The sequence below is a fragment of the Lissotriton helveticus genome, chromosome 6, assembly GCF_964261635.1.
Source record: "Lissotriton helveticus chromosome 6, aLisHel1.1, whole genome shotgun sequence".
Lineage (NCBI taxonomy): Eukaryota > Metazoa > Chordata > Amphibia > Caudata > Salamandridae > Lissotriton > Lissotriton helveticus.
This window is the reverse complement of record NC_136067.1, coordinates 1967590190-1967662278: the sequence shown is the minus strand read 5'-3', so window position 1 is coordinate 1967662278 and position 72089 is coordinate 1967590190. Positions and strand designations below refer to the sequence as shown.

The following is a 72089-nucleotide window of genomic DNA, read 5'->3' as shown; positions in this document are numbered from 1 at the left end:
CACTTCTTAGCTGCCAGATATGAGTATGAACGTCCTCCTACCCTCACTTTCCTTATACGCTTTGTCCTAGACTGTGCTTGATGGAGTGACCTTAAGCATCTCGTAGGGACATAGAATTCAATTTTATTTTATAAAGTTCTAGGGTCATAGTGGTGCAGTGCCTTGTGTGTATGACTGAGCAGCTTGAACACTGCTCTTTGTTGCATGGGTAGCCAGTGAAGATGTTTCATGCACATCGATGCTGTGCCCAGTCTGCTTTTATTACACACCAGTTTGGCTGTGGCGTTTTGTAGCACCTGCAGGCGTGTACAAAGGTACTCTGCCATGCATACAAATAGAGCATTTCAATAATCTAGCTTGCTGATGAGCAGGGCCTGTGTAACTGTGCTTCTAAAATCTAGTGGGATCCAGGGTAAGAGTCTTCTTAGGATTTTGAGAGTTGCAAAGCCCCTTTCACGCAGGGCCCACACATGGTCCTTCATGGAAAGAGTATTGTCAATGAGGATGCCTAGTTTTTTTGCACATTGCTTGGGTACCGGGGCATCTCCCAGGGTTTGTGGCCCCCAGGTAGCATCCCAGATTAAGTTGGCTCCTCCAAAGAGCAGGATTTCTGATTTCCCTGCGTTTAGTTTCAAGCAATGTTCTGACATCCATAGTGCCATCTCTGAGAGGCAGTTGTTCAAATTTGCCCTGGAATCATCATGCCTTTCCTCGAGAGCTACCATCAGCTGTGTGTTGTCCGCATAAGAGCAGATACTGAGAACCCATTTTTTACTTATTTTCCCCAACCATGACTCATAGGCTTTAAAGAGTGTAGGGCTCAGGGATGCTCCCTGCGGGCGCCACAGCCAATGGTGTTGGGTGTGGATAAGAAATGGCCCAATTGTACCGTTAGTGTTCTATTACTCAAAAACAAGCTGAGCCACTGTAGGGCTTTGGCATGGATACCTTTTTTATGCAGGATTTCCTGCAGTCAGTTGTGAGACCGTGTTGAACGCCGCCGACAGTTCCAGTAGTATCAGGGCTACAGCTACCCCCTGTTCGGTCAGAGATCTAATGTTATTTAGGACGGCAAGAAGCGTTACCTCCGTGCTGTTAGTGGCCCTGAAGCCGGTTTGTGAGGATGAGGAAGAGGTTTGGGAGTTGAGAAGTCAGCCAATAGTTTTCAGGGTTGTGAACATCTGTTCCTGCTTTCTTCAACAGGGGGGTCACTGCCACCTGTTTCCAGCTTCATCAGCTGTCAATCATGAAGAGCCAAGGAAAACAGTCTCTACACAGTGAAGTCGGATAATTTAACGGCTTCGACCGCCCCTTACCTTTCAACTCCCCTGAAGAACAACGTCCTCCAGACCGGCTTTGGCTCCTAGATCGACCCTTCAAATGTTCTTCCTGGGCTGACTAAGACCAAGGCTGGGAAGTCTCAGAGGATCGCAATATGCACAACGCCATCAACTTCAAACCCTGCTCCTTCCATGACTTCGGTTTAAGCTTCTGGCAGGAACCACAATCCTCTGCTTCGTGGCGTTTACCTAGACACCACGTACAAGTTGTATGTGGGTCTGCCACCACTAGGTTTGAAACTTGCCGACATTTGACAATGCAAGGTGTCGAAGTAGGTTGAGAAAAGATTCCCTGAGGAACCTCTTCTCCAGATCCACGTTACAGCTTAGAAAAGATGAAACTGATTTTGGCGTGCTGGAGGGGACCTAATGGCTCCACTGACGTCATATTCGGAGACAACGTCACCGTGGAACTACATGACACCATTACCCGGCACGCAGACGTACGGCTGAAAAAGTTCCGGATCCAGTCTGGCACCTGGGGAGAATTCAAAATTTAATACATTTGCTGCTAGACTATGTCTCTACCAGATATAACGTTACCAAAGGTAAGTAACTCTTACATCACAGTGCAAGCAGCAGCGGCGGCGTTGCAGAAGTGCTGTCGTCAGCTGACGAACTGGAGTCAATGGCGCCACTGTATACAGGCCAAGGCTTGTGGTGGGGGATGAGGGGTGTGCATCGTGTAACTTATGATTGGTGCCCTCAGTGGCATCAATGGTGGCATGGAGCATAGTGGTCGTTTTAGCAGGGTTCTGGTGTGGAGCGTGTTGAGGCGAGGAGGTGCAGAGTAAGGTGCCCAGAGGTTGCGCTGCAGGCAGCAGATCGGCGGCGGCGAAGGGCGTCATCGTCGGTGAAACCAGGGCTTTGATGCGAGGTGCAGCAGTGCCCTGTGCTGTGCCTTCGGTACACAGAGCCGGCAGCAGCACCAGTGACGGCGTTTGGTTGCTTTTTCTTCTGTTGCAGCACAAAACACACAGTTACTAGTGCTGCTAGCAGATGGACTTAAAGTATTTGCTGTTCCTGAAACTTCTTGAACAGGGGGCAAGCTCTACCTCAAGCCATTGGAGAAAATCACACAAAGAAGTTGCAGAAAGTTCTGCCCAGTCCTTTCCCTGCACAAGACAGAAGCAGCCACGGTAAGCCAACACAGCAAAGCACACAACAAAGTGGTAGTTCCTCCTTCCTGTTTCTCCAGCTCTTCTTCTTGGTAGTCTTCTTGGTCCCAAAGGAGTTTTAAAGTTCTGGGCCCCAATAATTATACTGCATTTCCCTATCTTGTCCCAATGGGAAGATATATTTGCAAAATGTTACAAAGTAGCCCCCATTCTATCCGATGGGACAGTTAGCCTTTCAACAGTGAAAAACGAAATAGAATGTATTTCACTATCTGGACATGTCACACATACCAGTACCTATCTTTCAAATACACTACACTCTGCCCATAGTTAGGCCTTGGTAAGTGGGGTCCCTTGCTAAGTCGAGTCGATATAGCAGCACAAAATGTGAGCAGACACTGCAGTGGCAGATCTGAGATACTTTCACAGGGCTACTTCTGTAGGTGGCACAATCAGTGCTGCAGGCCCACAAGTAGCATTTGATTTACGAGCCCTGGCGCTCCCAGTGCACTTTACTAGGGACTTACTAGTTAATCAAATATGCCAATCATGGAAACACCAATCCCTACTACAATTTACAAAAGGAGAGCTTGCACTTTAACACTGAACAGCAGTGAGAAAGTGCGCAGAGACACTAAACCAGCAACAACAGAGACAAAACCAGTAGGTCAGAAAGCAAAAAGACAGGGGAAAAACACCAAAACATGCCAGGTCTAACACCAAGGCTGTGTGGTGACAGATTTGGAGTGCGTCTGTGATGCAATCTTCGTGTTGAGACACTCTTCAGGGCGCAACTGCATACTTTAGTTCTTGATTCTCTCTGGAAGACCTAAAATCCTAAAGTTATTGTGTACAGTTCACCCTTCTGTGTTTGACTGTGCTCTAAACAGAGGACACATTTAGAGACATCCACACTCTGCTTCTGCCTGTCATGTACAGATGGATTCTTAGCAAGGGCTGTTTCCAATTCAGTGCCTTAGATGGATATCTTGTGTTGATTTGCTTGAAGCAGATTAAGATTAAGATCAACCTAAATTGTGGGTGCTATTAGTTCAAGGGCCTCACTCATGCCTCCTTAGTGGCAGCAAAAACAGGCATCTAATTTGTCCTGGTGAGGGATGTTGCCCCCTGCATGTCCTCGTCCCACATAATCCGTATGGACAGCTTCACAGACCTACCAGAGTGGAGAGACCCCTTTTCTAACAGTATGATGGGCCAATACTGTCAGGCCAGGCCACATGCATGCGAAGGATCTGGCCTCACTGGAGGACTCCGCTGGTACTCATGGAGACATGCTCCCTCAGGCGTAGATAACACCTCTCCGGCTGAGGTGATGCAGACACACTACCAGCAGTAATCAGATACCCGCACAGCACTTACAGGCACATTCATCAATGTTGACTTTTGCAATTCCTTAATTGCGAGTTTCAAGGAATCGCAATTAAGGAATCGCAAAAGCCTATGCATGTAGAAATCGCTTAAAAATAGCGATTTCTAAACATTCCTTATTTGCGACTCGCAATTAAGGAATATCTCCCCATTCATTCCTCAATTAGAGAATCGCAAATTGAGAATGCAATTTCAAGGGTGTCAAAAGGACACCCTGTTGCACTCCTGAAATTGATCTGTGCACATATGTTGCACACGCACATGCCCTAAGAGCATGTGTGTGTGCAAGATGAAACTTTGAAAAATTCACAAAAGTGCATTTTTCGAAGAGTTAATTTGCTCCCCCTATTAGCGAAATTGCAGATTTTTTTACTTTAATGCATTGCATTTAAGAAATCGCAAAATGCGATTCCTTAAATGCAATCGCAATTTGAGAACACGCACTTAATTGCGAAATCTCAAATTGCGAGGGCCGTGACCCTTGATGCATCGCAAAAAATAATTTTGTGATCGCAAACGGACGATTTGTGCGAATCGCACCGTTTGCGATCGCAAAAGGCTTTGAAGCATGTGCATGTAAGGACCAGAACTCCTCGTCCATTCTCCGATCAGCAATTGCTTAGGGGCCCTCACAGTTGCACATCCCCGCCACCGATATAACAACATGAGCCATGCATTCCTCATACCAGTATCCGTCTACCCAAAAACTACCCTGGGGCCCCTAGGGTGTACGGAATGGGAGCCCCAGCTATGAGGAGAGACTGTCCAGCATTGTTACATTTCCAAATACTTCTAAGCTGTTGGTGCTGTGAAACTGCAGCAGCATCCTTCGGACACGTCTAATATGATGTTATATGCCAAGTAATACAGGCATCCCAGCCGGCATTAGAGACCAGGTTAGTAGAGATAAGCACAGATGTGGCTCTTCTGTGGCAGGACATGTGCAATGTGGCCGAGTATCTGTAACAGGAGGCAGCAAAGCCACATTTCAAGATATGGTCAATGAACTGAAGTCCAAGATTTCCAATTTCAAGTCTGGGGATTAGGCAGCAAATGTGAAAAGCAGAGTGAGAGGGAATGACCTGGATTTTATTGTTTTTTTTTGTTTTTCCAGAATGAGTAGAATTCCCTCCACAGAAAAATTCCTTAAAATGTGTATTTCATCATGGATGCCGATCAATAAACTGTCACATCTTGAAATGAATCTCTAGGATGCGAACACAACTCCTGCCCGCGAGGGCCTGGCCTCGCCCACCCATCACCAAAATCCTGTAGAATAAAGACTGATACAAAGTCCTTAATGGTACGAGGGGCGGGAGCTCCCTCCCCATTCAATACACGTGCATCATCATTTCTCTCAACTACACCCACTTGGTGCAGACGCAAAGGAAGTCATTTGAAGTGGTAGAACCAGAACCTGCGTGCAATCAACCACAGATATATGCTCATGTAACAGGTCAGAACCAACATAATTCCGGTTCTTTCTTTGACTCTCCTGAGGCTGCCTAGACTGGGTGCCACCCACCTGCCTGCATGAGAAAACAGGCCAACATTGCTTGCAGGGTGGACCATGCTGGTGCTGATAAACCTGGAAGGCTTAGACACTGGCGCTGGCACAGCAGAGGCGAGTCGACGGCTGGCTAGATCCCTGAAGAAGAGGCTGACTACATCAAAAAGCCAGACAAGAGGGCTCCCATTCCGAAGGAAACTTGGTCCCTGAACCTGGAGCCATTGTTTTGCTTTTATGACTATGTACACTCTGCATTTTGGGGGCTGGATGTTGACCTTTTCTCGATGTTTAGCCCTCCTATTTAGCAAACCAGAAGCACCTTAACCCTATGAAATGCAGATGTAAGGAAGGGTGCTGCCACCAGAAGACATACTAGGTTGGTCTGCTGACTGGGGCATGTCAAGGAGACAGATATTTCTGGGGTGGAAATATGGGTTGATGAGAATTTGGATGTTTGGGTATTTACAGTGTGCTTGTTTGTAAAGTTAGTTAGCATCAGTTTTACCCACTGTGAACCTACTTCACAATACAAAGGACACCACACAACCCCTGCCTGGAACGGCTGGTCCTGGAGCCTGTCACAGAATATACTTATCCTGCCAGGCAACATGAACCACAAACTTTGACGTGATGTCATGGCCTCATTGACCACACAAGATAAGCACGGTCCTTACGTTTACAAAGCATCGTGATCCTGCTGTGTTATTCCTCAAGAAACACATCTCCTAGAGGGACACTGTCCCGTCCTGATCCGATATGGATATATATGAGAGTGTCTTTCACGATGGGCACATGAAGGGCTTTAGAGGAACTGAAATTCTCAAACATAAAGCTTACCCTGTGTTTGTTACCTAAGACACAGCAGGCACTTGAGGTAGATATCTGGTGGCGGTTAACTGGAAGTGAAACACAGAATGAATGAATGAATGAAATGCAACTTGTATAGACTTGGCTACACCAAGGAGTGTCCCAGCGCTTTTCTCGTTGAAGAGTTCACAGTGTAAGGTCGGACCGTCTATTTCTGCTTAAAAAACCAGATTTTCTGCTTTTTTAACACTGAGATAATGTCCCCTGAATGTATCTCAGGGGGGAGCTTGTTCCATGCAGATGACCCTGAATAGGAGAAGAAACTTTTCCCCAGTTCAAATACGATGAATCTTAGGGATCCTAGCTTAAAAACTGTTGTCTGACTAGAAATTTCTTGAAGGGAAGTTAAAGCTGATTCTTGTCCTGAGGTAGCCTGTGCCTGTATGATAAAGAGCCTTGTGGATCAAAACTAACGTTTTGAACAAGATGCTCTTCCTTTTTGGGAGCCAGGGAGGATGCGTAAGGGCGGGAACACATGCGTTCTTGGAGGTAGGTTAAAAAGATTGCAAGCTGCTGTGTTTTGGACCACCTTAAGTCTATTGATCAGGTATTCGGGAAGTTCAAGATCTGGGCCATTTCCATAGGCCAGACACTAGGTTATAAGTGCCTGGACAACCGATTTTCTTGCAGAGAATGAAAGAATGCAGAAGAACTCTTTTAGAGTGCGCAGTATCCCAAAACATGAGCCTACCACAGATTTAACTTTTGGTTGGAAGGATAGACAATTATCTACCCACAATCACAATATAAGGCCCAGTCAAGGGCTTAATAAATTATTCCCTTGCTCAACCCTTAGTAACTGGCTACGAGCAGGAAGGCTTAACTTAGGAGACAGTTGTGTAAAGCATTTAAAAATACCTATACATTAAATAAGTAAGTCACAACACACAATAAAAATACAACACCAATTTCTAAACATAGGAAATATGTGTATGATTAAAACGACACTAAAATGCCAAAAATCCAATGTAGGGAACTGTAGATATGAATTTTTAAAGATTAAATACTTCATAGTGATTAAAAACAAAAAGTGCTACCTTCAGGCATCTGGTTGCGCTTGACTGGCAAAAATTTTGAAGCCGGCTGTGATAGAGCTTGGATCGAATACACTGAGCGGTAGGGCCTGGTCAAGTTTTTACCTTCGGACGTAGTATTTATTCTGGAACTTTTTCTCCCGACATCGAGCGAGGCACCTCGTCAGGCCAGGTTTCAAGACAGCGACTGCGGTTTGGTCCAGGGCAAGGCCTAGGTGAAATCTTGTAAGTCTTGAGCCCAAGAGCTTTTAGTGTGACGAACTTGAAATCCAGGCTGGGTTATGGTTTGACGTTGGCAGCTTGTCCACTTATGGAGCTATTTACCAAAAATTCTCCAAAGTTCTCTAAACTTCTGGAACTTCATCCAGAAGGTTCTATTGGGGTTCCAAATGATCCACAATACCAATATAAGGTTCCCGAAACCCAGAGTTGCTCCTTGGAATCTTATAAAGTCCAGCTGAAGGTGGTCATCTGGTTTCTTCTTGTTGGAGATGGTGCAGGTGGAGCTCTTTTAACCTGTTGCTTTCAAGGAGTTCCTTCTTTCACTTTTCAAAGCAAGGCAAAATCCTTATGGACTGAAGACCAGGGTGTGCAGCAGGTGCAGTCCTTAACAGTGCAGGCCAAAGTGTTATGCAAGGAAGTCCTTCTTCTTCCTGTAGTTTCAGGCAGGGATCTGTGTTGCTGGGCAGCTCTCCGACTTTTATCCGTGATTCTGGTGGACAAGCAGGGGGGCAATCCTGACTAACCCTGGGCGTAGTTCACGTAGCAGCACTACGCGTAGCTACGCAAGGTGCACTTTGCACTATGCGAGCTACGCGAACTGAGTAGTGCACTGTGCAAAATGCTGTTCGCACTGATTGCACAGTGCCGGATGCTTGTCCGCACTGTGCAATAAGAGCAAACTGTATCTTGCACAGTGCTAGCGGTCATTTTCTGCCGCTTGCGTAGATTTCTACTCAAGCGGCAGCTTTTTCAAGGTGGACTGGTAGATTCTCATCGCGAGCGGTCGTGAGCATACGCGACCACTCGCAATGAGAAACCTTACCTCCCCGCGTTGACAATCTCGCATGGAGGTTTATTTTCCACGCTCAAGATGTTGCTGATAGTGAAGGAAGAATAAGTCTGACCGCAAGCAAGCAAAAAATGACCCCTACGCTACGCGTGGTTGCACTGTGCTACTTGCAATTTGCGTAGTGCAAATTAGCGCAAACTTAGCAAACTATGCAAGCGTAGCGTAGTACTTCACCCAGGGTTAGTCCTGATAAATGGGGTACAGTGTGCCACCCTGAGGTATGACAACTTCCTCCAAAGTGTGACATATTCTTGTTTTAGAAAGCGATATTCTTTAAAATCCAAAATGGAGATCCATATTTGGAGTTGCATATGGTTGCAAATGAGCCCTCCAAGGGAATGTGCTGAAAGCTTGAAAATGTAGTTTTAGTTGTAGTGGCTGTGTTAGATTGCAATATGTCAATCGAAACCTTTTCTAACTGAGTGTCTGAGGATAGGTTAGCTTGGATGGTTAGGATCTTATTTTGAAAATAAGAAGTCAGCTGATCACACAATGTCACTGAAGGATGTTGGTACATGGCACAGGCCACCAGGGACATACGTGTTTTACAACTTTGAAGATTTCCATTGAGGATGCCTCTTTACTGTGTTCATCCCCATACATATCATCAAACTCTCTCTTCAGGATCTTCGTAGCACACACTCAAGCCTACCTCACGTAATTACTACAGTGGGCAAGGATTTTAACATAGTGTTGGATCCAGCTCATGACTCCACCAGGGCTAGAACAATGAGGCAACAGTAGATCTCCATGCTCACCAAATGGGCAGACTCCTTGGGCCTGTGTGATGTCTGGAGAACTTGGCATCCAACATGACTGAATATACTCCTCGCTCTGTGAGGAATTGAAGTATGTCCATAATTGATTTTCTCTTCCTTCCAATCACAGGTGTGCTGTGCACGAATGCGGTGTGCATCATACTCAGAGGAATCCTGGACCTTTCTAAGGTTATGCTATACTTTGGGGGCCCTGGACCCGGCTGTTGATGAATTTGGCGTCTGAATGATAGGTGCCTGGTTCTATCAAACCTATGTTAAGGCCAAATTCTACCTTCAATTGAACCTTTTTTATAGTTAGGAAAACTGTATTTATTCTTTTTTACAAACTAAACTTAAAATAAACAAACATTAGAAATGCTTAAGTTATATTTTTATTTTAAATTTATAATTTGCACATCACCTTTGAATTAATATAACTTTACTTATTTTTTAGCTACAAACAATACATATAGAAGAGAAAAAGATAAATTTCTAGCCTTAAACTTATATCTTTAATTTATATTTATGCAACACCTTCAAATATTATAACTTGCTCACCTTCATACAGCGTATTCATCTTGGTAGCCATACTATATTAACTATAACTTGTGCCTTCACCATGCACTGCTTATACCATTTTATATTATCACACTTATACAATGTAAAATAATAGTGTTTACAAGAACAGTTATGACATTACAAATAACATATTTTGTGAGAAAACAGTGCATGGTGGAGTGACAAGTTACACTTAATGCAGTGTGGCTACCAAGTTGAATACACTGTGAATGGAGGTGCACAAGTTAAAATAATTTGAAGGTGTTGTATAAATTATCAATTAAAGGTAAAAGTATAAGGTTAAAAGTTTAGATTTTTCTGTACTTAATATTTTGTTTGGAGCTAAAGAATAACGTTATATTAATTTGAAGGTGATGTGTAAATATAGATTTAAGGTGTAACTATACCGTAAACATTTCTAATGTTTGAGTATTTTAAGTTTGGTTTGTACAGCAAAAAAAGTTCCCCAAACTATAACAAAGGTTTAACCTTTTCAATGTTTTTTATTGTTAAAAAATGTTTTGGAATGGTGGAGTTTACTGTCGTTGAGTGAAGTGTCAGTAAGGAGGGTTTGGTACAGTTGAGTGGAGGAGAGTATAGTAAAGTGTACTGTCGTAAAGTATAGTGTTGTAGAATGGAGTGGAATAGAGTAGAATGTGGTACAGTGAAGTGGCCAACAGTGAATAGCGTTCAGTGGAGTGGTGAGAGTGGAGTGGCATGGAGGGAAGTGTTGTACTGACTGACTGACTGACTTACTTATTAAGCGCACGAATGCTGAGGCGTCTTGGAGCTGAGTGAGAGAATGCTTGGCTCATTGAATAATCTACCGGTTTGGGAAAGAGCCAGGTCTTTATTAGTTTCCAAAAAATGGTCCTGTTTGATTGTGGAAGGAGCTGTGCGGGGAGCACATTCCACAGCTTGGCAGCCTGGTACAAAAAACCCTTGGCTCCCCGTCTGACTTTTTTATCTTGGGGATCAGACTTGTATTTGGTAATCTGAGACAGCTTGAGGAGAGTACCGTTTGAATAGCAGCTGCATGTTCAAAGCTCCTCCACCATACAAGGCTTTGTGTACAAGACAGAGAGCCTTGAAATCCACTCGCTGCTGAACTGGGAGTCAGTGGAGCAGTTTAATGGTGGCTGAAGTAGGGTGATGTTTGGGTAGACCATAAAGCACCCGGGCCCCCGTGTCCTGATGGACTGCAGTTTGGCAATCTGGCCCTTGTCTGCTCCAAGATAAAGGGCGTTGTCATAATCGATTCTGGAAAGAATCAAAACCACATTTCCCATTTTCCTCATGGTTAAGGGAATTAACGGAAGGATTTTGCGCAAGTTTTTCAGCGTGTAGAAACAAGCCGATGACACCTGATTAGTTTGTTGGGCAAATTTTAGATTGCTGTCAAACATAAAGCCAAGGTTCCTGGCCTTGGTTACGGGACTGGGGCAGTTCCTAGCCTCAGTGGGCCACCACCCTTGGCTCCAAATTGAAGGCTATATAATGGAATAGCGCAGATTAGAGTGGAGTGCCGTAGAGTGGAGTGGCATATAGTGGAAAAGCGTATAGTGGCATAGAGAGCAGTGTCATGCAGTGGCATAGCATAGGGTGTAATACGCTAGAGTGGATTGGCATGGATTGGATTGGCGTAGAGTATATTGCAGTAGAATGGAGTAATGTACAGTTTAATAGCATACAGTGGATTGTTGTAGAGTGGAGTGGCATAAAATGCAGTGGTGTACAGAGACCCCCAACCTAGTCCTTCACTTTTCCAGAAGTCTCCCAGTGATGTATGAACAAAATCACCACACAGGACACAATTAGCCCAGAAGAAACCATACCCCTCATGAAGACCATACACTCCGGATAGCAGGTTGTGGTGCTAGGTGCTGTATGTGGTTGTGATCTTGCTACAAAATAAGTTTGATCAGTCATAACACAGATCTTGTGATGGGCTAATGTTGCAGGTGGTAGCTGTGGGTGTGGTGACGTCCTTGATGACTGCAAAGATTTGTTTGCTGCTGTTTGAGCTGGTGTTTATTCGTTCAACGTGGGTCTTCCTCATAATTTCCCGGATTATCTTTTTGCTACCTTTTCTGGGCAGCTTTGAAAGCGTCTTTTTCCACTTCCCTTTTGCTGGTTCTCCATTTTAGTTTGGAGAGTCGCTTGGCTATTCTGAGGTTTTCCATGTACAAGATGGCTTGGGTTTTTGTTGTGTGGCTTTGTTTCTTGGAGGGCAGAGTGTCAGCGCAGTTGGTGATACATTTGTTGAAGTTTTAAATGTTGAGTGCCATGAGGCCCGTGGGTTCCAGTTGGTTCTCGTGAGGGATAGTCATCCAATCTGCCTCTGTAAGGCTGTTTCAGTGTCAATGTACTGGGACCTCTGTGTGGGTTCTTCTGTGTCGATGGATGTTGATTGTAAAATTGTCTATGTTTTTGTCTGCCCAGGTGACGGGTTTTGGTGTGTTGATTGTGATGATGTTGAAGGATGTGCAGACAGGAACTTGGATGTGTCCAGCGGCATGGTGGGCTCTGTGACGTATTGGATTAGTCTTAGGTATCAAAGGCTCTAAAGAAAGGCGGCTGAGTTGGGGTCACTACGGTCTTCTAAATGGAAATTGAGGACTCTTAGGAGGATGAATGTTCTTGTGTCGATGACTAAGGAGCAATGAAGTCCGTAATGTTGCTAGCAAAGGCTCGGGGTCCAGAGGGTTGCTAGAATAGGGCTCCACCCTGGGGGAAGTTTGCTCTGATTTATAACTGAAAGTTGAGGTGTTCAGTGTACTTTTTTCAAACTTCAGAAAAGATGTCTTTGTAACAATGGCGTTTCCTCCTCTGGGCCGGTTTAGGTGGTCTCGCCTGGTGATCTTGCATCCGATACGTATTGCGTTGCAATGTCTGACGCTGAAGCTATGGTAGGTCATGTTTTGATAGGGAAGAGGAGTTTTAGTGTGTCGTCATTCAGCAAGTCCCAGATCTCCGTGGCATGCTTGTTGAAAATCTGGGTGTTAAGTAGCATGCACTAAATTGATGTGTGAGAGGTTCAAGTATGTTTGCTGGTAGGTGTAAGAGAGTGTGTGGTGTTGGGTGTTGTGGGTATGTTCTTGATTGGAGCAACAGGAGCAGTGGTTCAGGTGAAGCATTAGAGGGAGCAGGTGAAAGCTCCTTTTTATATTGTATGGTGTGGCGCAGCCACATTGGGTGGTGTGATGTACGGGGTTCAAGGCGCATGAGAGAGTGGCACGTTAGAGGTGAGTCAGGGGAGGGGCATGGTTTCCGATGCTTGGCACACTCCAGTAGATGGGCTCGCCTATGATGCACCTTCGGCATGCCAGCAGCACGCCTGCTGCGTGTGCCCATGCTACGTCGGCCATTAAGTAGGTCCTGACAGGGGGAGAATTGGAAGAAGTGGTAGGTGGGGCAGAGGTGGTGCACTACAGCAGGTAAGGAGAGAGGCACGGGGAACATGTCAGGAGCGGGGGAGCAGAGAGGGGGTGCAGAGATGGCAAAAAAGGGGTACAAGAAGACAGCATCCAAGTCTAAGGGGGAGCAGGACCTATGCACATGCATAATGGCTGGTTCGATACTGTGGCTATGATTAAGTAGGTCTTGGGAGGGGAAAGACTGCAGGATGCAGTGGGCCGGCTGAGGAAGAGCGCGACAGCAGGGAAGGAGAGAGCCAGAAGAAACAGGTAGGTGTGGGCCAGGTGTATGGGGATGGAGAGAGGGTGGGAAAGATGTGCAGGAAAGAGGCACACAGAGAAGATGCACAAAGATCACAGAAAAGCAGGAAAGACACCAAAGGTCAGAAAAGGAGCAAGAGAAATGACACAAAGAGCAAGAAAAGGTACAAAGAGTGGGAGAAAAGGGACAAAGAGTGGGAGAAAAGGCACAAAGAGTGGGAGATATTTCACAAACGTTATGGAAAGAATTAGAAGAAAAGCAGAACGAGTGAGAGAGTGAGAGATGGGGCACAAAAGTCACAGAAAGAGTGACAGAAAAGGCACAAAGAGTGAGATAAAAAGCAAATAAAAAGTGGCAGAAAAAGTGAAGTAAAAGACTAAAAGATCAAGAGAAAAGGTAGAAAGTGTAAGAGAACTGGCATAAAAGTCACACACAGAGTGCGAGTAAACTCAGAGAGAAATAACAAAGGCACAAAGAGAGTGAAGTGGCACAAAAGTCACGGAAAGAATGGCAGAAAAGGTACAAAAAGTCACAGGAAGTGAGAGAAAAGGCATAAAGAGCAAGAGAAAAGGCACAAAGTGCGGGTGAAATGGCACAAAGTCACAGACAGAAAGAAGGTTGAGAGAGCAAGATGAAGAGAGTCAAGGCAGGTGCCTCATGCCGCTGGAGCTGGGTCCACAAGGGCCTTGACCGGTCAGACAACCGGTCGCAGGTAAGTCCAGGGGGGATGTGCCTATGTGAACTAGTGCTACAAGAGAACTATTCCACATCGTCTTAAATGGCTTCATGAACCAGGCCCCTAGCTTTTAATAAAATAACATGCTCATAATTACTTTTTTACGTGCCACTTAATTTACCTACTCTTGAGTCACAGTTTATGTATGAATAGTGCTAATCTAATGCTTTAATCCTGTATCTTGGTTGGAGAAGTGTGGCTCACTGGTTAGAGGAGGCAGACCAGGGTTCAATTCCCGGCTCGGCGGGGTCTTGAGTCCTAAAATGTCCATGAACTCGAAAATTCTCGCTCCGGTGCCTACTCGATTCACGGGTTCGCACTCTGGGCAATAGCTTGCTTAATCTCCACAACGGCCCCTCGCGGCGGGATGCCTGGCTTTCACCTTGCGGATACCCTGCCGGGGTTATCTCACAAGGGAATACCAGGACGGGTTCCCTAAGCAAGCGCTTAGAAACCGCTTGGTGATTTGCGCTATATAAATTCCTGTACATTTACATTTACATCTGATTTTCTTTTTCTTCTCTCTTTTAGGTCCTCCCTCTCACTCTGACGCCTTTATTTTTACTTTAGCTTTAATTTCCCTATCAGCTATGTTTCTCTCTGGTCCACAGCAAACAGAATTTGAGACTGTTTGCCCAGAGAAACACTGTTTAGCTATTTAATTCAGCAATGACTGATGGACAGGCCAACAAAACGCAGTTAATGTAACTGAGTAAATTAAGTTCCTCTTGTCAAATTATTTCTAAAGTAAACATTTGTTCATGTTTTACCGTATTAACAGACAGTAGATGTTAAAATTACAATGCAAATATAGTATGGCTCTGTGTAGGACAACGAGGAGTATATAAACGAGTGTGCTTGATGTGTTAAGGCTTAAGGAGAAATAGAAACCAAAGACACCTGCAGAAGATTTGTCTCTCCATCAATACAGGTAAAGACTCACTCTGCTTATTAGTTTTGGGAGTTTAGGTAGGCATAAAAAGCAATCAGCATTTACCCATTTATATTAGTTATCCTTCAAGTAATGGCACATCTGTAGAGTTCTTTGAGATAAATGAAGCAGAAATCTCTAACATAATAGCTAAATTTGTGTCACTTATTAATCAGCTTGAAATGAGAAATGTCAATGTTTAGTCAGAACAAGGCTGACTTAGACCTAGAACTGATTCGGTTTGAGTATTAAATCTGGAGGTAGTGGCTGGGTTTACATTTTGGGTAGAACAATGACAGTAACATTGGTGGTTGAATTATAGCAAATGGTACACTATCCATGTCTGGACCCACAAAAATTATCCACACCCACCGTAGACAGCAGGAGTGTGCCAAATTACATAAAAATGTAGGGGCGTATTATCTAAGGCCTTATCCCCGCTTTAGCGGGACTTTTTCCCGCTAATGCAGTGATAATTTTATCGCCCTATTAGCAAGCTGTCGCTAACAGTAGTTAGCGACAGTTTGCAGGCGATAGCGAGCAGTTTGGGGCCCGCTTTGCATGTCAGCGATATTTATCGCTAATGACATGCAAAGTGGGCATACCCAACCTGTTAGTGACTGAAAGCAGTCGCTAAAATCGCTATCCCCTATTATCAATGCAGGCACAGCGATAAAAAGATTTGCGCGAATATCGCCAGAAACTAACGCCTGCTCAGACCACTTCTTAACCTGTATATCCAATGGGAGTTGGATATTCAGGTTAAGACCCTTTTGGCGTTAATGCCTGAATATCACTTGATTTCAAGCGATATTCACACATTGAGCCACTATCGCCGTATATTTTATCGCATTTGAGATAAACGTTGCTAATAGCACGTTATCTCTGCAATAAAATCCGGCGATGCGTGGCGATAAAAAAAATATCACTAAGCTCATTTAGCTATAAATATCACTAGTTGTTGATAATATGCCCCGTAATGTCCCAAAAGCAAGTGCGAATTCATTCCGCCTCTGGTGCATCAAGTGCAGTATTGAAATGTGGCTCAGAGGTGTGAGACTTCTATTCTATCTTTTAAAGCAGAGGGACTGGAAGCACGTTGAGGATGAGGCAGGGACCCTCTGCAAATGACTGCAGCACGTTAATGGACCAAACGAAAGGGTGACTGGGAAGATCCCTGGGACCCCATAGAGTCCTGCTAAAGGGCGTCCTCAATAGATGCCCTGACTGGGCACCACTTCATTGGTGGCACAAAATTAGTGAGACACCAGATGGACCATTGCTCTTGTACCTGTATCTATAATACCACTCAAGGGCAGAGGCCTTCCCTCATTGCCATGGGGCCATGCCTCCAAGCCAATAAGGAGACACCTGCCTGGGATCCATGACACAGAAGGTGGTGTTTGCAGTCCTTCAGTTAAAACCAGCACAAATACTAACTATGCCCCAGGGCACCTTCTGTAATATGACCCCCTGGATTTTTCAGTTTGCCACACAATTACCACCAGCCTATTGCTGGGAGTAATGGAAAATATTTGCTTGCCTACAGGCGGGACACCTTTCTCGTTTGTGATCGCACCATGGAGGTGGGAGCCTTGCTTGGACTTTTTTGATCCATCTAGGGCTAGGATTTCACTCTGCTTATTGTGGGTGAATGTATTTTTTGTAAACTGTATCCCAGGGTCCCAGAGTCAACACAGTGTAACTGTAAACCAGGCCATAATCTACATCTACTTGATACCCCCCAGGGCTTCTTCTGACTGTAGATTCCAGAGGAATGTTTAGTCTTCGGAATTTGATACTGCAGATTGTCTGCAGTGTGAATAATCTGCAGGAGGTAGTATTGTAGAAATGTATAGATCTTCAACCCCTGGCAGCAGAACACCCAGGACAGTGTGCTGCATGGCTAAACACTTATAAGATCTCAAAGGTGAGACCTATTGGCTATGCCAATGCTTGCTTGATTTACAAACAGGGTTGAAATTTGAAATGTTACTAATGAAATAGTTACATCATAAAATGTATATTTACAGAACTTCACAAAAGCACCTGCTTTATTAATAATAAAGTGACATGACTGGGAATACAAGGATGGAGGTCTGATAATTTGTTTTGTAAAGTAGGCTGCATTTAAAATAGAAATGCTTCAGGCATGGAAGACATCAGGGGTAGTGTGCAATTGTCCACTGAACCACTGTCTGCTGCCCCAAAACCACCGACAATGTTTTCATGCCCTGGCGTGTGCCAGACAGCATGTTGGTACTCGTGGTTCCCTTGAAAAATAATTAAGTCCCAAGTGGGTGCCGCTTTGGTCCAGAAATTGTTAAAACATTATTACCCAAGTGGGTTGTGCGGGAGCTGCATGTCATGCCAAGCTGTTTGTAAACAGTCACTCAACTTGGCCCTCCTGTTCCTTGGTGTTGGAAAGTTCAGAACACCAGGTCCGCTTTCGTTGCAGCAGAGCGCCTCCGCGACCTAGGCTTGGCCGCATTATATCCCTCGTAACAAGGTTGCCCTCAGAGGAGACGCCACACGACAGGAGGTTAGTACCATTTATTTGAGGCAAATACAGTTCAGCACACGTGCAAGCTCCCCCTCAGCAAATTAGGAGCCCTACGCGTATATATATATATATATATATTCTTTTTGTGGGTTTTTGGGAAGAGGGTCGACACTGTTCTTGGGCAGTATGCCTTCACTCACACTTTAGGAAACCAATAGCACAAGTGGGCTGAACCACTGACTCTTGCTGTATCCTATGGTGGGTTGAAGAAACATGTGATTGACAGGGCAACTTAACAATGGATGAAGGGAGCTACCTGAAAAGGCCCTGTACATAACTATCTTAAGGTATGTTTGTTAAAATGAAAAGCTCTAAAACAATCATGGCAAAAAGATGTTAACGTGGCGTTGCAAGTGCTGGTGATCTCTCTGAGGGGCATATCAGCAACGAGGCGATAAAAAATTATCGCTGCTTTTGCGTCCGTTTTTGGACGAAAAGCGGCGATAATTTTATCGCCTTATCAGCAAGGTCATGCTATCGCGTGAAACCTTGGGTTATCACCATTTCCCTTAACGCCCAGCTTTGCATCTCTAATGAGATGCAAAGTTGGCGTTCCTCCCCAGGATAATGGGAGAAATGTCGCAAAGCGACATTTCTCCTATTATCAAGCCTCACTCAAAGCAGCATAGCGACAAGAAAAGTAGCAATAACCTCTGTTATCGCTACTTTCCTTATGCCTGCTTTGAAACTGATTTAGTTAGCCATGATATCCTATGGAAGGTGGATATCATGGCTAAGTATGTGAGGCCCTATCAGCAAGCTATCGCCAAAAGATGTGTGATTATCGCTAGATTTCCAGCGATAATCGCACAGTTGGCAGCTTTCACTCTGAATTTTATCGCTTTGGAGATAAGCGTTCCTGATAGCACGCTATCTCCGCAATAAAATTCAGAGTTGGCCGGCGATTATTATCCTCACGCTAAGAGCACTGAGCGATAATTATCGCCGGCCCTTGCTGATATGCCCCTTAATTACTGTAGACGTCTCCCCCTTACTATCCTTCCAAAAACGTTCTTTACTCGCTGGAGTTTGCATACACTATGCAGCATTCCTCATTTTAAACACAGACAAGCATCGGAAAAAGCCTATGGGGCTGGCATTGGCGGAAATCCTTTTTGGCTTTGACGATTTTTTTTTGTTTGTTTTGTCATGGTTTTCATAAAAAAATATCTTTGGGGGAGCTGCAGGCAACTCACCAATATTTTTTAAAAATTGTCTAAATGCAAACATATTTTTTCTCTCCAAAAGTATACATTGTAATAGGAGTCCCAGGGACTTAAGGGAGCTACTTCGAGGGTGGATGTGCTCCATGTGAAAGAGTAGAGTGCTTGCCACTGACAATGACGTAAGCCAGTGGCATTCATTTTAGCAAAATTAAAAGGCCTTGGCTAACGCCAGACCTATAAAGGCGACCTTATCACCTTTGCTGTCACGTCTCTAAAATGGCTCCCCATAGAAGCATGCGGTATACACAACATAACGCGTGTCTCTTAGAGAGACCTGAAGCTAATATCACATCACTTAGACCAGAAAATAGGCATTGTAGGGGATCCGTGAATTGTGAGAATCCAGAAGTCTGTCTGATTGGAAGGGCATACATCAGCAGGAAGCAGACCCTGCACGAGCCTTCCATAAAACACCCTCCAAAGACAACTTCCTGAAGAAGCATTGAGATACATAGTTAATATAGAAGTGCCTTTCTTTACAAACCTATGGGGAACTCCTATAATTCTGCCACAGTCTGTTTACATTAAATGTAAATTGTTTTTTGTTCTCATATGTCTGTGATCTCTTGAAACCTGCTGCTCCTCAAACTCTGCAAAGCGTTCTGACTCCAGCAGGGCTTAAAAGAAGATAACTGATATAGGGGAAAGTATGTTTGAGTTATCCGAGGTTGTCTTGTGAAATGATGCGCTATTGAAATGGGTCTCTGCTCTTCCCATTCCACCCTTTCTCTAGTTTCACTAGCCTCGCCCATGATCACGGTGGACCTCTGTTTCCTCTCCAATTTCCATGAAATCGAGATTGTAAAACATTTCTTTTTCTATTGCAGAATGAAAGCTGCACTTACAGCTGCGTTTGTCTGCACACTGCTGCTTGTCGTGGATTCAGCAGGGACAGGTAATGTGAATATCCATTATCAGACATTATAGAGTTTCTTTGCAATGTACAAAGCTGCATTTTCATTGTTATCCTCACATTTGATTTTGTTGTGACAAAGCCCATTGCTTAAGCCCTTGAGCATTGGCATCTGGGTTAGAATATCCTCCCACAGCACCTGTTTCCTCTCGTAGGCACTAGAAAAATAGATGTATATTGCTCTTCTAAAAATAGGATTATTTTACAGCTTGTTCTGAAGGTGTTGTATTACGGAATATCGAGGCTAGGAATATCAAGAATCACTAATATCCTGGACAGAATATTGAGCGACAACATCTTCTATGTGTGTATAGAGGAAGGATAGAGTTACTGTTCCTATCTCCACATCTATGAACTTTGAAGATATATACATGGTCAGGTTACATGTTACACCTGTCAGTCTTAGGGTGGTCTTCCCATAAATGTTTTCCTGGCTTACCTCCTCTTTTTACTGATTCTTTTTTTGGCCTTAGGACTCTGAGCACTTTACCACTGCTGACCAGTGATGAAGTGCATGTTCTTCTCCCTTAAACATGTTAACAATGGTGTATACAAAATTGGTATATTTCATTTACTAGTAAGTCCCTTGTAAAGTGGTATACCAGATACCCAGCGCCTACAAACTAAATGCTACTAGTCGGCCTGCAACACTGATTGTGCCACCCACACTAGTAGCCTTTAAACCTGTTTCAGGCCTGCCTCTGCAGAGTCTGTATGTGCAGTTTTACTGCCACATTGGCTCGGCATTTAAAACCCATTGCCAAGCCTTAAACTCCTCTTTTATTACAGTTACATAACCTGTTAGGTAGCCCCTAGGGCAAGAAGATGTGGAAGGAAAAGATTGGACATGTACTGTTATGTTTTGCATGTCCTGGTAGTGCAAAACAACTCAAGTAATGCTCTATATCTTTGTAATGGTAATACCAAATACACTTTGCTGATAAAATTGGATTTGATATTACAATTCTGGAAATGCCGCTTTTAGAAAGTGATTTATATAAACAAAGGAGAGAGCTAGGACAGTATATAGGCCGTCCTTATCCCAATGTAGTAATGAAATAATCAACTGAGACGGTCCACTAGAGAGTGGCTAGGTCTACCTGGTAGTGTCTGGCACCACAAGGGCTTTTTAAAAGAACCCTCACACACCAACCTGGTTGGTGCCATGCTTCATCATTGGGGTCCCAGCTGGGTAGCCCAATGCTACCCAGCTGTGCTACAACACCTGATTAGACTGGAGCGAGTTTTTTTTTATATGATGGTGCTGGAAGTGAAGTGAAAATAAAAATACCTCCGTGAAACTCACTAACCAATACTTTATTCCCAGTGGCCCATAACTGCATAAAAAACCTGCTCTACTGTAATCAGGTGTTGTAGGACAGCTGGGTAGCATTCGGTTCTTTTAAAAGCCCTTGTGGTGCCAGAGGCTACCGGGTAGACCCAGCCACTCTCTAGTGGACCGTCTCAGTTGATTATTTCACTTTTAGAAAGTGGACATGTCTCTGTTCTTACACCTCTGAGTACCTGCAGCCTGTCTCCGATACAAGTCTGGGGTGGGTGACGACTACACATTGGGCATTCCCTCTAGACAGCTACAAACACAGGAAGATTAGGTGTATCTGAGTGCTCATCTGCATTCTGATGGCTCTTCCTGGGCAGGAAGGGAGGTAGGGAGGGCCTGACACACCTGAATAGGCAGTGGTCTATTCCCACACAAAGGGCTCATTACCCCTTACTGATAGTCTGGCGCCAGGGCTGGGAAGAAAGGACCTCTGTCAACCCTTCTTTGAAGTCACCCCCACTTCAAAGGCACAGCTGGTTATATATACTGGGTCTCCAACACCCACCAAAGCAGATACTTCTGGACCTACAACTGGACTCTGTCTGAAAAACTGCTGTGCTGCATCAAGGACTGACACTCTGCTCGACTGCTGACCTGGAAAGCTTGCTATTCTGCTGTGCTGCCCTGCTGCTGTCTGACCCTGCTGCTGTCTGACCCTACTGAGGGAAAGCTGGATTCTGCCTTGCACTCAAAGTGTTCTCGAAAGGCCTCCTGTAGCACCTGGTTTACTGGAAGTGGATGTCATTGGAATACACCTTCTTTGTTAAAATACCCCTCACACACCAAAAGGGCCCTTGGTGTCATGCTTCATCATCGGGGTCTTCCCGTCCCGCTGCGGGCGGGGCAGTGCTGCGACAGGCGGATACGCCGGAGCACCTTTAGGTGGAGGTGCTATGTGTTGGGAGTGAGTGTCAGTGGGGTCAGGAGTATACATAGGAGAGAGAGCCCATTAATCTGCTCTATCTCTCCGCTTCACTTTTCTTTTAATAATACCAGCCAGTGTTTAATAAAATTTTCTTTTTCCACTAGGCCAGGTATTTTTTAACGACTCACAATTATATCACTCCTGACCCCACTGACACTCACTCCCAACACATAGCACCTCCACCTAAAGGTGCTCCGGCGTATCCGCCTGTCGCAGCACTGCCCCGCCCCGCAGCGGGACGGGAAGACCCCGATGATGAAGCATGACACCAAGGGCCCTTTTGGTGTGTGAGGGGTATTTTAACAAAGAAGGTGTATTCCAATGACATCCGGTTATACACCCACCCAATGTGAGGTGGCCCTTGTTTGATTAACCTGAATCCCTGATAAGAGGAGGACGTGCCCACCTCGGTGCCCAGCGGCACCACCTCTTCACTCCCCCTTTTTGATTTCCTTACTGGAAGTGGACCCAGATGCTTGCTTCAGAGGTACCGACGCATCTGCTGACTGCATGAGCAGAAATCAATGCATTGTCACTGTGGATGGTGCAGAACCTGTCACATCGCATCTAAAATACAGAAGCGCCTGCAGAAACAGATGCATGGACCAGCGCATCGTGCCACACAGTCTCCAGAGATCGATGCCTTCTTTGACTGCGTGGAGAAATCTGGTGTATCACACTCAACGCATCACTGTCTTGGCGCTTCATCAACGAACAGATGCAATACCACCACGGCAAGATTGAGATTCAAGCATCGCTAAATGGCACCCTAGATCTCACTGTTGCAACCAGAATAAGGTACTTTTTTTCACTGGACCTGCATGGGTCCTGTAGCCGGCTTGCGATCCATTGTGGTAGGCCCAAGCTATTGACTTTGCCCCGGTCCAGCATAACCATATAACCCTCATTAGCACTTATTGCTTCTAAGGGCTAGAACTCTTTTTATACTTTAAAAATTCATAACTCGATTTTTACTTATTCAATTTTTATAAATATTGGCCCTAATTTAGAATAAAATTATTGTCTACGTTTGTAAACCAGTGTGGAGTCTGTTTGTGGTCTTTCATTGTATTACTGTGTGTGTCTGTAGCACAAATACTTTACACATTGCCTTCTTAGATAAGCCTGACTACTGTGTGCCAAGCTACTAGAGGGTAACCACAGGTTAGCTTTTAGTGTGTATTTGATTCACCCTGACTAAAGTGGCGGCCCCTAGTTGGACAGGATGCATGCCACTGCCGACTAGAGACCCCATTTCTAACATTGGGGATCTGTGGTGAGTATAGGACTTGTGTTTTTGCAATACCATAGAGTAACTTATTGTTCACTACAGCTATATACTAAGACCGATTTGAACTCTTTTTAATTCTCCCTAATAGGCTTTGAATTTTTTGCTAAACCACGTCTCTCTCTGGTGAAGCAGAATATGCACTAGCAGGAATTAATTTTGAGCTGATCAAGTTACAATCCAACTCTGTGGCCCAACTTAAGGAATTTGCAAGGGTTTCACATATCTATGAAAGACTTCACCTTGAAAGTGGAGCTGCAGAAGTCTTTGAGAGCCCGGGCAGAGGCTGTTGATGCAGGCCCTGAGTTCCCAGAGGAGGAGGAGCAGCAGGAAATTGAGGAGGAGAATGAAGAGCTAATCCTATTGTGATGTATTCCTATAGGTTCTGTATTGATCCCCCTATTCCTGACCCTGTTCTGTTTAATAATTAACTAGCAGCCAACCCACGGTGCAAAAACCGTTATCTGATTAAGCCACACCACGGCACAGAAACGTGTTATCTGATTAGGTCATAACGCATGCCATCTAATTAGACAAGCGCTATTCCTCCAGCCCCTGATAAGGCATACGGAGTTCTCAAAACAAATCAAACCTATGACAACCTGGGAAAATCCCTGCGGCCATTGTTTTGATTTCACCGAGAACTTCAGCAAAAGAATGTGCGAACAAGCCCGTTCGTATGACATCCTTATTGACGTATCCATGTCCATCCTTACGTCAATCTTGGCACCTTACAGGTATAAATATTACCGACATTGCTTAAAGCAAACACACGCGGTGGTGACGAGATCGGAGCAGCGAGACGCGCTGAGGAGCCCAGCAGAGAGCGAAGCCCACACGCGCTGCCCCGCCTTCCTGACGCGCTGAGAACGAGACGCTGCTTTTCTCCTGCCGAGAAATCCAGCTCCGGCGCTTCCAAGCAGCCCTCGCAGGCAGCTGGAATATCAAGACCAGAGACGAGAGATACCAGCCCTCAATCATTCTAGACCTCAGGTACAGAACTGAACAACCCCTTGCAGAGAATTCTTGAGTCAGTCCCTTGGCAAAACAAACTTAACTTAAACTGCTACTTATCTACTCACGCCCAAGTATTAGGCTTAGGTCAGGTACACTGGGGTAGGCGTGGTTAGAAGCACCAGTTGAGTACGATTAGTCAAATGTATATATGTATGTATCTATTTTATCAGTTTTAAATATCATATGGCTTAGAAACCATATCAATGCTTCTGCAGTATTATTTTATACTCCTGCTTTTATTGTATGCACTTTACTTAACCATAAGTATTGCAATAATATCGATTCATTTCTCTTGTACGAGAAAAGAGACTGATCAATAAATACCATCTTTTATTGAACACGCCCGTCTCTTCCTTTTCTCTACAATCTGGTGAAACTAAGAATGCACGTACTGACTGAGTAAAATAAGTTGTCTTTTGTTTTCACACGACTCTAGAGATACACTCTTGATTAGGGGAGAGCAAAGTTGTCATGTTCTATGGTTGTCAGAAACTAAATCCCTTCTTGTCTATCCAGGGAGGTTAAACTCCTCCTTGCCTATTCGAGAAAGTTTCTAGTGAACTCTGAGCTAGCTGGCAAAACCAAAAACTTTAAGTCTAATATCGTCAGTAGAAGACCTAGTTAACCTCTGCCCTAGGTCTACACTATTGAAGATATTATTCCAATGCGCAGAGCCTATTGGGATAATAGGAACTACACTACATGGCGCCCAAACGTTTGGATAGGCGATAAAACTAACGCAAGACATTAGAGTAACTCAGTCGTGCTTTTTCACACAGAACCCCTTTTTTCCCATAATACTCCAAAGACGTCTGGAGTGGGTGAAAGGTCATATCCGCCAAACCTCGCAGGAGGAGACTCCTATGTATGGTTCTTGGTTTAATCAACGTTGAAGGATACACTGTTCCAAAATATTGTGCATCTAATCTTTGTTTCCATAGAAACCTGATCTGCAAACAAACAGAATAACCTTCCTGTCGGTAAAATGATAGACAGTGATGAAGAAAGGGAGACAGCTAGAATAGCAGCTGAACTCCTAGTAGCAGACAATACTCTGCTGGAAAATGACCCAAATGCAATACTCATCCCGGTCAACATAAGGAAATCTATAACCTTAAAACTTATAGAAAATGGACTGACATCGAGAGGTGGTACAGTCATATTCGTAATTGAGGCACACGAATATCGGCAGACAGAGGTATTCTATTCATGAATAAACTTTCCAGCAGCAAACGCTGTAACAAAAGAGTTCCACTATTATAAAATAGAGGAACCACCGGATACCTACACTCCTTTCGAGGAGGTGGAAGTACCACTCAAATTCCAAGAGCACCTGCTCTTGTTTAATGGCGCCCTAAAACATAATAATCACATCACCAGGCTCGATCCACTAGGTAGACCAGGAGCAACGTGGCCGGTCCTAGCCGGATATACACCACATCCAGACATTGAAGAAATGCCTGCAGCAGAGCTTTTAATACAGCTAAAACAACTAATCAAAATACACAGACAATTAGTCCAATATGTAATGCGGACTTCAACAGTCCAACCAGCAAGTAAAATTCCACAGCTGAACCCTCATCAGGGTAACACAAATAAAATTACACCACAGAACATACAGTCCTGTCTGGGTAAAGTACCCGCAAAACGGGAACAAATACCCTTCTGGCTAGCACAAAAAATCACTCAAATAGAGGCGGTGTTTCCAGACACCACCCCGGTAGAAAAACACAGGATTCTGACTATCTGTCTTCCAATGGGAATCGCACCACACGTGGAGGACTGTGACACTTGGGGTACAGTCTTTGCTTCCATATACACAAAAACACATGGTGTACCATCCATGTCAGTAATACCAGATGTGCTAAAACAGATTCAAGATGAATATGGTCCAGAACCCGCTTTAACTCTTGGTATGAAATTACTGAAAGACTTCAAGCAGGTCTCGGCTATATTATTAGCCAACATAAAGGGAGAAGCAGCAAACGTGGCGATCCGCCAAAGGTTAAAAGAGACAGACATAGCAGACCAACCAACTTTAATTGCCAGAATCATAGAGAAATCCTATGAAGAACTAGGAAGGGATAGTCTGGGTGGAATACCGGTAAAACCTCAACTAATTGAAAGTCCTGAAAAGGCATTTATTAAAAATAATTTAAACACTCAAAAAAAGAGCTGGGATGGAAACAAACAATCCAATCCTAAAGAAAAAAGATTCCAGTCCAGAGGAAGGTCTCCTCGGCGGAGAGAAAGATCTCCGAACCAAGGACGCAGGTCTCCCCAAAGTGAGCCCTCTGGGAAAAAATACAACCTTAGAAATAGGGATAATCTGAAGAAACCTGATAGATATCAAGATAATGATACACGTCCCTCTCAATCTTTTCAGACTTCCTCGCAGAAATCGGAAAGAAGAGGACGATCAGAATACAGGGAAGAGCACGTCAAGTCCAAAGACAAGGAACCTGCTCATCCAAATAAAAAGTTACAATTTCCAAAAAAGAAGGTAGCCAGTATTAAAGTAATCAAAGATGCAGAGAATACTGAGAACACAGCTGAAAAACGGAGAATGGGCTCAGACAATGCTAGACAGCGCAGCAGAAGTGAGCATAGCTCGCAAAGTCCTTATGAATCATCTGGAGACAGTGGACACGAATGAATACATTCAGGTGGAAACTGCAGATACCAGAGTTAGCAAACCTCATAAAATATATGAAATTACATTACGTATAGAAGGGGATAAGACTAGAAAAATAAGGGGACTATTTTGGGATAATCTCTCCCAGGGCTATGACATCCTTCTAGCTGAGAAAGACTGGCCACCAGAGTTTGTCAGGGAGTATCCTCATGGCGAAGAAATAATTATGCCTGCCTTCTCAAATCATATTCCAATTCATAAAAAATATACACTTGCTAGAAAGTGGGCAGTAGCTCAAGCTCCTGCTTTATATAAAAATCATGTGGGATGGGATGAGGACTCTCCTCCTCACAAAATCCAGTTAAAATCACAACCTACTGCACAGAGGCAGTACCCAATTAAGCAAGAAGCTAAAAAACAGGTAAAAGAGATCCTAGATCAACTTGAATACCAGGGGGTGATTGAAACTTGCACCTCACAAATGAACAATCCTTTGTTTCCTGTCTCCAAACCAGACAACTCATATCGTCTAGTTTTGGATTACAGACACCTTAACTCATGTTGCAAAACCTTTGCAGTGCAAAACTCGCATAGTGCTGCACTAATGAATAACATAGTGCGCAAAAAATACAAAACAACATTAGACATCTCTAATGGATTCTTTTGTCAAAATATAGCACCAGAGAGCAGATATTTGACTGCGTTCTCGGTAAATGGCTCGCAAAAAAGTTTCTGCCGTTTACCCCAGGGGCACAAGAACAGCCCAGGATTATTCTCAAAAAGAGTAACAGAATTACTACAAACATACGATGACGAGGCATTATCATATGTCGACGACATTTACCTAACAGATGATGACTTGGATACTCACTTGAAGAGAGTGAACACCATAATACTTGGGTTCGCAGCAGAGGGTTACAAATTCAACTTTAAAAAATCAAGAATTGCCCATCTAACAGTCCTGTTTTTAGGATATGAATTATCAAGTGAAGGCAAAAGCCTGGCTGACAATTTCCTAGGGAAATGTGCTGTACTCCAAGCTCCTAGAACACTAAAAAATTTACAATCAATTCTAGGCTACCTAAACTTCGGAAGAACATACATTGCAAATTACGCAGAAAGGGTTAAACCCCTTTATGATCTAATAAAACCAGATTTTAAAAGAATCAATTGGACTCAAAAACACACAGAAATTTTGAGATCTTTACAAACAGACATGTTAATTAAAACAAAATTAGAAACACGTGACAACACACGCAATCTTGTGATTCGAGTCATCCCAGGAAGATGCGGATTCACATACCTGACCTCTAATGAGGGAGAGAAGGTACCAATTGCATACAAATCACACTTGTACACAAAGGCTGAAATGAAATTTAGTCCAACGGAAAAAATTCTGACCGCGGTACAGACTGCTGTAGCAAAGGAGCGGGCCCTAGCACAAGGTAAACGAATAATCATCGTGACACCGATACCAGCCCTGGAGGCGGTAACAAAGGCAAGCATTCCGAATGCTAAAGCACTCCATCCAAGGTGGATACAGTGGGCTAATTCTCTTGCTGCAACAGACGTGGTATACGAATTTGATCCCAACTTAAAAACACAAGAATTTCTCCAATACGAATTTGAATGTCCTCCGCCAATCAAAATTCTGCCTCTAGAACATTACGGCTGTATAATATATACAGACGGATCAGCACAACCTGCAGTTGGGGGTAAACAAGCTTACAGTGCTGCGTGCGCGATATTTAAAGGTCGCTGGCACGAAGGGAAATTTAAACCAGCGGTCACTAAAACACAATCTCTAGGAGATTGTACAGCTCAGCGAGCTGAACTACTGGCATTCAAGATGGCGCTTGAAAATACCGATCGAGAATTCCCCACACTCATAGTGTGCGATTCGTATTATTGCGTTCAGTCTTACAATGAATACTTGCAGATCTGGCTTCAGAATGGTTTTAAGGATGCAAAAGGAGGCACAATCAAGCATAAAATGCTTTGGGAACAAGTAGTTCATTTGCAAAAAGAACTACCAAAGACTCACGTGATACATACACTGAGTCATCAACGTGATGGCGTTCACGTTGCAGGGAATTCATTGGCTGATGAGGCCGCGAAGGCAGCTGTACAAACGGCTTCCGTAGCTGCCATCACACGGTCAAAAACAAAAATAGACAGCGATATATTGCAAGCTGTCAGCGCTACAGAAAAAGATTCGATAGAAACACTCCCGAAAGGCTTTCCAGTGAAGTACTCATATATAACTGATACAAACAATGTTCCGTTTGCTCGAATCCCTGGAGTGGGGGATAGGGCAATTCCAAACATGGAACATAGGTTAGGACTAATAATAGCGGCACACGAAGGACTTGCTTCTGTACATGCTGGCGTCTCAGCCACAGTATCGTTATTAAAACAGAGATACTGGTGGCCACAAATGAGAAGACAAACACGGAACTATGTTCTAGAATGTGAAATATGTCAAAAAATGAAAGTATCAACAGTGAGACGATCAGCGCAGACGCCCCTTCTAATCTCGGATAAACCATTAGCCTGTGTTTACCTGGACCACTGCGGTCCCTTACAAAGGGATGGTAACTATAAATATACATTGGTTGCAGTGGATTCATGCACGAGATTCATATGGATGTGGCCCCAGCGATCGGCTGACGCCAGAACTGTTATAAAAGATTTGCGAGTCTTTATCGGCACATACGCAATTGGCATGCTGCATTCTGACCAGGGTCCTGCTTTTTAGCTCTAGAGCTTATAAGGAGGCCATGACCAGCATGGGCATTGCATTGCGGTACTCTTGTCCATTTCATCCCGAGGGAAACGGAATCGTAGAAAGAAAAAACCGTGACATAAAGCAATCTATAACAGCGAAGGTATTAGGTTCGGGAGCTGGGTGGGTCAAACATCTAATAAGTGTCCAACTTAGTCTAAATAACCTGCCAAGAAATTCTCTGAGGGGATTCAGTCCGTACGAATTATTGTTTGGAACTAGAATGATGATCTTAGATCTTGACAGTCAGACTTCAGTGGTTAAAGAAAAAAGCTTTGATATCAAAGATCGTTTGGCTATTTTACAGGACTTAAACGAAACAAGGAAAGACCTGAGCAACATAAAGTTGAAACAACAGCCAACGACCACTGAAGAAAAACCACCTGTCCCAGCAAGACCTGTCTGGATTCCAAAAGTCGGGGATCTAGTCAGAGAAAAGATCGCGGTAAAGAAGGAATTTGGGCCTTCTTACAGAAAAGCAGTTCCTGTCTTGTCTATCAACGGGACAAGATCAGTAGTACTACCGCCCCTTGCTGGTAAAAAGGAGAACAGGGTTGTATCAATCGACCTGATAAAACCACAGTCATGTGGCCGATAACAAACAGTAGGCCAAGTGGACTCCCGATAAGCAGCAGAACATCAAGGTTTGCTACAAACACAGAGGTTCAATCTAAGAGGCTACTAACATTTGAAATGCCAACAGAACAACAACAAGGACTATGCAACAATGCTATGGAACTTAAACCTCTAAAAACCCAAATAAAAACATTTAGCAGAGACACACCAATCTACAATGAAGTAACAAATGACTATGCTGCTGCAACAAAACACACTAATAAAGCAAACAGCAATCCTGAAACAATAGGAGCAATAGACAGAACGGCATCCGGTTACTTCATCAACTTCAGTGATTCATCTGAAGACCTGAGTGAATCAAAGGAACAAACATCAACAAAAACCTTTAAAGATAAAGCTAAGGAACTTTTTCAACATCTGAAAGAAACCTATATGATTTCTCCGTGGATAGAATTCTGGGTGGCCTTAGGTGCACTTATCCTCATACTTTGGCTCATCATGGTACTATGTTTGGGACACTTCATTGAGGGAAAATATGCTAAAATGACACAGCAAGCCAGAAAATCAACCTGGTCCTCAAACCACACACGTCTTCACACGTCGAGAAAAGAGAACTTTCTTCAGTCAACTTCACAGCCAATCCTATACCCGGTGGGGTAGCATGGGACAATACTGATTATGAAATCTATGGTCCGGTTGAAATCCTGAAGTATCCACATCAAATCAAGATCTCATTGAGTGACTTTGTAAAACCAAGCTCAGTTGCTGATGATTGGGATGTTGAAAGCATTAATAATATGATGTCTGACCTAGTGATGTCTGCTAAATTTACAAAACATGATTATTTGCAGGGTTCATCTAATTATGATAAAATGTTCTGCTATAATCACTATAGTAATCATTATCTGCATAAATCTGCACAACCTAGAAATGTTTTGAATTATAATCAATGGGAACACTGTGCAACCCCTCCAAAAGGTAGCTCAAGAACTTTTTATGACAAATATTCATATTTTTCAGGGTTCAACACAAGCAATGCAGAAACATTTTATTTCAAATTATCAAATAAGACAGGTACAAAGACCATGCTTACAAACACTAAATTGATATATTCAGACTAATTTTTTGAGCAAATGAGTACATTTGGTTTTGAATACTGGGACAAAAATGTTGAAGTAAAAAGTGTTTGGGGTACAAAGGAATGGCAAGTACAAGGTATAGAATCATTGTTTAGAGCCTGCATGATCCCAGAACAAATTATATTTTTGAATGACACTGTTCAACACACTACCTGTCTTGGCCTAGCCAAAATCAAAGACTTAAACAAACCGTCTATTCCAAAGCCATCAATGAACAGTAATAGCTCTATAGATGTTGAGATAGACGTAAACCATATATTAAGCCAAAACAGAACACATCCTGATTGGAAAAAGTGGTTGATCTGGCCCACAGATACAAATAACTGTCAAGACAGATTCCTGAACAAAATCCAAGGGTTCACATTGACCAGGCCAGACCCTAGATATTCCCAAAGACAACACCCAGGGATAATTACCACATTCAGTGTGGGCAAGCTCTGCCTTCAATGGCTACAAACATCCACACTGGCAGAAATTAAGCAACACCTGACTTTACTTACTGATGGTGCTGACTTGCGTGACTTCATTATGGGACCGCGCAAACAGCGTCAAAAACGCTTCATAGCAGCCTCTGTATATGCAGCTTATAACGAAGCCTGGAAAATAACTCAAATTGAAACATCAGAGAGAATATGGGAAATTGACCATATTAATTTGGAAAAATCACTTTCTGTAGTGGACAATGGGTTAATGACTCTGTCCTCCAGAATATACTCTTTGGACAGCATTGTGTCTTCAGCAATCAACATAATATCGCAAGACTTACTGTTGTTACAACACGGTCAGTCTCAATTGCGTTCTATTGTACAACTTGGCTGGACGTTACAAAATCTGCGTTCAGGCTATGTGCCTTGGCGTTTAATAAACACAACGTCACTATTCAATATCTTTAACCTTACTGATAAACAAATCAGTATGGCACAGAAGGGTGCTGATTATACAATCCTGAGCATTGAGAAACTCGAGAGATTACCATTGACAATGTCAGAACGACCTGTCAGTGAATGGATAATACATGGAATAATTAATATTCCAATATCTACTTTCAGGTTTCAATATTGCCAAAAATATATACAGGCTGGCATGTACGAAAAATTGGGTAAAGGGTACATTAAGTCAACATGGAACTTGCCCTATTCACATGCTTGTGTCAGTAATAAAGGCCGGAAAGTGTTTCTTAGTGGCGATAATTGTGCCATGTCACTAAGCGGTACACTTCTGTGTAATGGTATTAGTTTACACGGAGCCTGTGAAGGGTCCTCAAATAACCTTTCATGTCACCAGCTAGGCACACCTGCGACACAAATAGAACCATTCTTTAGGAGACTATCGAACGGGAGTTACATTATAATCGTAGACCGCAGATGTTGTAGCTTGGTGCCCGGAATAGCTTATCTCATAACTACGACTGCTAAGGTTATGTGCTGTGAACGAGTATTGTTCCCCAGCGCAATGCCAGACAGGGAGGCAAGGTTATGGCCGAATTTGAAAATTGCTTCCATTCGAGTTGATACTTTAAGCAGAATGAAAACAGTGCTCCTTCAGACGCCGACCAGGCTCACGTCATCAAAAGAAACGTATGATCTCCAAGTTGCAAGGACAACGGCAGAGATTCATTCATTGTTATCAACTAATTCCCCCATACATTTCGCAGAAATCCTGAACGAAATCTTAAATATTTCTGATACCAGTGGAGTCTCAAATGTATTTAAGACAGTGTTTTCGGGGGCTTTAACACCATTTAAAGCCATTCTGGGTATTTTTCCGGGCTTTGTCCATTCCATTTTTGGTGGACTTCCTCTCCTTTTGGGACTAGTGGCAGGAATCCTATTTTTGATTCTGTTATTTCGCTATGGCAAACCATGTCACAGACAAAACACCTGCGACAAGGGAAGAAACAATCCTAGCCATTGGATACCGGGAACGGATATCTAAAATCCTAGGAATGTCCCGGCTTAGAGACCTAAACATGACTTGGTTTCTTTCATTTAGACCAATGTGGCAAAGCTGTGTTTTACCTGTATTAAGGTGCTTGCTATGCGGAGAAGAATGCGTGTTGGACACCTGTCTGACGCTACAATCGGATGCGCCAATGGATGCAGAAACTTTGTTGGGTCCGGTTACGGCTCATGCATTGTGCTGTCCCCTGCGGCTACCAATCCTGATGACGGCATTCGTGGAGACTTCACCACTACGATTTAGGGGTAGTGAGGTTCAAGATGAAAGCAGCATCGATCAGGTACGACCTTCTGTCAGTTATGCTGATCAAAACATCAATGAAGGCAATCATGCTCATGAATGCATGGTAACATCTTTTTCCGAGTTAATGGAACTTTCGCAGGAAGCTGTTGACAGTTTTTTCGAGAGTCTAAATGATATGATGTTCTCACCAGAGCAGAAATAATAACTTTTGAGCAGGCTAGCACACGGCGTTCCCAACACCCTGAATTTGGCCTTCAACTTTGATAATAAAGTATCATGAACAATTTTTTCCAGTTTACGGACAGCGGAACATAATTTTTTCAGCGGCCCCAAAAACTATTTTGCAGTTTTTCGGGACACTTATCTTCTGCTTAAAGTAGAAACTATTCTTAGGGAACTAAATTTCTATTTTAGGAACTTTAGAGACATTAGCTGCCCTCTGGCATGTTCAAATATATTTTATTTTGTGATGAAATGGTCTCGCATTTTTTTCTTCTGTCTTAAGAGCCATTTCATGTGTAATTTTCATATTTTATTAATAATGATGTATGAATATGCGTGATTTATTTAGCATTGTTATACTGCTTGAGTGCATATAATGCATATATATATCTTTTCGTATATTTCATGTTTTCAAAATGCATGTGGATGTATTTTGGGGTGGTACGGTATACACATGCTCTACTAGTATATTTACTATGCCTAGATCTTGTAAATATGGACATAGTCTGCGTGGAGTGGGTGTGATGTATTCCTATAGGTTCTGTATCGATCCCCCTATTCCTGACCCTGTTCTGGTTAATAATTAACTAGCAGCCAACCGACGGTGCAAAAACCGTTATCTGATTAAGCCACACCACGGCACAGAAACGTGTTATCTGATTAGGTCATAACGCATGCCATCTAATTAGACAAGCGCTATTCCTCCAGCCCCTGATAAGGCATACGGAGTTCTCAAAACAAATCAAACCTATGACAACCTGGGAAAATCCCTGCGGCCATTGTTTTGATTTCACCGAGAACTTCAGCAAAAGAATGTGCGAACAAGCCCGTTCGTATGACATCCTTATTGACGTATCCATGTCCATCCTTACGTCAATCTCGGCACCTTACAGGTATAAATATTACCGACATTGCTTTAAGCAAACACACGCGGTGGTGACGAGATCGGAGCAGCGAGACGCGCTGAGGAGCCCAGCAGAGAGCGAAGCCCACACGCGCTGCCCCGCCTTCCTGACGCGCTGAGAACGAGACGCTGCTTTTCTCCTGCCGAGAAATCCAGCTCCGGCGCTTCCAAGCAGCCCTCGCAGGCAGCTGGAATATCAAGACCAGAGACGAGAGATACCAGCCCTCAATCATTTTAGACCTCAGGTACAGAACTGAACAACCCCTTGCAGAGAATTCTTGAGTCAGTCCCTTGGCAAAACAAACTTAACTTAAACTGCTACTTATCTACTCCCGCCCACGTATTAGGCTTAGGTCAGGTACACTGGGGTAGGCGTGGTTAGAAGCACCAGTTGAGTACGATTAGTCAAATGTATATATGTATGTATCTATTTTATCAGTTTTAAATATCATATGGCTTAGAAACCATATCAGTGCTTCTGCAGTATTATTTTATACTCCTGCTTTTATTGTATGCACTTTACTTAACCATAAGTATCGCAATAATATCGATTCATTTCTCTTGTACGAGAAAAGAGACTGATCAATAAATACCATCTTTTATTGAACACGCCCGTCTCTTCCTTTTCTCTACAATCTGGTGAAACTAAGAATGCACGTACTGACTGAGTAAAATAAGTTGTCTTTTGTTTTCACACGACTCTAGAGATACACTCTTGATTAGGGGAGAGCAAAGTTGTCATGTTCTATGGTTGTCAGAAACTAAATCCCTTCTTGTCTATCCAGGGAGGTTAAACTCCTCCTTGCCTATTCGAGAAAGTTTCTAGTGAACTCTGAGCTAGCTGGCAAAACCAAAAACTTTAAGTCTAATATCGTCAGTAGAAGACCTAGTTAACCTCTGCCCTAGGTCTATACTATTGAAGATATTATTCCAATGCGCAGAGCCTATTGGGATAATAGGAACTACACTACACTATGATTTGCGGTAGATCTTTGGACTGCCTGTAGAGGGGGTGAACAACTTGCTTGAAGCAGTAGTGATTCCCAGACTAGAAAGCATCACCTCATCAAGGAACCTGTCAATAGAGGAGCTGGCAGACAGGAGGAGGTAAGAAAGCTCAAGCTGGAGCTTGCTGAATTAGAGCAAAAGCAGAAACGTGCCCAACTTGAGAAAGAGCATGGTTGTGACTGAGAGGAAACAAGCTTTGGCAGAGAAGAGGCTGGCCATAGAGGAGAGGAAAATAGCCCATGAGCTGAGCCTCAGGGAACTGGACATTAGAGCCCTACAAGTGGTGTGCAGCAGTAGTAATGGTGACAACATACCTGCAGTGTCATTACGGAAGAAAGAGTCCGGATGCCCAAGGATTTGAAGCCCAGTTATGCCATGGGGTATGACATAGACAAGTAGTTTACAGGCTATGAAGTGGCTCTAAGAATGCGCAAGGTCCCATCGGAGTCATGGGACGTAGTTTATGGAGGTACATGCCCCAGTAGGGAGGTACACACTTACCACACTAGAGGTGGGGGACCAGACATGCTACACTGCAATGAAAGACATCTTGGTGAGTACAATTATGCTGATTCCTGAAAAGAATAGGCAACGGTTCAGGGCCAACCACAAGATCTCATCACAGACACTGGAGCCCCACTGCTTTTAAGCAGTGAAAAACATAAAATGACATTGACTTAGAGTTATTGTCATTTTATGTTTCTTGTCGTGCTGCTTCACGGGGGGCCGGTGGGCGGGGCTACTCTGCTCTCCAAACAGGGCAGGAGTAGTTTGCCCACTCCTAAGTGCCCAATGACTGTTTGGTCGACCCTCTTGGGCCCCCCAAACCAGTCATGCACACTTCCCTATTCTCCATACAGGCTGCATTACAGTCTGCATAGAGAACAAGTACAAAGTTCCAGCCCCTGGTTGAGCGCTGTGTCACAGTGCTCAGACCAATCACAACGCTGCAATTCCAGCATTGTGATTGGCTTGGAGGAGGGAGCCTATCTGCCTGCTTCCTGTTCAGAAGCAGGAGAGCATTAAAGCAGGAGCAGAGAAGACGCAGGACCCAGCCTCAAAGTACGTTTTCTTTTTAACTCCGATCCCCCCCAGCACAACACCTCCCCCTCCCCAGCACACAACCCGGCCACCCGTGTGCCATGCCAGGCACAACTGCATGAGTGGATTTCATTGATTATGCTAACAAGGCACTGGAGGGTTCGGTGAGGGACAGCAGGGTAGATGACTATTCAGGGCTGTACAACTTATTTTTAAAGGACCACATGATTGATACTTGCGTTCCAGAACTGCATCAACATATGGTTGATACTGAGCTTTCTGACCCCAGGAAGCTTGCTGAGAAAGCGGGCATCTGGGTCAGCACCAGAGTATCCTAGAAAATATCTGGTGAGACTCCCAAAAGGGTGGTCAGGTTTCCCATCATAAGAAAGAGGGGGGAGATACAAAATATTGAGCTGTCTCAAGGCCCCCAAAACAACTCACAAGAGAAAGGGTCTGGTTCTCAATCCCAATCTGGCCACCGGTAACAAAAATACCCTGACAAAAGTCAGCAGCCCAAAACTCCCAAGTGCTCTTAATGCAGTGAGTATGGACACTGCAAAAGGGATCTCAAGTGTCCACAAATAGCACACCCTCCCACAGGAGGTAAGAACTCAGGTGTGGCTAGCATAGTGCTGGAGGAGGAGTTTGTCCCAGCAAATGAGGGGGAGTTTAGTGGGGTTACTCCAGTGTCCCTGGGTGACAGAGAATTGATTCCTAAGATCCATGTGGCCTCGAGTACTACAAAGTAATGGATCACCATCAATGGGCAAGGTGTTGAGGATCCGAGAGACACAGGTGCAAGCACGACTATGGTACGGAGTCAGCTGGTGTCCCCAGAGCAGGTGATTATCATTCCCTTCTAACAAGTTGTGGTGGCTGCCAACACGGAGGGTCACTGTCCAGGGGCCCTGTTTCCATTTGAGTGGGGGGGAGGGGTTAAAGTCTTCAAAAGTTGCCATGAGCCCTGCCATGCTTGTGGACTGTTTGTTGGTTCATTACCTTGAGCAGACTATCTGGAAAGAAGTGGAACTCAAGGCACATGCAGAGATGTTGGGGTTACCTGATTTGATCTGTGCCATGACAAGGTCCTTGGAGCATGGAATAATGGCCCTGCCAGCTGCTTAAAAGGGGAAAGGCAGAGAGTGTGGGAAACCAGCCCCAGAATGTACACCCAGTGAGATAGGTTGGGCACCTGTAGTGGCCATCCCAGAGTCCACAGACGAGGACATTGCTTCCCTGGGTGGCCTGCCTACACCTGCTGATTGGAATGTAGAAAGAGGACCCACCATGGAAGAGCTCTGTAGGGCACAGAGGGAGTGTCCAACCCTTGACAGCATGAGGCACCAGGTGGAAGACTAAGCAGCAGGTAATGTTTCTGGGAGCTATCACATTTACTGGGAGGACAACCTCATTTACAGTGAACCTGAGGCTCTTTTGCATGGGACATCAAGGGCCCAGGTGGTCCCCAATGGTAAATGGCCGTCCTACCAGAGCTGCCTCATAAGGACAGGACACTCAGGCCAAGACAAGACCTTTGCAAGTCTTGCCCCACATTCCTACTAGCTCAAGATCCAGACATTCTCAGATACATTCTGTAGGACTTGTGTGACCTGCTAGGCTAGTTGGAAGACAGGGAACAAGCCAAAAGCTCCTTTGGAAGCACTACCTATTGTTAGACCCCCCCTTGAAAGGTTCGCAATCGACATTGTCGGGCCTATGGATTCCCAAACTGCTTCATGCAACAGGTTGATCCTGGTCCTGGTGGATTATTCCACTTGGGACCCAGAGACAATCCCTCTGAGGACCACCACTGCACCTGCCGTGGCAAAGGCTCCGATGGGGATTTGTTTCCAAGTGGGTTTCCCCAAGAAAGTTGTGTCTGACAGGGACACAAACTTCATGGCTGCATATATGCAGTCAATGTGGAAAGAGTGTGGTGGCACTTACAAGTTCTCCATACCTTACCTTACCACCCCAAACCTCTGCAATACCATGAAGGGCGTGATCAGACTGCCTGAGTAAAAATTGGGATATCCTTTTGCTCTGCCCGTCGTTTTCCTACAGGAATGTACCACAGAAGGAAGTGGGCTTCAGCACCTTTAAGCTTCTATACAGTCACCCTGTCAGAGGACCACTCAGTTTGGTAAAGGAAGGGTTGGAGCAAACTCCCAGGAAATTTCCCCATTTCGCAGCCAAATTAAGTTGTGGAAGTAAGCTACTGACAACTTGGAAGTCAGCCCAGCTGTAATGAAGGCGTGGAATGACCAAAATTCAACTGCTGTGGAATTAAAGCCTAGATGGAAAGTGTGGGTCATGGATATCGTGGAGCTGAGTGCTCTTCAGAATTGCTGGACTGGCCCCTATCAGGGATTTGAGAACAAGGGTAAGGCCACTTATGTGGTGGACCTTAAGAACCCAAGGCAACCCCACAGGGTGCTTCACATCAATTGACTCAACCACACTTTGAGAGGTCTGAGCTCACCATGGTGATGTATGGAGCAGAGGAAGAAGAGATTGAATCTCCCCCTGACCTCTTGGCTTAGAAGGAGATGGTTGTGTCTGTGGAAGGAGTCATCTTTTCCCCTACTCTGACTCCTGAACAGCAGAGGGACTGTCACCAAGTGTTGGAACAGTAATACTCTATTTTTCCCTTATTCGTAGGATTACCCAGCTGTCTACCCATGATGTGAACACAGGGGGCAGGAATAAATCTTACAGACTGTAAGATAAGGTGAGAGTCAGCATCAAGAGCAAAGTCTCCAAGATCCTGGAGTTGGGCGTGATAGAACCCTCTAGTAGCCCCTGGTCCAGTCCTGTGGTTCTGGTATAAAAGGGTGCACCTCCATTTACCACGCTTGAACTGAGATTCTGTGTGGAATACGGAGGGCTACATTCTGTGATCTTGACTGGTGCTCATCCCATCCTGTCAGAGAGATATGAACAGAGGAGTACACATTTTTTGATGCATTACTTAAAGGCAGGTTGACTCAGGTTGGAGAACCAAAGTTCTCTCACATGCAGGGTGCTTAGGCAGTCCTCAAGGAACTAGCTGTGCGGCTGCCTAAGCTAGCTGGTGTTAATCTCGTCCCATAGTAGCACCTCTAAGCAGCCACCCTTGGAAGCCCAGAGTTTATGGCACAAAGTCTATGGTTAGCTCTAGCAGCCCACTGATCATAAAGACCCAGTTCCAGGCTAATATGGGCAGCAGAAAACAATCTCGGCAAGTGGAGGACAAATATATATATCCTGGTTACAAGTATGTTTAGAAGATTGCCATCTTTACCCATTAGTGGAGGAGTGTGGCTCACTGATTAGAGCGGCAGACCCTGATGCAGAGGTCTGGCCCGGGACCAGGGTTCAATTCCCGACGCGGCAGGGTCCTGAGCCCAAAATGTCCATGGACTCGATAATTCTCGCCTCGGTGCCTATTCTAATCATGGGGTCCCATGCTGCAACTCTGGGCAATAGTTGCTTAATCTCCACTACGGCGGCCCACCCCGCTGCGGGATGCCTGGCTTTCACCCTGGGGATACCCAGTAGGGGTTATCTCACAGGGAAAAAAGCCAGGACGGGTTCCCAAGGCAAGCGCCTTGATGCCTTCGGGTGATACGTGCGCTATATAAGTCGCAATACATTTACATTTACACATTTAGTATTTCACAACAGTAAGACAGTGATGGAATCATTTTTACCCTCATAAAGTCCAGAAAAGCGAAAAAGGCTCAGCCCCCACATCAAGTTTGATAATTTTGATAGTCATCTATAGGGTCAGAACCTTTGTTTCAACTTTCTTCAGTTGCCGAGCATCAGTCTCTTGCATTGATAAGAATCCCCAACTATTTATGATCCTATTGATATTGTAGAACCAGCAACCTCCTGGTAAGATTTCCTACTGAGTGTAATAACTTTGGTTTTCTTTAAGTTAACCTCCAAGCTGTTAAAGGCAGTGTAGGAGTGCAACTGGTTTAGCAATCGATGCAACCCTACTATTGTATAGCTGAACAGGCCTAAACCATCTGCATAAAGATGGTTGCTGATGTGTTCCCCATCAATCTTTGGGGAGTGGCTGTTGATGGTATCGAGGGACTTAGACAGATCAGAAATAAACAGTTTGAACAGGAGAGGGGCTGACACACACTCCTGGTTTACACCCCACATGGTGGAGATTTGTCTTGACACACAGGCACAATCAGCTAGTTTAATGCAAATCCAGGTTTTGGAGTGTAACTGGATAATGGGCTCTTGAAGTTTAGATGGGATGCTCCATTTCTTTACTTTGTACCAGAGTGCCGCCCGTGGTACGCGGTCAAACGCTGCCTAGAAGTCTACGAAACAGCAATGCAACAGGGTGTGTAAGGTGATTGTTTTGGCCGATGAAAATGATATGGGTAAAAAGTTGGATAGTGAACCAGATTTTGCTGTGAAAACCCATTTGTTTCTTCAGGATAAGCCCGACTGTCTTCAACCATTCAACAGTAGACTGAAATTTACTTTTGCTTTGTTGTCCAGAAGAGCAATCAGTCTATAATTACTTGTATCTGATTTAGGTTCCCACTTTGTAGATGGGTTTTATGTTAGCCCCACGCTATTACTCCACGATTACCGAGCTCCTTAAGCTGTAATCAAAAAGTGATGAGAGCTTGTCAGCACAGAAAGGGATGTCCTGCTTAAAAATGGGCTGAGGAATGCCCTTAGACCCAGGGGCTCCATCTGGCCTAGCCTTTGCAGCTGACTGAACAAAGATGATTAACCCATTGGGCGAAGGAACAGGCAGTCTCAATCTTGGGACGTAGCTCTGGGGGTGGTTACATCTGGGCTTGGGAACCCCCCATTCATTTGGTGATCTAAGTCTCCACTCAACATGAAATGCCTGAGGAGGAAAGCTGACCATTCTGATTCAGTGATGTTCGCACAGCCAGTCCTGACAGACCAATTCACTTGCCTGTTTCTTGCTCTCACATAGGAGAATTGCCAGGAAGTGGTTTGAGCAACTAGACTTCTTTGCCTGAACAGCATGCTGTTCATTTTTCTGCGCCAGCATGAATACTTAGATTTGCTCTTTATTCCCAGGTTTTTTCTGTCTCGTCTCATGGCTGTGTTGCAAACTTTCTTTAGGCGTCGAATCTTTGTCGTGGGGGAATTGACTTGATGTGATTGTATGACTGAACACATTTTGTGGCTATTCGTGGAAATTTTATGAGAAGTCAGGTAACACAATGTGTCCACTCAACAATCGTTAGAATGTCATCTAAGTTTACCCCTGCGGTGGATCTTATGCATTCAGCCATGATTTTACAGCTTATGTCATCTCTCCATTTGAGGCTCCTGAGGTTATGGGTGTAAATACCCTTGCTTGTGTCACAGGGTGAGGTGTTGTGTGGTGGGCCAAAATGGGATCTTTGGGGGAGGTGGTCACTCTCGGTGCTCGGAACTGTGCAGTAGCCTTCCACTGAGGGGAACATTTCCGTGTTTCATATGGTGTAGTAGTCAAGATAGAAACAAGTTTTTCCTTTTTTCGTTATATTTATTTTTTGAAAATTTGTATTACCATTTTTATGCATATACAACCAAGTACAATGTTTCCATATAATACCATCTCCACCCACCCTCACCCTTCCAACCCCCACCCCCGGCATTACACAAATGAACAGATGACCAGCAAAAGCCCACCAAGTTGAGAATGCATTCTTGCATTCTTAACTGAGTTTATCATATAGACTAAAAATTGACATAAAAAAGGACACAGACAAAATAAAGTGCTAAGTGCCAAGTGCAAACTACAATTGCCTGGCGGGTTAACCAGTAAATGTTCTTTAAATATACTAATGCACCCTGTTGGCCCCTTACAATATTTCAAAATATGTTCATACATACAAATGCCATCCCACTAGTAACCTATGCCAAACTGAAGGTATATAAAGTGTCAAGTGCAAAGTGCGTCCGTGCTTATCAAACTAAAATTCCCAGGGAATGCCCATTGAGCTCGTAAATTCCAGTTCATAAATCCCACAAATTTCATTATGAATTCAAAACACTCTTGGGAACATCCCTCAAACGAATACAAATTGACCAAAAAGTTCATAGAGTACAAAATATACAGTACAGGTTACTTATTCACCATATTTGGCCAAGGCTTGCACTTTAAGCTTAGTTCCCCCTATGTTGCCATACCCAATTGGTAAACCAGTCCCAAATAACCAATCCCTTTTTTCTGGCACAACTTCCTTTCTTAGCATAAATTGCTTTTTCCATGTTACGAATCAAATGTATACGGGCCAACCACTGCTGAAAGAAAGGGGGATTGGAATTCAGCCATGCTGAGGCAATACACAGCCTGAGTATGGCCATAGAGACAAAGATCAGAGACCCTCCCTCCTTTCTTCCAATGGTATCCTGTACTCCCAATAAAATCACAAAAGGGGTTAGTGATACGTTCCGGGATATGTTTTCCTTGAAAAAGCCTGAAATATCTTCCAATGAAGATCTACGCTTGCCATATTTTGCAAACATGTGCACTGAATGAACCCCATATTCCAAAAAGCGAGGGCACCCAGTGCCTTTACCATCTCCCTATTTTGCGATTTTACTCCGGGTGTACTATAGAAAAAAACAGGTTTTATAAAACTGGGCTTGGAGATTCGTAGAAAGTAAATTAGTTTGTGCATAAAGGAGGGCTTGTTGGAAAGCGTTATCCCTGATTCTCAATTTCAGCTGACATTCCCCAGAGATCTTATTCAGGTGGTCTGACATCAGGCTGTTAAGAATATTATAAATAGTACCTATTCATAGTGAATTACTATCAGCTAATTTCTTCATAAGTTCACATGTAACAAATTCCAAGGGCCCTCCCCCCTTACGTTTTAAAAAATTCCTAATTGATAAATATTTAAAGAACTCCTTGTGGCTAAGGTGGAAATTCATTCTTAAATAGTAAATACCCAAAAACTATACCCCCATCAGAGGAAAAGAAAACACCCAATTTGTTTATCCCAGCCTTAAACCAGGTTGCCAAATAATGGTCCCCAAATATCTCTGGCAGCTTCTCATTGTTTCTGGTTGGAGTATAGTAGTTCAATCTGCCAATAACAAGACGTTTGCGGACAGCAGTAAAGGGCTTGTAGGTTCTCATAGGGGTCTTGAACCTCAGTCTTTTAAAATATCCTAGTTCTAGTTGCCACCACAAGCAGCCCTAAGCTTCTGGAGCAACAAAAAGTTCGAACAGAGAAAGAAAGAAATTCCGATATTTAATCATGGAAGCGATCGCGTAGCAGTAAAGGCAGCGTTGCAAAATAGTTGCACAGTAGTACAGCTTTAAATTTGGGAGCGACCATCCACCTATATCCTTTGGGAGCAATAAAAATAGAATAGGCCCTCAGAAAATGTGCTAGGAGATTATCGAATTTCGTTAGTATTTGGTAAAAAAATTCTAAAGGAATAGCCCTAAAAAAGTATAATATCTTCAGAAAAAATATAATTTTTAAAACATTGCATCTACCAACTTAAGAGAGGTGCAAATTATTTAGCCTATGCAATGACCTCATCGTCTCAATAGCTAAGGAAGCTAGATTTTCTTCCTCAATCATGTCAATATTAGACAAAATGTTCATCCCGAGATATTTAGCTTTATTTACAACCCTAGGGTCAGCCCATCCAATTTTCTCATTCAAAATATTCTGTGTTTTTTATTTACTTAAAGCATAACCCAAGACCTCCCCAAAGCCTTGAGACTCTAATTCAATTGCCTCAATGAGTTACAAGCGCTATATCATTGGCATAAGCCATAATTTTAGTATTGTATCCATACCTATGCATTGAACGAATACATGGGTTTATTTCTAGTTTCTTGATAGACGGGTCGATACATTGCAAAAAGCAAAGGAGAGCAAAGGCACCCATGATGAGTCCCCCGTGATATTGGAAATTGCTCTGTCAGTACCCCATTTATCAAGACACTAGCCGAAGGTTTAAAGAATAGTGCCTTTATAGCCTGAATAAATCCGTGCCCAATCCCTATGTTCTGCATGATGGTCCACAGGATGAGCCAGGAGACCTGATCAAAGGCTTTCTAAGCATCGAGCAGAATCAGCGCCATCGGGTCTCCTGTGACCTGTGATGCATCAAACAGTGTGATGGACTACCTTATATGATCAGTAGTGCCTCTTTTAGGTAAAAAAACCTATGCTGCCATTTAGAAACCAGTCTGTCAATTACCTGAGATAGGAGAGAGGCAAGTATTTTAGAATAGAATTTGGAGTCCCCATTAATTAAACTTATTGGGCGATATGAACCTAATTTCTGGAGAGGTTTATAAAGATGTGCTCTAACATAGTTTTTAATATCTCCTTAATTTGGTCAATAAAGACTTTATAAAACTCGACCGGAATAAGGTCAGAACCAATGGCTTTCCCATCCAGTAGACTGATCAATGCAGTGATAATCTTCTCCTACGAGGGGGAGGCATTCTAAAAGTTTGCGGCCCTCCTCACTCAGCCTCGTCGTCAAAATCGTGTCCAGATACTTATCAATAGCACTTGTCTGGTCATTACGTCACTGACCCCTTTCTGGGTATACAATGCTTGATAGAACTGAAGGAAAGCTGCTCTAATTTTGTCTGATTCCGTTACCACCCCAGCCATTGGATCTCTAATTGACCAAATCCCATTATTAGTAACTTGTTGTCTAATTCTCAAAGCTAGGTGATGACCAATTTGTTCCCTGAACTCATAAACCTTTTCCCTGGAGGCGGCCCACTTGGAGGTGTGGACTGCCCAGATAAGCTGTTCTTCGGACCTGGCTATTTTCTTTTGAAGCTCTTGTAACAAATGTTTGTCTTCGTTACTCTTTGTTAATGAGAACTGAAGCGTTTTACCCCATATGCATGCCTTTAAAGTGTCCCACACCACCCCTATTTGTGCAGTACTAGTGTTTCTTTTCAGAAACTCCAAAGTGCACCCTTTCAGGTGGTCGTTATATTCCTTGTTAAATAGTAAGGCTCTCTCGAAGCTCTAGGGAGAAGCATGTTTGTTAAGGTATACCCCCTTAATCCCTAGGATCGAAGGGTTGTGATCTGACATAAACCGGGGAACAAGCTCAATATTAACTTCCTGGTCCACAGAAGCAGATACTAAAAAAGAATCTAGCCGGGCATGTGACAGATTTGACACAGAATAATAAGTATACCCATAGTTGAATGGTCTCAACCAGACCACACGTCAGTAAGCTCATGGACATGGCATAGGGCATAGAGCCTGCAGAACTTTGGGTTTCCGACCTGTATAAACCTGATAGCCATCCATAACCCAGTCACAAGGTAAATTAATATTCAGGTATCCGAAAATTGATATAAAGACCCAACTGTGCCCCTTCAAAGTGCATCTCTTGCAGGCAGACTAATTCTGCTCCCAACAGTCGCAATCCCTATGAAACTTTCTGTCTTTTCCAGGGGTGGGTGGACATCTCCGTTCCGCCCACGGAATGTCCGGAGATTTGCCTCTTCCGCCTTTTGCAAAGAAGGCGGAGAAACAGGGCAAATCTCTGCACACTTGGGGGCGGAACGGAAGTTAGCCGTCCGCCTCCGGCCCGCCTCCAGCCCGCCTCCTGCCCGCCATATTAAACAGTATTAAGGGCTAAAATAACGATTTAAAAAATGTCCCTTATCGCTGGGTCATCTTCCTTGTCTATCTAGCCTTCTTCTTGAAACTGCGCATGCGCGGGAGCCTGCGCATGCTCATTCCTAGAGAGGAATGCGCATGCGCAGGATCCCGCGCATGTGTAGTTCCAAGAAAAAGGCTATTAGACAAGGAAGATGACCCCACGATAAGGTAAGTTTTATAAACCATTATCTTAGCCTTTAATGTTGTTTTATATGGCTGGCGGGCGGCGGGCGGGTGCAGCGTAACGGAAATATGCGGAGAGGCACGGAGATTGGTTCAATCTCAGTGCTTCTCTGCGAAAGTCCCTTACGTGACTTCTGCCATGCAAGTCGTTTAATCCACAGATATTAAGGGTGACAAATCTAAGATTCTCGCTGCCCTCCCCGAACCCACTAATCCCCCTAGCCCTCCAAACTCCTTCTAAAAACAGAGCAATCAGGACCCGCTGACTGATGGACGCCTAACTAGTGACCCCGCCACCCAACCCCACTGTGTTAATCAAAGAAGAACTTCCAATCTTTCGACCTAGCAAGGCCGGTTTCATATTGGCTTGGATTTTTTTTTTTTATAATGTGGAGCCTACAACATCAGGATTAAAGTCTACTAGGGTGGTTAACATTGCCCAGTTTTCAACTTAATTCAATTGAGATATGCCTGAGTCATGATTTCAGAAGTAAAACTGAGAGAGAGGCCATTTAGATAAATGTTAAGCTTTGTCGGATTCATAAGATAAACTTGGGCCTTAATCTGTTGAAATGGGACAAACATTTGGCAAAGGCGTCATCTGCGCACGACTGTTGAATGACTGAAGTCTGGTTTAACAAAAAACGACACCCCTTCAAAACCTTTTTGGGAGTTTGGACGAGCGGGTTTCTAAACCAACTGTCTTAGTAAAAAGGTTCCAAAATATACTAAGGTTGACTCTAGATTTCCCCCCTTCATTTGATAGATGTTTCTAATTCATCAAAGGAAATCAATGTGCCTGTTGCATCTCTTTATCCCAATTCCAGTTTTGGTTGTGGGGTAATGCACCTTTCAAGAGATTCACCATAAACTGTCGGGGTTGTCTCCTTCAACTCCTATGGGGATCCCCAAGAATCAAAGGTTATTCCGACGCTGCCTGCTCTCCAGATCCTACAACTTCCACATGACATCAGTCATACAGGCTCCTTGGGAGATACTTTGCACCTTTAAGGTGCTGACTTCTACTTCAAGACTGCGATTTTCCATCATAGTAACACGTACAGCAATGTCTGAACAGGTTTTGTTAAGCTTCCTGATCCCCCTGAAGCTTCTTGGCAGCAATTTTTGCTTGGCAATTGTCACTTACACTTCTTCTTGAAACTGTTTGATTGAGTGAAAAATGGTTGACAGAGAGGGTTCTTCTGTGGCATTCTTAGCTTATTATGTTCAGTCCAGAGTCTCTAAATGCCTCATTTTCATTTGGGAAGTTAATTTGCATGCTGGAATAGTCCCATTTTAGATGGCTGTGGCTCTCGCTCCGTTTCTCCTTTTGCTTATTCTGGGCTGACTTCCTACTTTGCGTGGTACCTGCTACATTCATGGTGCGGCTACAGCTTGAGCCTGAAAATGAATCATCTCTTGAAGACAGATTCACCTCTGCAGAAGAATCAGATCTGTCAGTTAAGTAAAATTGATTTTCTCCAGCTAGCTCAGCAGATGGGAACGCTCGTAGTTGCAACCCCACAGTTGCAGTCCAATTTTTACTTGCTAGAGTAATAAGGATATCTTCTTCCTGCCTGCCTTTTTTGGCGATCCCTCAGCTGAATCCAGGATCCTACTCCTCTCAGGCACAGTCACACTAGCTTTAGGGGCCTCCAGTGTATGGGGCAATGTAGCCTCCACAGACAGGTCCATCTGCCTTTCCAGTTTGTGGCTCAGTGAGGCAGTGGACTTGAATGAATGTATTCAAGTTGAAACTGCCGACACCAGGGTTAGTATACCCCATAGGTTATATGAAATAACACTCAGGATGGAGGGGGACATACCAAGAAAAATAAAAGCACTCTTTCGGGAGAAGCTATCTAAGGGTTATGACATTCTTCTAGCTGAACAAGACTGGCCACCTGAATTTGTCAGGGAGTGCCCACAAGGTGAAGAGATAATTATGCCAGCCTTCTCAAATTACATTCCAATTCATAAAAAATACACATATGCCAGGAAATGGGCAGTAGCTCAGGCTCCAGCATTTTACAAAAATCACATAGGATGGGATGAGGACTCTCCTCACCATAAAATTCAATTAAAAAATCAACCTACTGCACAAAGGCAGTATCCAGTTAAGCAAGAAGCTAAAAATCAGGTCAGGGAGATTTTAAATCAACTTGAATACCAAGGGGTGATTGAAACATGCACCTCATCTATGAACAATCCTTTGTTTCCTGTCTCCAAGCCAGACAATACATATCGTCTAGTTTTGGACTACAGACACTTAAACTCTTGTTGCAAAACTTTTGCAGTACAAAATGCACACAGTGCAGCATTGATGAATAACATTGTGCGGAAAAAATATAAAACCACATAAAAAATGTCTAACGGTTTCTTCTGTCAAAACATTGCACCAGAAAGCAAGAACTTGACCGCTTTCTCAATTATGGGGACACAGCGACAATTTTGCCATCTCCCCAAGGGATTCAAGAATAGTCCAGGGTTATTTTCAGCCAGAGTAACAGAGTTACTACAAACGTACGATGTTGAGGCATTATCTTATGTCGATGATATCTATCTTACAGACGATGCTTTGGAAGTGTACTTGAAAAGAGTGAACACCACAATACTTGGGTTCGCTTCAGAAGGGTACAAATTCAATTTTAAGAAATCACGAATTGCCCACCTCAACATCCTATTCTGAGGATACGAACTTTCAAGTGAAGGCAAAAGCCTGGCAGCGAACTTTCTAGAGAAAGGTGCGCTGCTCCAACCTCCAAAGACTCTGAAAAACTTACAGTCAATTCTAGGTTTCCTTAATTTTGGAAGAACTTACGTTCTAAATTACGCAGAAAGGGTTAAATCTCTCTACGAACTAATCAAACCTGATTTAAAAACCAACTAATTGGACTCAAAAACACACAGAAATTTTGCATTCAGTAGAAACAGACATGTTAGCATAAACACAGCTAGAGACACGCGACAATGTGCGCAATCTTGTGATCCGAATCATCCCAGGGAGATGCGGATTCACATACCTGACTTTTAATGAAGGTAAAAAGGTACCGATAGCTTACAAATCACACTTGTACACACAAGCTGAAATGAAACCCACTTCAACAGAAAAGATTCTGACAGCAGTTCAAACTGCAGTAGCAAAGGAGAGAGCCCTCTCACAAGGAAAATGCATAATGATCGTTACACCTGTACCTGCTTTAGAAGCAGTAACAAAAGCGAGCATTCCAATTGCTAAGGCTTTACATCCGAGATGGATACAATGGGTTAATTCTCTTGCTGCAACAGACGTTGAATACGTTTTTGATCCCTACTTGAAAACACATGAATTTCTACAATACGAACACGAATGTCCTCTGCTGACTGAAACTCTGCCTCTAGAACATTACAGATGTATAATCTATACAGACGGATCAGCACAGCCCGCATTCGGGGGTAAACAAGCCTATAGTGCTGCGTGCGGGATTGTTAAGGTCGCTGGCACGAAGGTAAATTCAGACCTATGGTCACTAAAACTCAATCACTCGGAGACTGTACAGCTCGGCGAGCTGAACTCCAGGCTTTCAAGATGGCACTTGAAAATACCGATCGCGAATTCCCCACACTCATAGTGTGCGATTTGTATTACTGCGTCCAGTTTTACAATGAATATCTGCAGAACTGGGTTCAAAATGGCTTCAAAGACGCAAAAGGTGGCACAATTAAGCATAAAATGCTTTGGGAACAAGTAGTTCTATTACAAAAAGAACTACAAAAGGCTCACGTGATTCATACACTGAGTCATCAGCGTGATGGCGTTCACGTTGCAGGGAATTCATTGGCTGATGAAGCCGGAAAGGCAGCTGTGCAAACGGCTTCTGTACCTGCAATCACTCGTTCAAAAACAAAAATAAACAGCAAAATCATGCAGGCTGTCACTGCTTCAGTAAAAGACAGTGGTAAAACACTCCGGAAAGGCTTTCCAGTAAAGTACTCATATATAACTGATGCAAATAATGTTTCTTTTGCTTGAATACCTGGAGTGGGGGCTAGGGCAATTCTAACCATGGAACATAGGTTAGGACTCATCGTAGCAGCACATGAAGGGCTCTCATCTGCACACGCAGGAGTTTCCGCCACAGTATCATTATTGAAACAAAGATATTGGTAGCCACGCATGAGGAAACAAACTAGAAAATATGTTCTAGAATGTGAAATCTGCCAAAAAATGAAAGTTTCAACAGTGAAATGACCCGCACAGACGCCCCTTCTGATTTCAGATAAACCATTAGGCGTGTGTTTACCTGGACCACTGTGGTCCCTTACTGTAATCCCTGGCTGACCTCGGCATGGAACCAAGACCTACAACATACGATATAGCAGTAAGGCACCAATTAGACCAGAAGTAGTTACAAGGCTTTATTGGATAACAATAATGCTCCGTTTAAAGCACTCCAAATGTCATGAACTACTGAGAAATGGGTTCTGGTCACCCGATTAACCCACATGTCCTTACACCATCCCCCGCATGAATGCCGGTCCTGGCACTCCCCAACGGAGGGCACTGTGCTAAGTAATGGCCGACAATGCCACTCAAGCTTTTTCTGTCTGTCAATGGTTGTGACCGGTAAGTACCTGGTCTGACCGTCCCCCGCAAGAATGCCGGTCCCGACGCTCGCCAACAAGGGGTACAGTGATACTTAGGAGCCTGTAATGCCACTCTAGTGCACGGTTCCTAACTCTTGGGGTGGAGCAAGTGTCCTTTGCTCCCCAACAATGTCTGGCTGTGTGACCTATGCAGTCACATAGTTATCGGCATACAGGAACTCCACTGGAGGCTTCCTCATAAGTCTGCCGTCAAGGGTTGTGGTAATGAAAGCACCCAGGTGGTTTTGCCCTTCTCACGGGACGCGCAGGAGCAGCCGCACGACTCGTGCTATAATCCCGTGAAGTCCGACGAATTGACTTTCACTGCTCCAGCACAAGCAACAACAAAGTCCCCAGCGTACTCCCGCACAGTACAGGTCGCGTAGAAGCAGCCGCTCTAATCGCGTGGATCACCCGCACTGTAGCACGCTCAGACGAGATGTAGAAAGGACCTCACTGTGATGCCCAGTAACGTCGGCTCTGGTACTGCAATGTCCGATGCTGTTTCAGGCGGCGCCATCATTTTATTCTCTTCCGAGCTTGCGCATGCGCGGCGCACGGCATCTCGGGATTTGTAGTTCATCCGCTGCCGCTGCTGGGGATTGTAGTTCGGGTTTCGACCGCTATCACGGTAGAGGTTGTTTGTCGTCCCGCTTGCTGCTCCGTACTCCTACGACCCTTGACACTTACAAAGGGATGGCAGCTATAAATATATCATGGTCGCAGTGGATTTCTGCACAAGATTTATTTGGATATGGCCTCGGCGCTTAGCTGACGCCCGAACTGTTATAAAAGATTTGCGAGTCTTTATCAGCACATACGCAATTGGCACGCTACGTTCTGTCAGGGTCCTGCGTTTAGCTCTCGAGCTTACAAGGAGGCCATGGTCAGCTTGGGTGTTGCATTGCAGTACTCAAGTCCATTCCATCCTGAGGGAAATGCGGTAGTGGAAAGAAAAAACTATGACATAAAGCAATCTATAACAGCTAGGGTATTAGTTTCGGGTGATTGGTGGGTCAAACATCTAATAAGTGTTCAACGTAGTCTTAATAATCTGTCAAGAAATTCTCTGGGTGGAATCACTCCATATGAATTACTGTTTGGTACTAGAATGATTATCAAAGATCTCGATCATCAAACTTCATGGTGGAACAAAAACCCTTTGATATCAAAGACCGTTTGGCTGTTTTGCAGGACTTAAATGAAACAAGAAGAAATCTGAGCAACACAATACAGAAGCAAACGACCACTGAAGAAAAACCACCTGTCCCAGCAAGACCTGTCTGGATTCCAAAGATTGGGGATCTAGTCAGGGAAGAGATAGCGGTAAAGAAGGAATTTGGGCCTTGTTACAGAAAAGCAGTACCTGTCTTATCAATCCACGGAACAAGATCAATGTTAATACCGCCCCTTGCTGGAAAAAGGGAGAACAGAGTCGTGTCCATCGACCTGGTCAAACCACATTATGTGGCCAATAATAGGTAGTAGGCCTAGTTGACTCCCAAGATGTAGCAGACAACCGAATCTTTCTACAATCCAAGAGGTTCAAACTGAAAAACTTATAAACTTTGATAAACCTCCAGTGAGAAAAGAAGGACTATGCAACAATGCCATGGAACTTGTGCTTCTTGAGACCCAAATAACAGTTCATCAAGAAACACCTGTCTACAATGATATAGCCTCTGACTATACTGATATGACAAAGGAAGAAAAAGCTCCAGCGATTCCAAACAATCCTGATGCAATTCCAACAATTGACAGAACTGCCTCTGGATATTTCATCAACTTTGATACATTTTCTGAGGATCCCAGTGAACCTGAAAATACACCAGCAAATAAAAATTAAAAAAGTAAATAACAGACCCTCAGTTATCCATGCGAATCTGGTGCAGACAACTTACGGTATCCAACCGTATTTAACCTTGCAGATTACAATATACGAAAGAATGTTGATGACAAGATTCAGATTGGATACCTTTTTCAGACTGGTTGCTTTCCCTCTGAACAATGGTTGGGATCTAAGTCTGCCCTTATGTCCCTGCGATGGGAAATCTATTCAGACTAACATACATGTGATTATGTTCTGTAAATTCTATCATCCACACAGAAAAACTTGGCTACTCCCTACATTGAGGCGCTGGGGCCTTAGACGATGTCGGACAGCATTCCTTCGATTGCAAATGTTAGATTCTGAAGATGTTTCTTATATAGTTCTCAATTTTTTAAAATGCATTATGAATCATAGGAAAAACCTGTAAAACAGCATTGTGTAACCTAACATTGATGAAAATTCATTTTTTTTATTTATCTCTTTTCTCTTTTTATTGTATATTGTTCTTGTATGAATTTCTTTGGAAATTATCACATAATTTGTATTTCTGTGTAAATATGTAAATCGTATCCTTTTATGGTTTTCCTTGTGAAATACCGAATAAAAAAATTCATATAAATAACAGAACTCTTTCATCAAATTGGGAAAACATATCTGGTTTCACCATGGGTTGAATTTTGGATTGTGTTAGGTGTACTTTTTCGCCTACTTTGGCTCATTCTTTTTTTAAGTTTGGGGAGGATGATAGATGAAAAATACAGTACAATGGACACAGCAAGTAAGAACATCAACTTGCTCCTGAACCCTCACAAATCATCTCATCGTGAACGAATAGACCTGTCATCAGTGAACATCACAGCCGTTCCTATACCTGGTGGTATAGCATGGGACACAACTGATTATGACATTTATGGCCCAGTGGAACTGTTGAAGATTCCACACCAGTTTAAGGTTTCTTTGAGTGACTTTGTTTCACCCAGCACATTTTCTGATGATTAGGACTTTGAAACTGTTAATAACATGATGACAGATTTAGAAATGTCAGCTAAATTCACAAAACATAAATACTTAGAAGGTTCATCAGATTATGAAAAAATGTATTGTTTTAATCATTATAGTCACCATTATTTGCACAAATCTGACCACCCTAGAAATGTTTTTTACTTATAATCAATGGGAACATTGTTCAACACCGCCAAAAGGCAGCTCAAAAGCATTTTCAGAAAAGTTTCAATACTTCTCAGGTTTTAATATCACAAATCCAGAAACGTTTTATCTAAAAAATGTGAATAAGACAGGAATGAAAAACATGTTGACCAATACTAAACACATTTATACTGCAAACTTTTATGCTCAGCTGTCTACATTAGGTTTTAACTTTTGGAAAGACAACATTGAGACAAAAGGTGTCTGGGGCCCAAAAGACTGGCAGGTGCAAGGTTCAGAAGCCTTATTCAGAGCCTGCATTATCCCAGAGCAAATAATGTTTTTAAATGACACTATTCAACAAACATCTTGTCTTGGCTTGGCTAAGATAAAAGATTTAAACAAACTGTCCATACCTAAGCCCACCCCTGACAGTAATAACACTGCAGATGAGGAGGTAGACTTAAAACAGATTTTACAACAAAACAGAACTAATTCTGATTGGAAAACATTGTTAATCTGGCCCACAGACACGAATAACTGTCAAGATAGATTCCTGAACAAAACACAAGGGTTCACAGTGAATAGGCCAGATCCAAGATACTCCCAGAGACAACACTCAGGGATAGTAACAACTTACAGTGTAGGTAAACTATGCCTTGAGTGGCTACAGAAATCCACACTTCCAGAAATTAAACAACACTTATCTTTACTTAAAGAAGGCGTTGGATTACGAGACTTCTTACTTGGACCTCGTAAGCCATGTCAAAAACGTTTCATATACGCCGGTATATACGCTGCTTACAACGAAGCATGGAAAGTCACGCAAATGGAAGCTGCAGAAAGAATACGAGAAATTGATCGTATTAATTTAAAAAAAGCTCCCTCTGTAGTGGACAATGGGTTAATGACTCTGTCCTCCAGAATTTATTCTTTGGACTGCATTGTATCATCTGCCATCTGGGGGAAAGGAAGTATTTCCTAGTGGTAAAAATTGTAAGAACTCGCTAAGCGGTACACTTTTGTGTCATGGTATTAATTTACACGGAACCTGCGAGGGTTCTTCAAATAACCTTTCTTGCCACCTGCACGGTTCACCAGCAGCAGTGATAGATCCAGTTTTTAGGCAGCTATCCAATGGTAGCTACATAATGTTGAATGATCACAGATGTTGTGGCATGTTGTCAGGAAAAGCCTATCTACTTAGTGTGTCAGCCAGGGTCACTTGTTGTATGCAAGTATTGTTTCCAAAAAGCAAGACAGGCAGGGAGTCGGCGTTATGGCCTTCACTGAATATCTCTTCTATACGAATTGATACTTTAAGCAGAATAAAAGCCATTCTTTTGCAAAAAACGGGGCCACTGACCTCGTCCAGCGAAACGTAGGATCTGCAAGTCGCAAGGACTTCTGCGGAGATACATGCCCTATTATTAATAAATTGTCCTATACATTTCATATAAATGTTAGGTCGTATCTTAAACATGTCTGATACAAGTGGTATTGCACCTGTATTTAAGACGATTTTTTGGGGAGTGTTAGCACCCGTTGAAGCAGTCCTAGGCATTTTTCTAAATTTCGTGCACTCTGTGTTCGGCGGCCAGCCTCTCATTTTGGGACTCGTAGCAGGAATTCTATTTTTATTCCTTCTGCTCCGATATGGCAAGTCCGGTCACCAATGATAACCAGACTACCATGGAAGACGCTCTCCTAGCCATGCGGTACCGTGACAGAATTATGCAGATTCTTGGCTTGGCTCCTTTAAGAGATCTGAATACCACATGGTTCCTTTCGTTCAGACCAATCTGACAAGATTGCATCTTACCTGTTCTGCGATGCCTGCTTTGCAGAGAAGAATGCGTGTTAGACGTTTGCCTTACACTTCCATCACCACTGCCAACGGATGTTGACGCTTTGCTAGGTCCGGTAACGACTCATGCATCGTGTTGCCCCCAACGGCTGCCAATCCTGATGACGGCATTCATTGAGCTCTCACCGGCAATTCCAGCTAATGGTGAGGTATGTGGAACAACAGGCACACAGGTACCATCTACTGCGAACATTGCTAATGGGGCTGATGCTGACGGCGATGCTTCTCATATGTGCACAATTGATCTACTTAATGAAGTAGTTCCACTTTCACCTACTGTGGTAGATGATTTCTTTGCCAGCTTAGACGATTTGCTGTTTTCTCCTGACACCGAGAATAACTTTTGAAATCTACACACAGCGTTCCATGAACTCTGAAATTCGTCCTTCGCTTTTCAAAAGCAAACCTTCTAAATTGGGAACTCTATTTCTACGATTTAATTTGAATTTTTTCAAAAAGTGAACTTTTTCCTTTTGGCACAGAATAATCTGCTTAAAGTAGAACTGTTCCTAGAGAACACGAAATTCTTTTAAACACTTCCTAGAGACAATATTTGGCCTTGTCCTAAAAATCAAAACAGTATATATTATTTGCTATGGGATGGTCTCGACCTTCTTTTTTCTGTACTTAAGAGCCATTTCATAAATGTAATTTCGTGATTGATTGGGGTAGCATTAGTCTTTTCACGTTATATATCATATATGTAAACACTTTTCTCAAATGCGTACCGTTTATACTCATTTCATGTACAGCCTTTTCAAATGTGTTCTTTTATTTTGGGGGATTGTAAACACATGCTTTAGATATGTTTTACTCCCTATAATTTAAATTTAGTAATGTTGAACTTAATAAAGTGGAGTGGGTGTTGTATATGAATTTAGGACCCTAGTGTAATTTTCCTGATTCATGCCCATATATAGGTATAAATCACCCTATCCTTATATAGGCATAGAAATCATAACCATATTTAGACTTAGCCTATGCAGTCCAAATACGGCATGGCTACTTCCACTAGTTCCGAGAATCTACAACGATTTCTTGGAAAACCCGCCTTCAGCAGTCAGGGACTTCCCCTTGCTTGAATATTGATTTATCCAAGAACTCATGGAGTTTTCAAAGAACTGAGTCTTTGATGACGTTATTATGTCCAACCCTCGTCAAACTCGGCACCTTCAAGGTATAAATATGCCCACATTTGCCCAGGCAAATGCACAGTGGTTTGGAGCAGTTCGACTATCTACTTGCCCGACGCATCTGGCCGCAGCAAGTGCCGAAGGAAGCCGACCTTCCAGCAGACACACTGAGAGAGACGCTGTCCATTCTCTTGCTGAGAATTCCAGCTCCAGTGTTTCCAGGCTACCCTTGGGGGTTGCTGGTAAATCGAGTCCTGAGAGAGAGATACCAGACCTCCTTCATTCTAAAACCAAGGTACCGAGCTGATTAGGCCCTTAGAGAATTCTTGGAAAAGATTCTTGGCAAAAGAATACTAAACTTAAGCTACACCTCACTTACTTCTTCCCTCGTACTAGACCTAGGTTAGGTACACCAGGGTAGGCGTATTTTAGAAGCACCAGTTGAGTACTTTTAGTCATTATTTATTAATGAATGTATTTTATGTTATTTTACATGGCTTAGAAATCATACCATGCTTTTACAGTATTATTTTATAATACTCTTCGTACTGTATGCATTGTACTTTGCAACCAGTATTACGATTGTAGCAGTTCATTTCCTCTGCATGAGAAAGAAGACTGTTCAATAAATACTTTTATTGAAAACGCCCGCCTCTCTATTTATCTACACCTCTGGTGAAACGAAGCATGCACGGTTGACTGAGTGAAATAGCTATCTATTGTTTCCGCGACTCTAGAGATACTTTTCTTATTCTTGGGAAACAAAGTTGTCATGTTTATGCGGTTGTCAAAAACGAATCCCTTCTTGTAAATTCGAGAAAGTTTCTAGTGACCTCCGAGCTAGCTGGCACTCACAATTAAGTCTAATATATTCGATAGAGACCTAGTCAACCTCAGTCCTACGTCTAACCTATAGGATAAATTATTCCAATGCGCAGAGCCTAATGGGAATATAGGAACTACGCTACAAAGTGACCATGAGAAACCAAAAAAAAGAATTAATTAAAGGTATTTTTTATAACTCTTGACAATAGGATATGCCAGTGCAAGCTCACTCATTGAAAACTATCACAATGTAGGCTTAAATAAATAGAAGATATAATATAAGTGATTACATCAAGAATTCCTGTATTATTTATCACTAAACAGCACCTAATCACTTAGCACCTGGAAAATAAGTCATACTAATGTTTAATCACGAGTGTAGTACAATTGCTTAAGAACTATACACTCAGATTAGTTTGCCACCTTTACTAGCGTTTTAACAATCTTTAAAATTAACTACTTTTGGTTATTTCCTCGAACTCGAGCCTTCAGAAAACCCCAGACTTTCAGGCCAAAAGGAAGGGGTGAAAAACGTGTTGACTACATCAGCCTTAAAAGCTTCCAAACTCTATATTAACCATCGTACTGTAGGATACCAGAATTATATTGGAAACGTAAGTCTTTCAAACCAGGATATATCACTAAAGAAGTATTTGGAATCATATTGTGTGTATCTGAAAACAAAATGGATACTCTGGATAACTGAGATCCTTGGCAATGGCCTTTAAATTATTTTCAAAGTTTTGCTGTTTTTTTTTCATACTTTTCAACTTTTGCATTACATGCTGCTCTATACTCATCGGGAAACATACACTCTATACAGTGAAACAATTTTGGCAAACGAGAGGTGTTGTAGGCCCTACCTTTAAGGAGTGTAACATTCTCCCCACAACTGATAGCAGGCAGAGTACTGGCAAGCAGGCCTACTGTTGGTTCAGCCTAATAAACACTTCACATATTTCTGTAGCACAGATCTGGTTGAGCACAGTACCCTGCAAGCATCTGCAGTAGAAGAGCACAATGCACAGGTCCCTGGTTTACAATGTGGGTGTGGACATGCTGAGGGAGCGGGATACATTGTGATGCACAGGAAGCCCATGCAAAGTTATGAAAGGTTCAGTGACATCCCTGGCCTTATAATGAACGAATACTGGCTGTGCTGTTCCACCTAAAGAAGGGATGGCTGGCTCAATGGCGGAAGTAGGACTATATCCTTGAGGAAGTGGAAGTGAAAACCTCAGAATCCGGCCTTAAAATCCACCAGCTGAGGGTGTGACATCCATGTAGAATAGCTGTGCTAGTGAAGCAGTCCCATGTGGGGCACGTAAAGGTAATGTGTGGTGTCTAAGTTATTGAAGTGGGACAAACAAGTAAATGTTTTTTTGTGAATGGCCACTTTGGTTCAATCTGGATATCAACATAGATATGATTGTGCTAACTCAATATATTTATAAAATACCCTTAATGTGTCCTCTGTCAAAATGCTTTGTTACAATCACCTCCTAAACTTGATTGTTGATTGTTTACTGCATTTATCATGGCAATATATATTTAACATAGGCCCACTGATTTTCCAAACCTTATCTACTGTTCTAAGATATAAATAGTAATTATGTCATGGCATAAATTGTATTGTATTGTAATTGCATTTATATAGCGCTTACTACCCCTGACGAGGCGTCGAAGCGCTTTTTCGGCGGGTAGCACGCTACTCCGGGACCCACAGAGGATTAGTGTTGAATTAGTATAGTGAAACATGCAAGTACATTTTAAGTGGTGAATAGGTTAGTCAGTTATTTGGATTTGGAATTATAGCAGAAGGATAGATGAAATAAGGTAATTTCAGTGGTGTATATTAGTCTGTTACTTGGAGTGAGAGGGATAGAGGATGGATAAAAGGAGAAGAAAGATTTGCATTCATATAGCACTTGTTACCCCTGATGGGTGTTGAAGTGCTTTTTGGCGAGTAGCACGCCACTCCGGAACCCATAAAGGATTAGTGTTGAAAATTAGTATAGTATAAATATGAAGTAATTTGAGTAGTAGATATGTTATTCAGTTATTTGGGCAGTATATTAGTATAGTTGAATATGGAACATGGAATTTGAGAAGTGAACATGTTAGTCTGTTAATTTTTATAGAAAAAAAGGATAGTGGAGGGATAAAAGAGTGAAGGGGGTTTTTTTTTATGAGAAAAAGGGCAGCATTTCTGTCCCTAGTCCCGATCAGTCTCGAACAGGCACAAACAGGCAACTACCCTTGTCCTCTCCACCCTTAGCCTCGACGCCCGGGCTGAGACGCCCTAAGCCTGGCCTTTTTTTAAGCCCTAGTAATCAGGTGACCCCTTCAGCCAATGGGAACCCTAGCCCTAACATTATCCAATCACAACATTAGCCCTAACTTCTAGAACCAATAGGAGACCAGGACCTTGCAGCCAATCTAAACCCTAGTCCAAGCACCCAATCAGTTCAAAAACCCTGATCTCTACGTCCAGTAAAGGCCCTAGCCCTACCACTAGTCCCAATCCAAGTCCAAGCAGCCAATGGTACAGGTAGCCCTAGTCCCTACTTCCAATAGCAAGCCTAACCCTACTCTTAGTCCCACACCTGGTCCAACAACCAATCACACCAGAAGCACTAAATAGCTACTTCCAATTGAAGGTCTAACCCTAGCCCTAGTCCCAACAACCAATAACATAGGAAGCCCTAGTCCCTACTTCCTATAGAAATCCGAACCCTAGCCCTAGTCCCAACCCTGCAATGATTGAATCACAGACCGAGAAACCAGTCAGAACCCTCAAATACCCAACCAATGAGGACATTAACCCTAACCCAATAGAAACACCAGATACAACCACCAATCAGTGTACACATGTGCCAACCACCAGCACACCATATAAGGTCCCAGCAACCTCAGACAAGGTTTGCTGGCCAGGGAGTTGGAAGCTGCTTGCTCCTGTTCAGAATCTCCTAGGAGACAGACAGGCTCAATCCACAACTTTGGACTTCAGCAGGTAAAGGCTTCACTAACTCGAAATCTAACAATACTGTTTGAATAAAGCTTTACTCCCCCTGCTGGCCAAAAAACGAAGTGCACGGGCCCCAGTAAATACAGCTCACAGAAGCACCCTCTGATGTAGAAAATCCCTGTAGCTAGGGGGGGGCAGGGGGGCTGGCCTCACTGGCTTGTGAACACAAAATGGTGGCTGGGGGTGCACTGTTTGAGCACACAGGCCTAAGCACAGAGCAAAGGAGAAATTTGGAGGGAAAACAGATTTGTCACCAAGGAATTAGAGGGACAAACTACAGAGGTTGGACTGCAAATCCCACAATTCAACACACTAAATGAAGGCAATCATGGGCAGGGAAAACCACACATTTAAAACCCAACACAGGTGATAAAATATGCAATTACAGGCAGGATAAAACTACAATTTGTAACTGTAACAACCACAGGCATAGACAGTAAACACAGAAAGTGAAAATCGTTTTTTAAACAGCTTTTTGTCTTGGGAAGAGACAGCACTAGTCTGTCTCCTTACCACTTCCTGGACTCTGCTCAAAGCAATCTGGGGCACATGTGGGCTGCAACTCACAAGATGGAGGAGAATGATTTGGGGTGCACCCAGCAAGGCCTTCAGGGGCCTGGGCAGGTGTGAGAGGAGGGCTCAGACTTGCCTGGTAGCTGAATAGCCAATGGTCTGCTGGCCTGGGGGTGGGGTTTGGGCAGCTGCTTGCTCCTGTTCAGAATCTCCTAGGAGACAGACAGGCTCAATCCACAACTTTGGACTTCAGCAGGTAAAGGCTTCACTAACTCGAAATCTAACAATACTGTTTGAATAAAGCTTTACTCCCCCTGCTGGCCAATAAACGAAGTGCACAGGCCCCAGTAAATACAGCTCACAGAAGCACCCTCTGATGTAGAAAATCCCTGTAGCTAGGGGGGGGCAGGTGGGCTGGCCTCACTGGCTTGTGAACACAAAATGGTGGCTGGGGGTGCACTGTTTGAGCACACAGGCCTAAGCACAGAGCAAAGGAGAAATTTGGAGGGAAAACAGATTTGTCACCAAGGAATTAGAGGGACAAACTACAGAGGTTGGACTGCAAATCCCACAATTCAACACACTAAATGAAGGCAATCATGGGCAGGGAAAACCACACATTTAAAACCCAACACAGGTGATAAAATATGCAATTACAGGCAGGATAAAACTACAATTTGTAACTGTAACAACCACAGGCATAGACAGTAAACACAGAAAGTGAAAATCGTTTTTTAAACAGCTTTTTGTCTTGGGAAGAGACAGCACTAGTCTGTCTCCTTACCACTTCCTGGACTCTGCTCAAAGCAATCTGGGGCACATGTGGGCTGTTTTAGGAATGAAGATTGTCCTTTTGAAGCAACCACAGCTGGGTCTCAAATCATGTTCTGTTTACTTTCAGGTGAGAATGTGGCTCTTGGTGGTCGAGCCACCCAGTCAAGTATTCTTGCTGGGGAATGGAGTCACCAAGGTTACCTGGCACATGCAATCAACGCGATAGATGGAAATCAGGATCCCAATTTTTTACATGGATCCTGCACCCATACAGATTATCAACAAAATCCCTGGTGGAGGGTGGATTTACTGAAGCCACATAAAATGTATTCCATTTCCATCACCAACAGAAATTCTCATCCTGAAAGGCTGAATGGAGCAGAAATTCTTATAGGAAATTCCCCATCAAACTATGGAAATAACAATGCAAGGTAAGGTGTAAACTTTGTTCACTTTTATTTGCCATTTACAAATGACAGGTGCTTGTTTCGGTTCAGCTGTGGCGTTTATTGTATTACAAGACTTACATCTCCAGTCCTGCATGTGATCAGAGTAATGGATCCCCCATCTTGAAATGAAGAGTGTAAGTATTCAATTGACTAAATACATAATTGAAATGAATATTATGGAAAATAGGTTAGAGTAAGTACAATCTTAATACATGATTTCTACTCTGATCACGTGTAAGATATATTCCAGAGCATTTGTTCCGGTTTATGAGCTATATCTTACTTTTAAAGAGCATAATTTAATAATTGTTTTGTCACAATCAATGTTACTTATTTGTAAATAAGGACAGTACCTCAATTTACTTTCAGTTTGTTTTAGTTATTTCCTTCCACCAGGTCCTAACTGTATTCATTGCCTTGTGATCTGAGAAATGTTTTAGTCGTTGTTTATTTTTACTTTACTTAGTGAACTTTAGTATATAATTGTTTACCTCCACTGGCTCCTTACTTTGTCCTCCTCTGTCTTGCGGAACTCTACTAAGGCCTCAAACTTGTTTCTAAATTGAGCTCCGACTCCCCTCCTCATATTCACTCGCTGATTGTTGTAGTAAGTTGTTGATGGAGGTCACTGATTGCGCACACAGCGTACGCTTGTTGTGAGCTTGTCAATGGCAAGTGTGTTTGTGTGGTCCTTGCCCAGATAGTGCCAAAGGCAAAGAGAGCTGCCATAGTGGTCATCATGGGGAACTATGCTCTCTCAGTAGATATGACCTGGACTGCTTCCTGCAGCACCTTTCATGGTGTATGTTGTACATCTTTACAACTTACGAGTGGTGTGTTCTTACACCTGATGTAATAAAGGAACTTACTCATATTTTGAAAATTCGATTTCTGCCCAAACATACTTTTGGACAATAACCACTTAACGTGTGATTTCCTTGTTCTAGGTGTGAGATGCATTTATATTGCCAAGTCTACACCACTACCCATCTGGAGTGTCTAGCCCCCAAGCTGTCATATTGCCCACCCCAGCTCTCACTGCTTGCCTGTGGTTTTCTGTTCTCTCCCACAAACCCTGTTGTAGGGCTGAGGGCAACATTCTGGGCATGGCCTTCAGAGTCTTAGGTTGTAGCTCACAGAAAAGGCATCCATGGAAATGAAATAATGTCTCCAGTTCTATTGCTTCCTGGCCTTGTTGCAGCTTCTAGCAGTAATCGGGGGAGGACATGCATTGTGGGACTTGTGCTCAATGGATGCAAACGCTTATGTGCACTTCCACTCAAACCCTGTCAGGTTGCAGCTCGCCAGACCTGCCGCAGAGGAGAAGCGCACATTACAAACCAGCAAGAATATATCCTCTCCCCCGGGTGCCAGTGATATAATCATCCTTCATCAGTTTGATCAGCACAAAAAACTATAAAATGTACGTCCTCTTGCAACTAGTGCTGCTGACCAGTTCAAGTTGTCTTGGAGGTTGGAGCATCTCCCATTCAGTTAGTTTGCTCTTGGAACTTTCCTTGAACCCTTCCTCAGGACCTCCAGGACTTTGCACATCTTCGTCAGACACAGGGAGCAGAGAATCATAGTCACATATGGAATACTTGCAATGATGGATAGCCTCATGCTTAAAATATTTGAATTATAAATATGAATTAAAGCGAGAGAGTAGCACTCAGAGTAATGCCATTGCCGGTATGTAATTTAAGCATTACCGTTTCCCCCCTCCCTATCATGAATTTATAGCAAATGAGATTTAGCAAGTGAACACAACACGGACAACTGGCAGTGCATGCTGAACAGAAATAGTTTTTTTAATACATAACAGAAATTCAACTCTCCCTTATTCCTTCATAGGGGATAGAACCATGTATCCAATGAATATTTTGTTCTTCTGAGAGACTATAATGTTTAGGAAAGTTAGCTGAATCAGACCATGTAGCTGCCTGGCAAATCATGGAAATCGAAGCACCTTGCAACTTAGCTACTGTAGAGGACATACTACGGGTCGATCTTTCTTGGATTGCCAATAGACAGACTTGACCCTCAACTTCAGGGGCCTTTGCAATAAGAGACTTGATCCACCTTCTCAAAATCGCAGTTGCAGGTTTTTCTCCTCTTCTTCCTGTGTGGTCCTAGTCTGTCACTTATAGGGAGAATCCAGTTTGCTACTCGGGAGGCTGCTTCTGGGATCTGACGTCAAATGCAAGCTAGTAAGACTGCGCCAGCAGTCAGAGTTGATCCAAGTGAGCCGGGTGGTACACAGACACCCAGGCACCCGGCATCCGATCCACCGCTTCACTCTCAAGGCTCAAGGCACTGTTATGAACCCCAATGTACCCTAACATAGGCCTAGGTAGTTACACAACCTTTCACTTACATCTGTCCTACCGTTGTTCTACATAACGGGTATGACACTGACCTTTTACCTAGCTAGGAGCAATATGACTGTTGTGTGGTTTTTCTCCGAAAACTAACCCATGTATTATGCATGAAGATGCTCAGTATCACTGCAGAATTGCCATCTTCTGCATAATAAATCTGTATAAGGGTCACCTCTATCATCATCCTTGCCTGACAAGCCCACAGTACACTTTTAGGTACAACCCCTAAGGGTATCTTTCGGGTCTATAAGCCCTACATCTTCACTTGACAAACCAGTGCAGAAAGCCTGCCATGTTGACACACTGATGCAAGATGCTGTGGGCCCTGCACGCAGCAACTCCAGCACGCAGTAGTCTGACATCCCTTGTGGGGTGTCAATCTGGAGACCAAGATGGGGTCCTTTGCTCTCCCACTTCAGGTAATGGGTTGGCTCTGTCCTAAGGGGATTCTTGGCTACACACCTACATACATGCTAGGTATATTTAGGTACATCTGGTTAGGGTTTGCATCGTAGGAGTACTCATTATTACTGTTATGTATTTATATGCCCGCACATATTCATTGTTTTAACTCTATGGTAGAATTCTACCTTTTCTTTACTCTACTGGGGCTCATGACCATATATATATCTGGTTATTTCTAATGGTTTTTGCAGCACACGTATTTTATACTAGAATGACGCTGGTTCAATAAATGCTTATTGCAAACATCCCCACTTTTTATTCTGTGTATCTCTCTGAGACAAAGTAAGCACGAGTGACTGAGCGAAAAGTACTGTAGAGTTTCCACGATCCCTGAGGGGTCAGAATTGTCATGTTTGATAGTTGCCAGAAACTATTCGCTCCTTGGGAAGAGTAGCTCATAGTGGTACTGTGAGCTAGCTGGTCTACAGACTAACATATCCTTTCGGGTGCCTGGAATCAGTCTGGACACCAATCACCTTAGTTTATGTTGTCTAAACGTTCAGATCCTGTATAGAATTGTAGGAACTACACGACAGCACAGGCGCCTGGACCTCCGCAGCCTGTAATTGCCACTACTCCCGCAGCCCGGCGACTGTGCGAGTGCGGCAGCCGGCAGCCACTGCTAGAGAGCCTCAGGTGATCCGCAGAGGTGGCCTGGTTAGATCCGGATGCGGCTTGTGGACACACCAGGGGAGCCCCACTTGCCAGCACCTCTGCCACCAGTACCCGATGTATCGCTCTCGTTTGAACTACCAGCCCTCCACAGGCTCCTGCATCTCCCCAGCCTGCAGTACCAACTTGCCACACCACTGCTGCTGCACCTCACGCTGCCTCCCTCAACACGTCTCTCAACCATGTCTTCACTGTCCGAGGGGGAGTGAAGCAAACTGGGTGCTGATAGAGTGTAGTGTGAGCACATTTTTTTTAAACTGTGCCTTCCATTAAAGGCGTAAAGACAGAGGACCGCAGAGGCAGTTGGGGCAGCCAAGGTCACGGTTAAGGGACGTGCCCCGACTCGAACGGCCCTCAATTTTCTCCCTGAGGCGACTGATGTGACCTTGCCTGCCCCTGCCAACTTCAGCAAACGGTGCGGCAGGCTCTAAGGCTGGATCAGGGGCTTGAGTGGCATGAAGTCCTGAAGCAAGCTCAGTGAACCGGCAGACATTTGTGGAATGCCCAGCCCCCCCTTATGTCACCTTCTCTCTCCGGCCAACTGACCCCTGCTGCAGCCACCTTGAACGCAGTGATAGCGACCACAGCAGCTTAGGACAGCCAAGGATCAGGAGAGGGGCACAGCAGAAGATACCCCTAAAGTGAGAAGGGGCCTAGAGGGCTGCAGACTGCAGGGCCATCAGCTCCCACTGAGTGTATACCATACAGACACGGCCCCGACAGCCATATGGGCAGCCTCAGGAAACCATGCAGAAGCAGCCCTAGGATGAGCCCTAGGCATCAGCCTTAGGCAATAGTAAAAAGAGAGCCACAAACAAACAATAAACAACAATCAAGTCAAGGAGACCAAGGCAGCCAAGGAAACACAAGGGTCAGCCAGGGAGGGCCAGGAACAATGAGGTCAGGGAAATCAAGAAGGCAACCTCCCATGAACCCGGGCAGGTGACAAAAGGCAAGAAGAAGACACCAACAATCAAAGGTGAGGGAACAAAGCAGCAAACAGCATTAATCCCCCTCGACCCAACAATACAGGACACGCCAATGGAAAATCCTCTCCCAACCCAAAATTTACTCCAAATTCGACTTCCTAAAGGATGCAGGCTCCACCATAGTCTCATCCAGTAGTGGGATACAAGGCCTACAGGACCCCATTAATGTGACGTCCACCTCACGCCAGGCACACGGCGCAAGAGGAGCACTCACGGCAAACCCAAACAACAGCGGAGCAGGTCCAAGACACTGTCAGGCACCCAACAACTCACATTGCACAGGAAAACACTGCGGAAGGGAGGGGGGCATAGGCCCCAGATACACAGAAGCTAAGCAAGAGAGAGAACAGATTAAGAATGGCATTTGCATGGAATCTGTTGTAATGGGTACAGGTGAGATTACTAGTTTTATGACTGATGACATGTCAGTGTCATGCTACAGAAATACATGTGTGACTCTAAAGTATCCCTTCTTGCACAGAATCAATCCTGATCACAACACAGGCACCTTGCTGCTTTGCGTGATAGATTCATAATCATGGGCCCCTGGGCCCCCGCTGCACATCATCTAGTGCTCTGGTGTTGCACTTCACAAGTTGCTTTGTCTGCACTAAAAAGGCAAACGGGCGCGTTGGAGTAAATTATGACCTCCTACGTCCTGTGGTCACACAGGACGTAGGAGGTCATAATTTACTCCAACGCGTTCGTTTGCCTTTTTAGTTGCTAACAGGGGCCCAGTAATTAAAGTCTATCCATATACCCTTGGGTACTGGGACCCAGTGTATAGCTTTTAAATTTTCACCTTCACATTCACCGACACTGCACACTCAGCGAGTATACCAGCTCCTCAGTAATCTGGAGTCGCAGCACACCCGGGACACATTCTGTGTCACTGTGGTGGGCCAGATGATGAAGCATGTCACCAACTAGGTTGGTGGGTGAAGGCTTCATGACCAAACCAAATGGTTTGTCAACATGCGTACCCATTGAGTCCGTTCACACAACTTAGCTAGTCCTTCTTGATAAACAATGTATAAATAGAACACTGGAGTACAGAGTGTGTCAAACTTTAATGAATTATTTAATCTTTATCTGTTTATTGCTTCCCCAGGTGCGCCTACATTTCTGGAATCGGAGCTGGTGCCACCCAGACATTCTACTGCCATGGAATGGTCGGTCGCTATGTGAACATCATTATACAAGGCCGACAGGAGTGCCTTGCGCTTTGCGAAGTGCAGGTCTTTGCTGAACCGGAATTACAAAATCAAGGCAAATAAGGGCATTTATTCAAGGTCCTATTATTAGCCATACTCAATATATTTACAAATGTAATTGAGTATTGGAGCGCTCCTGAATCAATGTATTGAATACACACCAATTGTTCTTTAATTATTGTAGCGTTAACTTCTAGTTCAAATTACCACACTGAAATTATGCTGTTCATTTTCTTTCATTCGTTTCATTTAATTCCTTTTCCTTCCTTTCATTCTGTTCATTTTTATATTCTGGATTTATCTTTGTTAATTTTATTCAAAATATTTTCAAATGTTTCTTTCAGTTTAATTCAATAAAGATATAATTGCAAATGGTTTTTCATACTGTTTATGCATATTCTTCTATGTGACCACAAACTATTAGGGCACTTGTTAGAAAACTGACACACCAAAACACATCAGGCAGATTTACAAGAACTTGCACATCTCTGCATTTTAGCAGAGATGCGTCAGTTCAATTGCATCACACAAAAAAACCCTTGCGCCACCATGAATGTGTTGCATTTACAATACGGTGCACCGTGGATAAAGGATTGACAGATGCCTCACGAATCTGTTGTCGTAAAGGTAATTGCTTTGCTGGAGTCATGTCGCAAGCGCAACGCTTAGGAATGCCTATTCCTATTATGCTGCATCACTCCTTATGCATGCTTCAAGCAAGCGTAAGGTTTTGACGTAGTGGCATTGTGGAAGTGACACAGTGAAATCTTGTAGATTTCACTGTGTCACTTTTACGAGGCTTTCTTGTGTCGGAACGCCCACCCTGCATACATTATACCTGATGCAGGTATAATTTGATGAAGGGCTTTATAATGTGACGCATCTCCCTAGATGCCTCACGTTGTAAATGTGCCGCAACCTGGCGTTTTGTTTACGATGCCACTGCGTCACAAAAGTGATGCAACAGCGGCGTTAAAGTGTCACAAGGGGCTTGTAAATCTGCCCCATCCTTTTTCTTGGCTTTGTAGGATGGTATCAATAGTTAACACGTTAACACTATCAAGCTATTTGTGTTGTTCTTTATTCCACTTTATTTCGTGCTTGTGTGTGTGTACTCCAACCAAGCATCAAATATCACCATACATTGCAGCTTCCTGTACCCCTGCTCTGCCTGCAATGCAGGAATTGGCCTGAAGTAAGAAACGCTGCACAGGCCCTTGCCACCTGGCTGCCCATCTATTGCCTTTATACCAGACTAAGCCTACACCAGGCCTCTCTCGACACCCTTAGACACTGACTCAAATTCTGACTGAGAACCCATTTGTACAACTGCTCTTTCCTTGGCCTTTGCTGACATGTTCCTCACAGTAGAGTAACCGACTGCCCCCAGACCTACATATCTTCAGAGGCACTCATCTTAAAATGCTGATGTCACCCTAGTCAGTGAGAATGTCAGAAGGAATACAAGAAGCAGTTGTCCCTTTCTGTACCCCACCCTCCCACCTCATGGCTCAATCAGTGGCGGCTGGTGACATTTGAAAGTGGTGTGGCGTAAATACTGCTCTGTGGTGAGCGAGTGGAGCGAGCGAGCCTGAACCACCTATGGGGGCTTTGGGGGGTTATCCCTCTGAGAAAAGTTTGAAAAAAGAGTTGGCAAATGGTGCATTTTCAGGCAAATTTGAGAAAGAGGTGGCTTGGTAAACACATCTCCGGGAGTAGCCAGAAAAATACTGTAAAATTCGTCTCCACACTTCATGGATGCCAAAGACACTCCCTCGCCAATAGCACTCTTTGATATGCTGTCACGTTCCCCGCAGCCCAATTTGAGAGACGGCCATTTGTTTAAAACTACCACAACTGGCTACTCCACAAAGTACACAATGATCAAGATGTGCAGACGTAGTTGGATAATATAAAGAGATTGAGAAAGGCTCCACGTGCGCCCTGCCATGATGTCGCAATGTTCATACAGACACTCTAAAGAGTAAACACGCATGTGCTTAGCAAACCAATAAAAGCCGCAGAGACAGCAGAAATAAATAAAAATTACATTGTCCTTTGTTTTTATTGTGTTTCTTAATCAGATTTTAATAATAATGGCCTCTTTAGTACATGTTGCATTTTATATTAAAAAGCAAAAGCAAAGTGTCAGTCGAGCTACATTAACTATTAAACGAAGACGCAGGAATGCACCCAGCACCCTCGCGTGCAGCACCCTCGCGTGCAGCGACACATAAACAACGTTTACTTTACGTTCTTGGGAGCTGCCTGTGCTTTAGCTGTTGTCTCTCCTCTAATCTGTTCGCTAGTACTTAGCAGCTTACCCAGCGTGTATTTAACCACTTTACGTAATTGCGATTAAGACGTGTTTCATTTTTCTTGCCGGGGATTGCCAATGAAATCCTCCCTCCCTCTTTTTCTTACTCCCTCTCTTTCCCCCTTCTCTTTCTGTCTCTATGCCTCACTTTCCCTTTGTCTCCCACTCCTACTTCGTGCACACCTCTTCACACTCGTCTCTAGCTCCTAGTGTCTACCTCGTGCACACTGTTCCACACTTGCTTCTCGCTCCTGTTCCCCGAAGCCCTCAGTGGCCCGCACTCCCTCCGGCCCAGTTCTCCCTGAGGCTGTTCCGCGCTCACTCACTCTCTCTCGCTGCCTCTGGCCCCAGGGTACCAGCACCTTCAGCGCAGCCTCCGACTGCCTGACGGAGTGCCAGTGCATAAAAAGAAATGATTATCTGCGGAATGTTTGAAATCCAGCTAAATACACTGAATATGATCTGCTTAAAGCTTTCTTATCTGCAGCTGGGTGCAGCAGATAAGAGAAGTGCTTATTAAAAGCGATAGTTTGTATGCATGAACTTACAACGCTGCCCCCACCCTAGTGACAGTGCCATTAGTGAACTAGGAGGCGAAAAAGTTGTCTCATGCGTTCATGTGTTCCATGTTCTTGAAACACAACATATTTTTGCACAGCTGGAATTTGGAACACAGGATTTTGAAGGTTCTTTCATTTGGACAATGAAGAAAAAGAAGGACTTTGACTTGGTTCACCCTGTCCTGTATAAAAATACTTTGCAGTCACGCGCAAGCTAAATCCTTCAAAGCTTCTCATTTAATGAACAGAACACGTAACTAATGATCTGCACAGTGCCACAGTACCATATGTGCTACAACGCTGCAAATGAAGGTGCCCGTCTGGCCACGTGCCTCCTTTCCACCAGGGTTGTAATAAAGGGAATATTTCCTGGTGAGTCGGCGGCTCGTGCATACCACGAGGCTCATCAACAAGATGTAAGTGGTTAAAGTAGAAAGGAATCATATTCTGCTCAACTTTTGCTCGTCAAATAGCGATGGTATTGTTACCTCCATTGTGGCGCCGGCGACTTTCCATCGACTGTAATTCCAGACAATGAACATTCCACACCACATTCAGCAAGTAGAATGATGGCAGTGCTCGCTGTTTGCTTTCAATGGATCTTCGCTGTAGGTGCTAACCTGCTGAATACCTCTATCCAATCATACCATTTTGGAATCAGCCCACTGTGTTTTCCACGGCCT

At 43.7% G+C, this 72089-nt stretch overlaps 1 protein-coding gene across 1 annotated transcript; it reads left to right on the top strand.

Annotated features, from left to right (window-relative positions):
* Window positions 1–13377: 13377 nt before the first annotated feature.
* LOC144762947 (fucolectin-like) lies at window positions 13378–68592 on the top strand. The gene is made up of 4 exons (XM_078648246.1): window positions 13378–13487; window positions 19608–19675; window positions 62487–62790; window positions 68427–68592. The coding sequence occupies exons 1-4, from the start codon at window positions 13378–13380 to the stop codon at window positions 68590–68592; spliced, it is 648 nt and encodes a 215-aa protein (XP_078504372.1).
* The last annotated feature ends 3497 nt before the right edge of the window (window positions 68593–72089 follow it).

Excerpts from the sequence above, each read along its gene's own strand:
- LOC144762947 (XM_078648246.1), top strand. The coding sequence starts at position 13,378 with ATGTGCAGGAAAGAGGCACACAGAGAAGATGCACAAAGATCACAGAAA. Across the intron at positions 19,676-62,486 it reads CGTGGATTCAGCAGGGACAG|GTGAGAATGTGGCTCTTGGT; the intron begins GTAATGTGAATA and ends GTTTACTTTCAG. Across the intron at positions 62,791-68,426 it reads TATGGAAATAACAATGCAAG|GTGCGCCTACATTTCTGGAA; the intron begins GTAAGGTGTAAA and ends TTGCTTCCCCAG.